The following is a 72,089-nucleotide window of genomic DNA, read 5'->3' on the forward strand; positions in this document are numbered from 1 at the left end:
TTATTAGCATTGAATTGTCTAGCCACTATCATTTCTGTTTTCCCATTATATTGTTGTAACAAACCTCAATTTCATGTTATCTACATCAATAATCCCAATCATCAACTATCCCCATTATTCCCTCTAATTTAGCTACCATTTCCATCTAACCTAACCTTAACAACATCATTTTTTTTTATCAAATCCTTCTCCCAAATTTAAATCCATTTTTGAAATCTGGGCATATTCTTCTTTAATTCCGACTCTTTACTATCTTGATCTCAATCGGCATCATCTCTTTGCTCTAATTTCAGCAATTAATTCCAGCAATCCTTGCAAATTTTGGCAATGCATCTTTCATTTTCAGGTTATCCCCTGCTACATTCAACAGTTCCTGCTACCTGGATATGATTCATTTTTTTTTTGAGTATTCATGTGGAAGTTAAAAGAAGAAGAGGAAAAGGAGATAGGCTATAAAGAGGAGAAGAAGGTTTAGGGGATTTCTCCTCATGTCGTAGGATTTTATTTTTTTTAGAACTTGTTAGAAGAAGATTAGTAGGAGAGGGAGGAGCTGCATTATCAGATTTCAGAAAGTAGAAGGGGAAGGGATTTGCAGCCATCATTCCTGCCATTGGATCCAGTCTTGCCGGCAACTTTCGAATCAGCCACCTTCATCTCTATTTCTTTCTCTCTGCAAATCCATTTAAACCATGAATCATGCCTCATTTTGTTATCTCCATCTTCTGTCCATCTCATTTATAGTTCCGTTTTTGTCCTTGTCAAATTTCCTCTTGTTCCTTCTCTTGTAATGCTATCCCTCGTTTGTATTTAAATTTGAGCATAAAGTCCAAGATATGAATGTTTGATCCCTGTTTTGATTATTCTTTTCTGTGATTACCATCATGAATTTCCATTCTCCCCGGTGCCCCTTCATAGTTACCCTAAGAGCATCTGTTAAAGTTTTCAACAAAAAAATTCATTCAATGAAGGCAGGATTTAATTGTAATTGACTCATACAGGTTCCTCATTTCAGAGTGGGCATTTTGAATTGTCATGTCAGCCCCACATGTATCATATGGTTATGCTTCCTATAAAGTTTTGTATAATCTGATATAATGCGTATTTTAATTATCATTCAGCACTATATGCACCATGTGAATATTCCTCTTGTACATGTAAAATCATACCTGCTTGTGCATATTAGAGTTGTCATTAGGGGTGGCCAACCGGTTCGGTTCTCGGTTCTCGGTTCCTTTTTTTTTCGGTTCTCGGTTCTCGGTTCCATGTAAAATCATACCTGCTTGTGCATATATAGGAGACTTGCCTAGTCTCATTCTCTTACTAACCCTCCTCTTTGTGCGTCGTTTGGTTTTGGGAGAACACCCTACTCGGCTTGGCTTCATACCCCTATCCTATATGGGTATCTGGTTGCACATTTGTTGCACCCTAGGGCTAGGTAGCAGTCCGGCCCGGCTGGGTGTTTTACCTTTGCCAAATATGCACAAGGTCTCTTTTTCCTTGTTAGTATTTTCTCTATCCTACCTCTGTGTCTAAGAGACTTACCCAATCTCATTTTTCTTTCTAAACCTCCTCTTTGTGTATCATTTGGTTTTGGGAGAACACCCTACTCGGCTTGGCTTCATACCCCTATCCTATATGGGTATCTGGTTGCACATTTGTTGCACCCTAGGGCTAGGTAGCTGTCCGGCCCGGCTGGGTGTTTTACCTTTGCCAAATATGCACAAGGTCTCTTTTTCCTTGTTAGTATTTTCTCTATCCTACCTCTGTGTCTAAGAGACTTACCCAATCTCATTTTTCTTTCTAAACCTCCTCTTTGTGTATCATTTGGTTTTGGGAGAACACCCTACTCGGCTTGGCTTCATACCCCTATCCTATATGGGTATCTGGTTGCACATTTGTTGCACCCTAGGGCTAGGTAGCTGTCCGGCCCGGCTGGGTGTTTTACCTTTGCCAAATATGCACAAGGTCTCTTTTTCCTTGTTAGTATTTTCTCTATCCTACCTCTGTGTCTAAGAGACTTACCCAGTCTCATTTTCTTGCTAAACCCTCCTCTTTGTGCGTCGTTTGGTTTTGGGAGAACACCCTACTCGGCTTGGCTTCATACCCCTATCCTATATGGGTATCTGGTTGCACATTTGTTGCACCCTAGGGCTAGGTAGCTGTCCGGCCCGGCTGGATGTTTTACCTTTGCTAAATATGCACAAGGTCTTCCCTTATTACTTGTGAGTTTTATCTCAGCTTGATAGTCTCACTAGCACCCTTCTTTATCTCTTTTTCTTTTAGGAGACAGGCTTTGTCTCATTAGCACCTCCTTCTTAAGAATCCTATTTTCAGAGTCAGTCCTTAGCCTAGGAGTCTGTCCTTAGCTAGAGAGTCTGTTTTTCTTTCAGGAGTCAGTCCTATCATCATTAGGGGTTAGGATTTTATCCAACCTCTCATCAAATCTTGTGTTTTTTCTATCCGCTCTTGTAAGGTATAGGATGCTGTCCAACCCTTGCAGAGTTGTTATTCTGTTCATTTTCCCTCCGCAAAGCATAGGATGCTGTCCAACCTTTGCGGGATATCAGGAGTCTGTCTTCCCCTTATGATGATAGGATTTGTCTCCCTTGAGACAAAAACACTTAAAAACAACAAAAACACCTAAAAAACCAAAAATCTTGAGTCATTAGGAGTAGTTAGGAAATCTGTTCCGAACTACGTTGGCTTGATCCCTTTCAACAGGGTACGTAGTGCAGCTTGGGATCTATATCTCAGGTCCAGCCAAACCTTCAAAAATAAGCATTTTTAATCTTTCAAAAATTACAAAAATCTTTCAAAATATTGTTTTTTCGAAAGGATCTTCCTCTAGAGTTAGGGGGTTGTCCTAGTTAGAGAGTTTTTGAGTCGGGAGTTGCTCCCTCGTTCATTTGTTTGTTTGTTGTGTGTTTTATTTGTTTGTGTTAGAGTTAGGAGTGAGTCCTAGCTAGGAGTTTTACGCCTCCGTCCGGTCAGTTGGCGATCCACATCGCCAATTGATGACTAGGTCTAAGATGCGATAGATCCTACTGTTTTCTTAGGATATACAGTCTAGCTACACTTAGATTATAGGAATCACCTGCATTTAGTTAGGGCATATAGGGTGTCCTAAAATCTACAATCCATTGGAATTTAAATAATCATACAAGAAGCTTTAAGAACTAGTCCGGTCTTTTAGATCGAGTCTAGGATAGAGGTCTAGATGTCTTAGGCATCATAGCTTAGAATAGGTGCGAAGAACTACGTTGCCTTGATTCTCGTGGAGGCGGGGATACGTAGGCTTCTTTGGATGAACATCAGATCATCTAAAGACTCGGGCCTAGGTATAGATTAGAGTTTTAGGGTTGTATGGTATCGAGTCATTTTCTTTGTTTTGCAGTGTTTTCTTACTTTATTGCGCAGACCTTATACTTTTTTGGTGTGTCATGCATGTGTTTGTTCATCAGAACTTAGACACCCATTAGGCATGTCACTTATAACCTAGCTATGCTTAGGTGATACATGTTTCTTTTATTTTATCTTGTGTGCCTTTGATTTCATCTCCGAGACATGCATGATTAGATAGACGTCTTCTCGGAGATATTCATTCCCATTTCATATGATTCCCCCCCAAAGCTCTTCAAAATTATTAAGTAAATGGCATAAGAGACCAGGTGTTTGCACTTGGGCGGATGAGGTGCTCTTTAGACCTTCCGAATTCGTAACCAGGCACGAACCTTATTTTATATCTCTGGTTATCCGTTGCAACAGAGCATAGTATGGGATCCAAGGCCCATTTGCCTTTTTCCTTGGATGGCGACTCTTCTTTGTTTAAGGTACGCCTCGAATCTGGGCTAGTCCCCGAATCGAGAGGTATCTCACCTTTTGTATCGCCACTCATGCTGTGAGGGGCACTTCTTTCGAGAGTTCCTTGGTAGAGCTCTCCATTCACGTGGATGATCCTGAGACTTAGTGTGGGGCCCGTTCCCCGCCTCTCTCTCGGATCGGGGTCCACACAATGATATGGTCAATTTAAACATATCCTATGAAGGAGAGTTCTAGAAAGTTTTCAAACTCTAGAACAAGATACTTATCATTGGAAATAATAAAATCACATGAGTTCATCCAAGATAAGTATAACGCCTATATGGATATGACACTAAGGCTCAAGCTAAGAGAACTTGTCATAAATGAGAAGCTATCTCAAAGTGAAAACACAAGACAAGCCCTAACTGCATCACAAATGAAGCAATGAGGCTCCAAATGGGTGCACTTATCATATGTGACGTTGTATACACATCAAATAACATATGATAAGATAGATGAACAGACATTTACATGTAAAACTCTCCCTTTGTTAAGGACTCATACATAGTATGAATCTAAAGGGCTGTCCAACACAAGCACCAAGGAATTTAGAGGTGAATGAATTACAATCAACCATTGGGCTACAAATGCATAATTGCTAGGAGTAATCAAGTAATACCAAAGGAAATGACAGCCTAGCAGACCATTCTCCCCTAATTATGTGCACACATACACACACACACACACACACACATATATAAGCAACACTTCAATGCACATATGGCTTTATCATGGTGAAGATGTTGGCTAGAAGCCAAAGGATGGTGAAGATGTTGGCTAGAAGCCAAAGGAATTACATGTTTTAATTAAAGAGATGAGTATGCACTCTCCAACTTACTAGGTAAGAGGACTAAGAGTACCAATTGAGTGATTTTTAACCTTAGGTTTACCATCTTTACCATGCAACCAATATCATACAAGGGGATAAAACTATAGATTATATAGATTATTAATTAAGCTCAAATCTATATAACTCAGACAAGAGAAAATTAGAATATGAAGGACTATGTCTGAGTGAGAGACATCCATGGCTCATGCAAGTGAGAGCATACCACTATGGGTAATCATGAGCAAGATATGACATTTTTAAAGCATTCATGGATGGTCTACCATGTTTGGACACAAGGAACATGACACATAAGATTCATGGTCCAAACATCTATGTTTTACATCCACAACCCACTTATACAAAGATAAGGCACTAAGCACAAAGTGCATAGGCCCATAGAAAACCAAAATGTGAGGGAAATAAGTGTTCCCATCACAATGTATTGAATGTCAACTACTATCATGGGTAAATGGCTAAATATGATATTAGATTCCTATGAGATTTTTAATTTTACTCAAATGAGTATCATATATTGAATCTAGACTCATTTTCACATTCCCTAAATAATATATTCTTATATGAACTTAAGGAATGATCCAAGGATTTTGAGAATAACAAATGATAATCACTTTGGACACATGCATTCTAAAATGAACTATCATGACTAGATAGTTTAATCTTAGTCATGAGAGGATATTCATTTTAGGCTTTTTGGAACACATCTACTTTAACCCATCAAGATTTCTTATGTATTTAATGATAATCATTAAGCACACAAGAATAGGTTTGAAGGACAACTAGGTGCAAAGAAATAAACATATTTATTCACCTAGGGCACAAGAGATGTCTAAGAATGGATTTGAGTGGATTTACTTAAACATAGCTATTAACTCATTAATTTTGCTAGAGATGACATCCCAACTAAGTTGAACGTTCTAACATCTAGCAGGTGCCAAAATTGTCCTAAAAAGAGTTTAAATATGGAAGAAATTGACTTAATAGATCAAATTGAACTCAAGGGCTAATTGGTGGTGGTTTCATGAGAGCACACATATGGTTTTCACAAAGAATTTTCTATTGTGAATTTTTGTTGTGGATGAATACTAAGTGCAAGAGGATTTATTATGCGATGTAAGCACTTAGACTGAACATACTAGAATAATATTCAATAAAGCACAAGAATATAGTCTGTAGAGATGTATTCTAGTTTTCTACATAGACTAAGAATGAGAATGATGTGATCATGAAGCTCTATGGGCAAAGATACATTATATTAACTCATGTATAAAGATATGTATCTAAGCTCAAAAATGAAATGATATGTCGTTTAAGCACAAGTAATCTAGATACAATGAATGCAACATGTAGTAAAGTATCTAGAGAAAAAAATACAAGATATAACAATTAAGCTCAACCCCTAAGAACAATATGTTCAATGAATGATTTGAATAGGGGACTTTGGAACCCAAATCACTTTGGTTCCATTCAAGTTTGTTTGTGAGAGTGTATCTTTTCTTATCCAAACAAACTTGTTAGATTTCACAAATTTAAGTTTTCACCTAGATTTGTGATGCCCAAATGTTGGTCAATATGAACAAGCATGATGATTGGTAGATGAGGAATCAATAGAGCTACAAGAATAAGTATGTGAACATGTATGTTTGTCTTTATCTTCGTGAGTCTTTGATTTTTCAGAGAGAGTTCTTTATTTACTAATTTTATCTCATTCAATTGATTTTCAAGGCAATCTATTTTATGAGATGAATTAGTTTTTAATTTTTCTTCATTTTCACAAACAAGTAAATATTTTTCATTTAAATCATTGTTTGTGTTTTCAAGGCTTTTATTTTCTATTTCAAAGGCATTGCATCTTTTAATTAAGTCATTATTTTTATTTATCAAAATTTTACTCAAATGACTTAATTTTTCATTTCTTTTCAAACTTTCATTTACTTCCGATTTTAAATTATCTATTTGTTTTTTCCAAATCGAAGATTGAATGTTTAAAAGAATTTTCACCTCTTTTTGTTCAAAATTTTTATCATTTGAAAAGAGACAAACATTATTCTCAAAAATATTTTCTAATGTGGTCCAAATATCTTTTGCATTGATGCATTTAGAGATTTTCTCAAAAATGTTTGGAGTTATACCACAACACAAAGTAATCATTACCTTTGAATTCAAGGAAAATAATTTTAAATCATTTTTAGTACTTTTCTTGAAATAGAAAATCCCCTTTCAATGACATCTAAGATGTCATAATCTATGAATTTGAGATAGGCAAGCATTTGCACTTTCCAAGCTTCATAATTCATTCCATCAAGAAATTGAGGAATTAGGGAGGATCGACCTCTCTCAAAATCCATTTGGATTGTTACGGATCTTTCTCTTGTAGATTTTAAATTTAAAAAATTCTTTAAGAGAATTAGCTCTGATACCAAATGAAATGTAGGTGTGACAATCCAAGAGGGGGGTGATTGGTCAATTAAAAATTTTAGGCTTAATTAGTTGGATTATTAGAAATTAATTTGTTAATTAAGCACTAGTTAATCTAACCCTTGTTAAAATAATCAATATAGTGAAATTTAGGCTTTAGATGTTACTTTAAGCCTATATATTCTAACCCTTATTTTAATAAAACATAAATACAAGAAAAGGGTAGAATTTACCAATCACCACAATGTGTAAAAGAAGGTAGAAAATATGCAAAGGAAAGGAGAAGAGCAAGCATCCACAAGGCACAAGATTTATAGTGGTTCGGTTTATCACAAGACCTATTCCACTCTTCGAAGTTTACCTCCTTGGGCACTTCACTAAAATAATGAGATTCTTCAATAGGGCGAATCTCCAAGCCGTACACCCAACTCCTCCAACTTCAAAGGGAACAAATCGTTTATGCACGAAGCCTTACCGAGGGATCACACCCTCTTACAATGATTCACCTTTGTTAACAAGCCGAATCGAAGACCATCGAATACAAATGAAGAAATAAAAAGAAAAGAACTCCCAATGTCTCTTGATAGGCGGATTACAACTTTGATAGCTCGCAAACTCTCCAAAGAAAAAAATATAGAAGCTTAATGGAGATCCTCTTGATAGAATGTAAAAATCAAGTTCAAAGAGGTTTAGCTTTTGATAGAAAAGTTTTAGGCTCAAGAAAAATGAGATCTGATCTTTCTAAAATGTTCAAAAGCTTGTTTAGATAGGTTTTAATGATGTATATATAGTATATTTGAAAATATGACCGTTTGGGGGTAAAACTGTAAAAAATAGGGTTGAAAAAGTCAACCTGGGAAAGCCCCAGCAGCTAGTTTGCCCGACCGTCGCGGTCGACCGAACCACCGTGGTCGCAAACCCTTATCGGGCGCACTTTTATATTTTCAAATTTCCTACCGTCGCAGTCGACTGGCCCCATGGCGGTTGCCCGGTGAGGGCTACTTGTTCGCTCAATATTTAGACTAAAAAACCTATCTTGGTCGATCGACCCACAACGGTCGCCTGCCCAAACCCATGACGGAATGGTTCTGATTCCACAGAACTATTTTCGCGGTCGACCGGCCCTCCTTTGTTCGGAGGATGCTGGAATTCCAGCCATCCTTCCACGGTCGATCGGGACACCCCGGTCGATCGGGACACCCCGGTCGACCGGCCCTATTGAAATTCCTTTTTAACATTTAAAATTCAGGGGCTTTGGGCCATGGTATTTGGGCTTTAGTCATAGGTTTTCAAACACATTTTTGAGTGTGTGTGTGTGTATGGTTTTCAAAGATATAAAAACTTAAGTTTGAAAACCTATTGAAAGTGTATTTTACAAAATATCAAGAGGACTCTAAATACATTCTAAAAATGATACCATTGAGTATTCTTGGAATGTATCGGCTCCCTTGCACTTTCTTGGACTTCTTCGGCTTGAGTGAGCATCTTCAACTTGATATGGCTCATGTGACTTCTCCTCCAATCTTCAATGCATGTTGAGTGGTACATGAGGTGTCACCATGGCATGTTCAACTCCAAGCTTCTTCTTGACATTGCTAGAAACTTGTGGAATCTTCTTCTTTGAGATTCTTGACTTGAACATCTTCAAATGATGATGTCTCCAATGTAGGTGCAAGCTCTTGGTCATCATGTATGCGGATCCACAAGCCATGTATTGAGATGAGTTGTGTAATGGCGATTATGACATAAAAATCCTGTATATAACACAACACCTCAAAGCAACACATTAGTTCATAAATGCTAATCAATTTAGTTTGCTAGCATCAAAACAATAAAGTAAGGTGAATGTTTGAACCCATGGAAACCCTTGGGCTTTCAGTACGTTTCAGTTTCGGTCCTTACCGAATTTTGGATTTCGGTAGAAATTTAAAATCATGTTTGCAAGTCTCTGGGATATTTTGGAGAGAATTGCCGGAATCCCCGATGATACCTCCTTTCAAAGGAAAGAGAGCCGTCCCTTGTGAGAGTGAAAGGGTTTTTTTTTATAGCAGCCGAAGGATCTCTTTTCCGGTTTTAGAATTTGGTAACTATGCTTCCTCAAATTGGATTCTCAATGCATGAGAGGAAAATTGCCGAAATTAAATAATCCAAAGGTGGGATGAAAATATTTAGGAAATCTTGGTCCTTTGGGGAGATTTCAATCTTGCCAAACTTTTGGGAGAAAGCCAATCTGTTTCATTTCCGAAAAAGTATTGGAATTTCAACTACGGAGAGAAGTTGCCGAAATTGATGATAGAGGCGGGGTAGATCACGATACCCTTCCCAAAGCAAACAAATGTCCAAAAATATGAGATTGCCGAATTTATTTTGCATGGAGAGCAAGGGACCATCCAAAATAGCCGGTGATGTTTTGACCAAACAAGCTTCAGCCCCTTTAATTTCAACTACCAATAGATTTAAGCTCCCTTAAGGTGAGTTGAGATGGAAGAAATCAACTCAAGAAATCTAAGAAAAAAGAGTCCCAAAACAACAACCCTCTAAAACTTAGAAAGAAAGTAAGGGAAAATTTTCCAAAATTTGTTGGAGCTACCCCAAAAAAATGGCCGTGACATGTGGGTTACCAAGTGCAGCTCACATTCTTCCCAAAAAAACATGGGGATGAGTGAAAGTCCTTTTCACGAACTCTGATTTCTTCTTTTGGACAGAATTGCCATTGTTGAGAGAGAGCAGCTTTCCCTTTTTTTATAAAAAAATTGACGACATATATCAATTTTCTAAAAATTGGGGGAGAGAGAGAGAGAATAGGCCAATAAGATTTGCAAAGTGGAAAAAGAGAAGGTTGCACAATTTCAAAGTCTTGAGATGAGGAAGGATGCTAATAATGAGAAGGTTGACGGGTTACACGTATAGCTTTCCCCGCAAAAAATATCTACACATATGGCTTTTCCTCAAAAAACCTACACGTATAGCTTTTCTGGGTATCTTGCAGATTTGCGCAGATCAACGGCTCATTGATCCCATGGAACATGGAATTTTATTAGAATTTCTTTTTATTATCAGGCACTGGTTAAGTTCGGACCAACATTGAATGAGATTTGCTAGGCAAACTCGCGAAACCACATTTTGTTAGGATTTTATGACTTTTATTGTGGCGTTTCAAGACAATTTAGTCATTAATCTAATTTATCTTCCGTTATACTCTTGTGTACATTGTGTGTATGATGGAATATGGAAAATCCCCTTAACCGGATAGGACCTATATTTCCACGGTGAGCGGGGTGTCAGGAATGTGTACTGACCCAGTTAGTGCCGGGGCAAGACCACAGAATACATCGTGCAGTGGTGATAGGACCATGGGATTTGCCGATGGAATATAGCCCTTGAGCGTGGTACTTGGAATGTTCCGCTAGGGTCTCTCTGAAGGGATCGGCTCCTAAAGACAGGTGGCCCTATGTGTTTGAGGAAACACATGGATCGTGTGTCAGTATGTCTCACACTGAAAAGTACTCATTCACAACATGTGTAAATACACGCATGTGCGAGGGATTGGAAAGTAATTCAACGAAATTGGGCTTATGTATGTTTTTCTAGAATACCTTGAATTACGTGCACTGATATGACATATTGTATGCATGGCACTTAACTAGAGAAGCCGTTGTGGTGAAATCTTTGGTATGGGACATAGGGCACTATATTGTATAGAGTGACGAAAGCCCATGCTGGGAGTCATTGCAACGTGCCAATTGAAGTTGAGGAATTAACTGTGGAATTTCCAGATTAAATTATATTTAATTTGAGTGTGTTTAGAGCGCTCAACAGATACACGAAAATTAAATATAATTACCCTTATGATACTTGATTCTTTGGTCAAGCCAAATTGAATTTTATTGGAATGTCCTTGATGAAAAATCAGCGACGTAATTTTTCCAAAATTATTTTGAAATAATTATGTTGTGAGAATTTATAAAACGATTAACAATTTGGCTTATCAAAATCGAGGAACGCTTTGAATTGAGGAAATCCAGAAATATACGGAATATTGGAAAAACGGAATTGTCCCTTTAATTTTACTCGATTCAAAGTAGGGGGTTTAATAAGTATAATTGATCAAGAAACTGTCTGAGGGTGTGCATACATGGCTTTGTGGTAATTACCGATGGATGATGGTTAAATCGGTAATTGTGGCACTTTTTAAGGGGAAGACCAATTTGCCCCTCACAAATTGGGAAATGCCAAACCTAACCTTAGACCAAGGGTTTTAGGGAACGTCTATAAAAGCCAGAAAGATCCCACTTCCTGGCACTTTTAATGAACACACAATTCTGGAATTTGGAATTGGAAAAGAGAGCACTATTGGACTCAAAAGTGAATAGGGAGTGGATCGATTTGGTCGACGATCCAAAACATCCAAATCCGCGATTGTAATATCCGCTGCACACGAACCGAGGTATTTTTTCTCGCCCGTTTTGTAATCTTTCTATGATTTAACACATTTCACCGCTCACTATTGCAGGAGAGAACAACCACTGAGGTTCACTTTTTGGCAGATTTTGTCTTATTCATTTAATTCATCTCGGGTGGCCGTTCTCTCCTCTAAAAGTATGCTGCAAAATATCTTTGCCTATCAATTCCTTAATAAATATATTATAAAAAGAGGAATGCTAAATTGAAGGATGTCCGCCCAAAAACCCAATTACAAGAGTGCCTCATTGGATCAAATGTGAGTGCTAGAATGGTAAATTTTAAGGATGTCCGCCCCTCATTGGATCAACTTTTATTGAAGGACTAGTGGGACACCCGTGTGATGCACGGGGGCGAGAAAAAAAGTATGATATAAGCAGAAGAATGAACTTAAGAAATTTCCCAAAAGACTTTAAAAATATATATACAACAATGTGAAATTTTTTTGGCGTGCCCGCTGATGATTCAATTATCTTACAAACCAAACATATTATCAATAGAATAATCATGACCATCCCACAAATAAGTTTCAATGCAAATTGCAGCTTTTACATTGTTTAGATGGTTTGGAAGTTGGAACATTCAATTTTGTACCTTTAGTCGTCGACTACATGGAAGAACACCTCTAACAACTTCTGTGTGTTTGCAAAGAGCTGATCGGAGAAGAAAAAGATTTCATGTCCTCCTCCGTGAAGTCTGAGATAGAATTAGGGAATAGTGCAAATTTGAGAAGTTGAATGGATGTAAGTTTTAGAGCTGGATTTAAAGTAGAGGTGCGTTTTTAGAAGCTACGTTATTTAGGTGATTGTGATGCATTCATAGATAGATATGAGAGAGATTTTTGCATCTATTTTCTTTGTAATAGAAATCGAGAAGGATTTTGTGTCTATTTTTTTTCCAAATCGTGAATCCTTTGAGGAAAGGAAACTAGGTATAGAAGGGATGCCACGTGGCACACCCACATCGTCCAGGATTCTGTTTTACATATATATTATATGATATGATGTCCGCTAGGGCTGCAACTTGGGTCGGGTTTTCCCTGACCCGCATCAATCCAACCCGAAAATAACACGGGTCGGGTTTTAAATTGGAAAACCCGACTCAATCTTCGGTAGGGCCGGGTTTAAAGAAAAAAAAAAACCTGAAACCCGAGCCGACTCATATGGTTGCACTGTGACTTTCTTAAATATCTCTTGAATAACATAGAAAATTGTTTTACAATATATCGGTACAATTGTTTTCATTGAGGTGATCATGTCTGTTCTGTGAAAATACAGTGTCCTTCTTAAAGTTATACACTTGATGACATAAATTAAAAATATTTGGTGTGAAGATTTGTTTTTTCCCCCACAATCTTTAAAATTAGTCACTATCCTACGCTAAAAAATGAAAACCAGACCAGACCCGACCAAAGAAACTATCTTGGGTAGGGTTGGGTTTAGGAATCTTGAGTTTTCTTGTAAAAAATTAGACTCGATCCGACCCGAGATAATTCTCGGGTAGGGTAGGGTTGCACCTTGTCTGCCCCTTCTCAACCTGCACCTTATTGGTGCATCTGAGTGAGATCCATTCCAACTCTACTGCATCTGAGTGAGATCCATTCCAACTCTACTGCTAGAATTGAACTCGTGCCGCCCTTGATATTGGATCCAACGACAGCAGCTTATTAAGTAAAGCTGTTGTTGGATCAAATATCAAAGGCCGCACATTGATTAGGCACTCGTGAAACTCACACACCCTTTGCGAGTGAGTTGAATCGGGGGTTTTCACGCCACACTTCCTCATCCGCAAACCAAACAAACCCAACCGCAAGGCTAACCCTAAATAAGCAGTACTAGAGAGAAAGAGAGGCTTGGTTCCATCGCACGTGCCTTCATCACGTGGCGTAGGGCTTAAAGCAGGGTCTAATCCCCTTCTCAACCTGCGCTTCTGTTGCAAGAAATGCTCCATCCTACCTCCAATTATCCCACCAAAACCCTAACCTTCCTTATCTCACCATGAAAACCCTAAATTCAAGAACCCTCCTTCTCCATTTCTCTTCCTCTCGTTCTCCAACTCCCCGCTTTTTCCCCATTCTCTTATTCCATTCCAACACCACCGACGAAATCCAAAAGAAAAGAGCAGGATTCTCTTCCTCTCCCCATTCTCCTTCTTCTCCTTCATGGCGCCACCATGATGAAGATAGTCGGAATGTAAAAGTCTCTGTTTGGTGGGATATCGAGAACTGTTCAGTCCCCATTGGCGTCAATGTATACAGGGTCGCACACCACATTACTTCTGCACTCAGAGCTAATGGCATTAAGGGTCCTGTTACGATCACTGCTTTTGGAGACGTCTCGCAGATCTCGCGGTCGAATCAGGAGGCACTCTCTTCCACTGGAATCTGCCTTACTCACGTCCCTCATGGTTAATAATAATTCTTGCACTTCCATTACATTTCTGCATTTTTCTCTATTTTTCTTCAATGGGTGCTTTTTTCTATCCTTTATATTATCTGCTGATGATATAAAGCAACTAGCCTCTTTAACAATGATTTGTATTTTTTAGATTCAATGAGGCCCTATTTGGATTGCAGGAATTTTCTGGAAAAGTTTGAAAACGAAATTTTTTTCTGAAATTTCATGATTTTCCATTGCTTGATTGCATATGAAAAAATGTAACTTGAACTGCCGTTAGTACAACTTTTATTTACAGGGGATCTTAATTTATAATGATATCCCTAAAATTTGCCATTTGCCTTTAAATTGTGGAAACAAACAAAAAAATATCATAGGAATAATATTTTCCTCAAGAAATATTTTTCTTGCAATCCAAACGGGGCCTAAAAGGAGATGCAAAATATGATATTGGTCATGTGAAAGTTCCTCAAAACATGAGTAATGTTCAGGACTATGCAACTTTGACTCAACCTTCTGAACATCGTGTGAACCAAAGGGTATGAAAATATCCGCATAAAATACAGAGAACATAATACAAGTAGTAAACTGCAAGTCCACTGACCGTTATGTAGGAACCTAATAGTAATATGAATTGATATCCTCTGATGTATGCAATGTAAATTAATTGATGTTTTCATTAAAGAAGAGAAACTCATTTTGTAAGGCGGATTGAGGTACGTGTTTGAACCCGCTCTCCTTAAGAAAAAATCACCTCCCCACTGTAGTGCACGCTGTCCTTAAGAACGTTGCAAGATTGTTTTGAAGATCTTATGATTAATGATTGTAATCAGATATTTTGGATTTTGATCTGAACCTGTGATTGAATCTTAATTTGTATGAATCTTGTGATTTTTGATTGAATCTTTATCCTAATTAAGTTTTGTATTAAAGAAAAGGCTACTGATATTAGCACTACCGTGTTTTAATAATTGCACAAACTCAACTTCTGTATTATTTTTTAATTGGCTTTTGAGAGCTTTTTGGGAACTCTTATAACCTTTTGATGGTTGTTAAAATAATAAAAGACAAGATGAGTAAGTACAATTATCAAAACATGGTAGTGCCAATGTTAGTAGCCAAAAGAATATAGAACTTCTTTCAAAAGATCCCATTTGCCTTCTTCCTTAAAAGAAACCTTCGAAAACCCTCTTGAGAGAAGGAAGAAGACAGAGAAGGAGGAAGGGTTCAAATGAATCAAACCAATTTCAATTATTCAAGAACAGTGCATGTGCTTGAGGGCATTGCTTACATTGAGGAGGAGAGGACTATAACGAGGACAACATGGATGACTCACTAGTTTTTTTTTTTTTAATGATTGCCAATTTTATTGAAAAAAAAGCAAGAGCGAGATGGTCAAGATACAGAGACATAGAGAGCACAAAAAAGAAAAAGTACAAAGGATAAGACAGAAGGGTTACGGAGGAAGGAAATCAAAGAAAGCCAATGAATCTTTCAATACTCCTTCTCTAGCAAGCCTATCGACCACCTCATTTTCCGAACGACGGACATGCTTCAACTCAAACGAGAAGGGCCTTATCCAATCAAACATTTCATCAAAGAACCTATCAAATCTCCAAGGGTGAGTTAGGGACTCCTTTAGCCAACTAATAACATTCATAGAGTCCCCTTGCAAGATCACATTATCCATTCTATTCAAGGACAAAAGGTTTAGCCCCCTTATGAGCCGCATGAACCTTGGCCTCCGTAGCATTTGCCACCCCAATGGGGCCCGAAAAGGCCCAAACTACTTCCCCTTGGTCATTCCATAGACCCCTCCAATGCCCGTCGGACCCGGATTACCCTAGCTCGAACCATCAAAGTTTAACTTGAAGTTATTAGGAGGCGGCAGATCCCACTTTTGTGAAACTTTTTGCTTCTTTTCTACACTCCAATAAACTTCTTTCCATCCCTTCCATAAGTCATAAGCGGACACAAATGAAAAGGACGGGAGGGATCTCACCCAAGAAATAGTAAAAGCGGTCACTTTGATGAATAAGAATGAAGGACCTCTGGAGTGACCTTTAAATATTTTCGCATTTCTTTCCTTTCAAAGAACCCAATTTTTTTTTTTTTTTTTTGAAAATTAACGATTTTATTGCAGGAAGAGACAAATACAGGTAGGGACAAGTGGTCATATTTCAACAAGAGAACCCGTATACAAGACATCAAACGTTGGTGGAGAAAGGAAGCAAAGCCCCTTATGAATCAGGGCAATGAGTGATAGCAACCGGTCGTGAGACTCCCTCCTCTGCCAGACCCTCCGCTGTTGAATTAGTAGATCGTCGCCTATGAGTAATTCGAGGACGGATTATTCACACCAAATCCTAGGTTTCGTCAAGGATGTCGAACAGACGCCACAGTCCTCCGTTGTGATTTGATGCCCAAGCAATGACGTTGGACGAATCCCCTTCCACAACTAGTGGTCCCATATTATTCGCTACGTACCATTTGAGGCCAAAGAGTCCCCTTGCCTCAGCTTCATTCGCATCATAGAATCCGATTGGCCCCGAATATGACATAATCGTGCTTCCCGTAGACTCGCGAACGACTCCTTCGAACCCTGCACTTCCTTGATTTCCAATCGAGCTGTCGTCAAAATTGAGTTTCAACCACCCTTCCTCAGAGGGAGTACATATCGGTTCAATGCTAATTCTTTCCTTCTTTTCATTCGGTATCGATTTCTAATTGCTAAAAGCCGTGGTGGTGGGGTATGGTAGCTTGCTCTTAGCTTTCGCCCATACAATAATATCCAGTTTAGTATCCAACACCAAATGATTCCAGTGTCTGGACTTGTTGTCGAAGATCCCGCTGTTTCGCTCCCTCCAAATATTCCAAACGATGGCATAGAGTAGTGACGCCCACAGAGATTGACCCAAACAACCGTGATATGCACCTCCCCAATTCAGCAAGACTTCAAATATTCCCCCTTGAGCGACCACGCCATTCCGAAGAATCTGAACATAGCACTCCAAATGCTATGGGAAAAATGACAGTGTAGAAAGAGATGGTCTAGGGTCTCTTCCGCCTCACAGCATAGGACGCACCGGCTTGCTAGATTGAAGGATCGCTTCTTGAGGCGCTCGCATGTGTTAATGCAACGGTATCCTACCGTCCATACAAAGGCCATTATTCTTGGAGGGATCGGTTGTTGCCATATGCTAACTCACCTTGATGTTGCTCCTTCAGTTCTGCTTAGCTTAAGAAAAAAGGACCTGACTAAGAAACCCTTTGTGTTTCTGGCATCGACACACATCGGTCTTCTACATGTTCCGATAGATAACATTTTGCCAAAAGGTCTAATAGCATGGTGAACTGTGTGATCTCATCATCCTTCAGGTGCCGCCTCATTTTGATATCCCAAATAAAATTCTCAGCTCCCGTTCCCCTAACAAAATTATCAGTGACCACAGTGACCACAGCATATGAGGTCGATCCCCAAGCCACAGATCTTTCCAGAATATGACATTATCTCCCCTACTCACCCGGAAACGGATTAGCTGCAGGAACCATGCATGAACCGAGTTAATTGATTTCCATACCCCAGAACCCTTCCCACGAGGCAGATCCCTAGACATCCAATCTCCCCATCCTCTGCCGTACTTTCCGCCAATGATGCATCTCCATAATGCATCCCTTTCAGTTCCAAATCACTATAACCATTTTCCCAAAAGAGAGATATTGCCCTTTTTGATCTTTCCTATGCCGAGGCCCCCTTTCTTTCTTGACTTGCATACTTTACCCCATCTTAGCAGGTTTCTATCTTTTTTCCCCTCATTCGAACCTTCCCATAAGAAATCCCTTTGTAAGAGTTCGATACGCTTACCAACCTCAGAGGGAATTTTGAAGAGTGACATGTAGTATACAGGCATAATTGATAGTGCCGCTTCGATTAAAGTTATCCTCCTCCCAAAAGATAAGTATTCCTTTTTCCATGAGGCTAATTTCTTTTGTATACGTTCTATATCTTTATCAGAAAACAATGATGGTAAAAAATGATTTTTCTTTTTCCGCGTTAACCGCATTCTGGGCCGTGTCTGCATCGAGTCGACAAGAATTTTTCTTAGCCGCGTTCCGCATCACGTCCTCATTTTTAAACACTTGTTAGAGGAATGGGCTCCTTAGGAACAAAGCCGGCTGAGGTTCCTATGGATTCCAACGTGAAACTTTATCTAGATCACGGGGAGTTGTTGGAGGACCCTGGAAGGTATATGAGACTGGTTGGTAAGCTAATTTACTTGATTGTGACTCGTCCCAACATATCTTATGCAATCGGAGTGGTTAGTCAGTTAATGAGTTCACCTCGTACTTCAAACTGGGGAGAAGTCCTACAAATAATTAAATACTTGAAAAATGCTCCTAGAAAGGGCTTTATTTTCAGGAAGCATAATCATATGATATTAGAAGGGTTCATGGATGCCTATTGGGCAGGATCTCTAGTACATAGGAGATCGACTACTGGTTATGGCACTTTAGTCAGAGGAAATATGTTGTCTTGGCGGAGTAAAAAGCAAGAGGTGGTAGCCAGGTCGAGTGTAGAGACAGAGCATAGAGCCATGGCCCATACATGTGGGGAGTTGACCTGGTTGAGGTCTCTACTGTCGCAAATCGGTTTTCCTTCTTCATCCCCAGCATCACTCTATTGTGACAACAGGGCAACACTTCATATCGCTTCCATTCCAGTATTCCATGAGAGGATGAAGCATATCAAAGTAGATTGTGACTTTGTTCTTGACAAAGAGGAGAGATTAGCACCGTCTTAACTAGGATTGTAGATCAGTTGGCAGAGGTATTTACCAAATCATTGGGAAAGTCTAGATTAAGAGATATTTTAAACAAGCTGGGGTTGTATGACATGTACACTCCAGCTTGAAGGGGAGTGTTAGAGTGTTATTTCGGTCTTTACATGTAACCATGGTACACACATATATATATATATGGGGAAATGTTTTCTGCACGATACCTCAGATAAGTTATCTGAGCAAGAGCTCAAAAAAACATATGGGCCCACATTGTTTGGATGATCCAAAGCATCCATTTGGATAGTCCAAAGATAGATAGAGTGTGCACAAAAAATTTGGTCCATAGGATTTTCCTAACCCTTCGATTTGTGGAGGTTAAAGTGGATGGGTATAAACCTCCACAAATCTGTCCATTTTTAACCTCCAAAAATTGAAGGGTTAGGATGATCCTATGGAGTTGATTTTTTTGGGCACACCCTATCTATGCAAGGGCCTATCAAATGAATGCTTTGGATCATCCAAACAATGTGGGCCCACATGATTTTTTGAGCTCTTGCTCAGATAACTTATCTGAGGTATCGCTCAGAAAACGTTTCCCCATATATATATATATATATATGTGAGAGGTAGGTCTCATTGCAGACTCCCACTTTCTCCCTCACTTCTCTTCTCTTCTCTTCTTCTTCCTCCTTAGAGGTTAGATTCTATTGAACTATATATATATATATCTAGGGAGATGATAAATTTGCATCCCCTGTGGATGATTCGCACCCCTTATAACATGATTTGTGGCACACTTTTAACCCTTTTTGATGTCAAATCACATTATACGCGGTGTGAATCATCCTACAAGGGGTGCGAATTTATCATCACCCTATATGTGTGTGTGTGTATATATATGGACTTAAATCATATAAAATGCATCAAAGACGAGAATCAAAGATTGTTAGTAAAAGAAAACGAGGTTAAAGAGAGGTTGAGAAGTTACTTCGATAAGTTGTTTAATGGAGAACCTGTAGCGAATTTGGGAGAACTTGATAACGCTTTTGGTGATACAAATCGGAGGTTTGTTCTTAGAATCCGAACATCAGAGGTAAGAGTAGTTATGAAAGAGATGAAATTAGGTTAGGCTAGGGGGCCAGACGATATTCCTATTGAGACTTGGAGATGCTTGGGTGATGTGGGTTTGGGTTGGTTAACTAGATTATTTAACAATATTTTGAAGACTAAGAAGATGCCTGATGAGTTGAGGAAGAGTACATTAGTACCTATTTATAAGAATAAAGGGGATATTCAAAGTTGCACTAATTACTGGGGAATTAATTTAATGAGTCTCACCATGAAGCTTTGTGAGAAGGTAATTGAGCATAGACTAAGAAAAGAGACTAAGGTGTCAGATAATCAGTTTGGCTTCATGCTCGGACAATGGACTATGGAAGCTAACTTCTTGATTAGGCGGTTAATGGAGAGATTTAGAGAAAATAAAAAGGACCTTCATATGGTTTTCATTGATTTAGAGAAAGCGCATGATCGGGTTCCCAGGAGTGTTATGTGGTGGGTCCTTGAAAGGAAAAAAGTGCGTACTAAATATGTTGACATGATTAAAGATATGTACGATAGAACAATAACTAGTGTCAGAACCACGGATGGCACGTTTAGTGAGTTTCCAATTATAATAGGACTGCACCATGGATCAGCTCTCTAAGCCCTTATCTTTTTATGCTAGTTATGGATGAGCTTACATATGGTATCCAGGATGAGATGCCATGGTGTAAGTTATTTGCAGATGACATAGTATCAATCGACGAAACCAAAGAAGGAGTAAATGCTAGGTTAGAGCTATGGAGGACTACTTTGGAATCCAAAGGTTTTAGACTAAGTAGGACTAAGACAGAGTATATGGAGTGAAACTTTAGTAATGTAAGGAGGCAGGACGAGGATGTAGAAAATATGACTGGACAGGAGGTACCTAAGAGGGATATCTTTTGCTATCTTGGTTCAATTCTACATAAGGAGAGATTGAAGAGGATGTTAACCATAGAATAAGAGCAGGTTGGTTGAAGTGAAAGCTTGCCTCAGGAGTTCTGTGCGACCGTAACATCCCTACCAAGTTGAAGAAAAGTTTTACAAGACAACTGTGTGGCCAGCCATGCTGTACGGCTCAGAATGTTGGGCCACCAAGAAGCAGCATGTGCATAAGATGAGTGTAGTGGAGATGCGAATGCTTAGATGGATGTGCGGCTACACACGGTTAGATAGAATTAAAAATGAAGACATTCGTAAAAAGGTGGGGGTGGCACCAATTGGGGAGAATATGAGAGAGCACCACTTAAGATGGTTTGGACATATCCAACGTTGGCCTTTGGATGCTCCAGTGAGAAGAGGCGACTCGTGCCAAGTTGATGGAGTAAAAAGTGGTAGGGGCAGACCGAAAACAACTTGGGTAGAAACAGTGAGGAAAGACTTGATAGCTAGGAACATAACAACAGAGAATATGACCTTGGATAGGATAGAATGGAAGAAAATGATCCACGTAGACGAACCCAACTAGAGCTAGGATTAGAGCCGGGTAGATTCCTTTCACCTTCTTCATGAAAACTTTCTAAAGGATTCATTTAGCCGACCCCAACTAGTTTGGGACAAAGGCTTTGTTGAGTTGAGTTGATATATATATATATATATATATATATATATATATATATATATATATATATATATATAGTAAAAAACCCCGTGCGATGCACGGGCCGACAAAGAATTGTACGGACCACATCATAGGTTGATCCAAACTGTCCATGTGATGGAACACAATATAAATAGGTTGTGCCCCAAAAATCATTTCCATAGGCTGATCCTAGCCCTCCAATCTATAGAGGTTTCCATAATTCCTCTTAAATCAGATGGTTAAGATCACCCTATAGATTTTTTATTAAAAATTCATAAAGGAGAGGGGTAAGATTGAAATTATGTGGCTTTAATGGGTGCCTTTGTTAAAAAGCATAAAGGAGGGGATAGGATTGAAAATGTGGGTTGAATGGGTGCCTTTATTAAAAAAAAGTCAAAAAAAGTGATGTGTAATTCTCATAGAATTTTCAAAAAATTCTCTTCTTTTCTCTTTTGCTATATATATATATATATATATATATATATATATATCGGAAAAGTGATTTTTTGGGCACACCCTATCTATGTCAGGGCCCATCAAATGAATGCTTTGGATCACCTAAACAATGTGGGCCCCCACTGATTTTTGCCCGACTGTGTAGATAAGCATGGGCACACCCTATCTATGTCAGGGCCCATCAAATGAATGCTTTGGATCACCCAAACAGTGTGGGCCCCCACTGTTTTTTTCCCGACCGAGTAGATAAGCTTATCTACTCACAATCACCTTTCTCTCTCTCTCTCTATATATATATATATATATATATATATATTCTCTTTCATATAAAGCTCGAGATTCAAGGGTTCTAGTAAGTTTTGGGACTGACGAACTGGTCGTTCGCATATGTCACTGATAGCTAAGCTATTGGGCTTGCTCTCTGATGACGCCCAAAATCTGACTGCACGAACTAACTTCGCAGAACCTATAATCCTGTGCTCACAGAAAAAGCGTCAGCGGGCCCGGAGTTGTGGCTCCGGACGGCCACTTCGACACTCAAGTTAGAGACGGGCAATCACAGACAATTGACGGGGAATGGGAGAGAGCTAAGTCAAGTTACCAGACCCGAGAAGAAGAGAGGGTGAGTTGGATCCTCTTGCTTGAGTGCATAGTCCCCTTTTTATAGGGGTGGAGATCCACGATCTTGGAGATATCAATCGTACCTTTGATTTCGCCCACGTGGGACGTGATGGTGGGAGAATAAGATCGTGGAGACATCAATCATATCCTTGATTCAATCCACGTGGAGCTTGATAGCTGGCGAATAAACACGTGGAGATACGATTTCCGATGATTATGGGCGAAGATCGGGGATGGTGATTTAGGCGGGATGTTTTGAATTCGAAAGTTTCGAAAGTTGCGCCTTACGCGTACCGGCCGTCTGGATTTCCCGTTTGGGTGCGAGATCTCCGCGATTGTGTTTGGTTTCCTTGGTAGCTCGGTACCGTTCAAGGGAGAAGTATCAAGGAGGTCCAATCAAGGTTCATTACCGAGTGTTGCTGCGGGGATTGTGTCGATCCAGTTGAGTAATGGATAAGGGGTTTCAGGTTCGGTGCCGGATATACCGATTTTACCCTTAACATACTGCCCCCCTACTTTCTTGTCCCTTGGTAAGGGTCAAGGAAGTAGTTAAATTTTCAAGTGGTGGGCCGGTGCCGACCTTCTGGAGGTGATGGAGTCGAAGCGTCGTTCTAGGGAATCGGCGGGCGGATTCAATGTCACGTTATTTAATAGGCGCGTTATCTATTTTTTGGGAAACGGCGAAAACATTTAATTCTCGCCTATTTTCCACATTTTTTTTCAGAAAACGGGTCGGGCTATTATTTCTCGCTTTATGGGAGATTTCGAAGTTCGGCCGGGGCATTAAATCCCGCTCGATTTTTTCGCCGGGTGACCCTTATAAAATGGGGGGTGAGGGGGAGAGGTATCCGTCATCTCTTACTTTTTCTTTTCTCCCTCTCTTCCGCTTTTCTGTTTGAAAATGTCTCAAGAGGCTGCCGGTGATGATCAACTAGGGGCGATGGCCCCGGCGGTGGAAGTGGAGTTGCTTTCGGATGGAGATGGAGAAAATCCTCCCGTCGCTAGGGAACCGGTGGCCCGCAGAACAAGAAGGTCACAAAGGTTGAAAGGATCGCCGGCGGTGGAGCCTAGTCCGCCGAAAATGGTAACTCCGGTGGCGGTGGCTTCCTCATCGGCTGGAGTTGAGGGGGTGAGTCACGGCCCCCAAAATAAGAAGAAGCGGAAGGCGGAGACCCCAGAACGTTCGGGTTCCCCTGCTCCCAAGGATTTCCTTGCTCCTGGCGACGTTCTCCACTTCGTCGCCAATTATAAGTGGTCCCTGAAGCATACCATGGAGAGAGGACACGGGGTGGCGGATCAACTTCTCCAGCAAGGCTTGGAGGTTCTCCGGCTGAGGGCCAAAGTCGAAAAGTTGGAGATGGAGAACGAGGCCCTGAGGGTGATGCTGCAAGGAGTGACCGAAGGTGGCACGAGGGCCGGCTCCGCGTCGCCCGATCTCGAGCCTCATCCGGATGCGAAGTCGCCTGAGGAGGACTTTGAAGAAGATCCGGAGGAAGATCCGGGCGAATGATGGGACCTTCGGCCACGACCTTGGCACAGTCGGTTTTGAAGCCTCCTTCCGGGGCAAAGAAGATCGTGCCAAGTGGGTGCCGTGGCGATGCTGAGGTCCAACGTCCGGTAGCGCCTGGCGGTTCACCAGACTTATGATACTGAAGCTCCGGGCGTCGACTCTTCTCAATTCCCTCCTGTCTTTTTAGCTAGCCGTAGTTTAGCACGGTCCCGAATATATTTTCTTTTTCTTGTATCTGGCCTAGAATCCCACCTTTTGTAAAGGTTCCGTCACTTGTGAATAAAAGGATTTTTGTCATATTCTGTCTTCTTGCATTGTTTGCATTCAATGCCGCAACTTGTAGATAAACTGTGAATTTAGTATTAATGACGGTCAGAATCGAACATCGCGACCTACGCATCATCATGCGAAGGAATGTCGTTTTAGTTGGAGTTACGCTCATGACACAAAGGAGAACGTTCGGACCCGGGCGTATTCTAACCTCGTCGTAGACGTAACGTAGTTTGAGTGTATTGTATGACTTTATCAAGAGATACTCGGTACCGGAGGAGTGTTTGTCGATTCCTTCTGAGGGGTATTTCGAGGAGACACGCGTAACGGTCTTGGCTTTTTGGGAAACAGTGGTTTGGCGCTTCGAACAATGATAACGAAACAGCGCATTAATGACTTTGGTAACTGTGCGAGTGTTATGGGGTGCCACGTGTCGCATAACGTCAGAGTGACGTGACTTTTGAGTTTTCCCGCGCGTGGACCTATGAAAGCCCGCCCATTTTTCTTTTTTCTACCATTTTCTCCTTTTCTCTCTTTTCATCCATTGCTCCGGCGAGATCCTTTCTCCGGTGGTTCGCTTCCCTTTTTCCGTTAGAATCTTTCATTTAGCTTCGTTCTTTTGCGTTAACCGGAGATTTGGAGGGCGCTAACTTCCTTCTCGGCTTGATTTCCCCTTTCTTTCAAGGTTCTGGCTCGTCTTCTCCGGCGAGTTTCACGGTTTCCTTCCTCCAATCTCATCGGTGCGTTTCTCACCCCAAACTTTTCATTTCGTTTCTTTAGAGTAATAATGTCGGAGAACACAGACTCCCAAAATCAGTCGATTGAGCCCGTGGGGATGGAGGGAACATCCCCTTCTCCCCAGGTCTCGTCGGAGACGGAAGTGGAGCGGAGACGGAAGTGGAGAGCATATTGGGGCAACCGTCGGAGATAGAGGCGAGGAGCGCTTTGGGGCGGCTGTCGGAGGTGAGGCCTACAACTAAAGGTTGGTGGTGGCACGACGGTCGCACGGAGCGGAGGATCATTGAAGAGGATAGTGCCACGGCCAAGAAAGGAGGTGGGTCCGATTCTTCCAGTCGAACCTCCAGGTGCGGCGGAGCCGATACCGAGTGACGCACCAGTAATTGCCGCTTTAAGAGAGGATAGGAGCAATTCACGGTCGGCACCGATGGACGTCCAGGCTAGAGTTGTGGCTTAGGAATCTGTGAAATTTCATAAGCCTCGGTTGCCCCATGGCGTAGCATATCATCCTGAAGTAGCCATGGGTTCGATAGGTATCCTTCAACCTTCGGACCTGATCATCTGCGGGAGAAGTATCACATTCCGGACGGTTATGAGGTCCGGCTTCCCAGCCTTGATGAACGGGCGTGTAGTAGTAGTAGTGTGAAGGGAGAGACGACCTTCTATAAGGAGGTTATTGAAGCGGGAGTCCGCTTCCCTCTCCACCCAATTTTGATAGACTTTTTTGATTTTTTCGGTTTGGCACCGTCCCAGATTTTTCCAAATGGGTGGAGGAGGGGTCTTCTGACGTACATAGTGAAAAGTTAAAGGGTGAGGGCCCCACTATCATTGGATGTTATCAGGAAGTGTTTCCTTATAAAGATGAAAGGGGACTGGGTAGACGTGTCCCAGCGGCGGACGCTGAGGATCATGGGCGGAGCTCCCTCTTCCATTAAACGGTGGAAGAATGAGTTCTTTTTTATAAAACCGCCTCAAATAGCAGATGGCGATTCCCCTTTGATTGGAGAAAGCCCAATGGGGAGAAAATGGGGTTGCAGTTTTCTCTAGGGACTTTGAGTTAGTTAATTTTCAACGATGTTGTGGGTAGGGGTGTGGACGTAGGGAAGGAGAGGTTCAACGTTCGGGATTTCAAATCCGAACATGTATTGGTGAAGTTTAGTTTGAGCAATGTCGTGTTAGACTCGGAGGACGAGGCTCGGAGCGAGGGGGAGGAATACGGAACAAGTGCTGACGAGAGTCAGTTAGGTGATTATCTTTTCCGATCTTCCTTTTCGTATTTCTGCTTGCTTCCCTTCTATTGTGTTGTGACTGGTTTCCTAGTTTTATCGCAGAAATGGCGGCACAAGGTTCATGCGCTTATATTTCTGCCTCGGCAATGGAGGAGGCGAGGAGATTGAAGGCTGAGGAAGTGGCTTGGCAAAAACAAGACAAAGCCATGAAGCGCCATGCAGCTAAGGCCGGCAAAGGGTCGGCTCTGGCCGTGGGGACTACGGGTGCCACATCTCCGGAGAAATCCGTGCACAGCAAGCGGCAGGCGGAAATGCCGGAGAAGAGTCCCAGTAAGAAGGGTAAGTCGACTGAAGAGGGGGGTAAGGGTAAAGGCCAAGTTGAGAGCCAGGAATATTTGCCCGTCGAGGGTTGCGAGGGAACCCATGCTTATTTCAAGCCGGGGGCTCTCCCGAGGGATCAGGCGACCCAACATGGGTCTTATTTTGATCCCAACTGGAAGGTAGGTATTGAAGATTCCGCCTTTCGCAACCCGAGGGTGGCTGTAGAAATTGCGATGACGAGTGTTCTATCGAGAGACTTGGCGGATTTGGAGAGAAGTCGCACTCCGCCTTAGGCCGGGACATGGTTGCTGTAGCAAAGAAGGTGCATATTTTATTTTTACTTTTCCGGATATCCTTCGGTTCCTGCAACCATTTACCTTTTCTCTTTTTGCCTGTAGTTGTCGGATATTTTGCTCCCATGCCTTGTGGCGCATGGAAAAGTACCACTCTCTTTATGCTCATGCCTCCAAGGAGATGAAGAATCAAGTGGAGGCTCGTGCGAATGACCAGAAGGTGTTCGAGGATTCCCTGGTGAACGTTCGGGCGAATGCCGAGGCTGAGCTCCAAAAGGTAAAAAACGAACTTGTCCGTGAAAGGAGATTCGTGCTGAACTGGAGAAGGCACGGGACAAGGCCACTGAGCGAGAGGAGGAGGTTCGATCCCGGGCGATCTCCGAATTCCGCCAATCTCAGGAGTATCAAACGGATATGGTGCTCCACGTTTTGGAGTTTGAGGCGAAAGGTTTCGTTGAATGTCGAAGCCAGATTAAGGCCATAGATTCTACTTTTCCCATCGAAAGACTGGAGGGACCGCCAGGGACTGAGCTTTCCGAGGGAGAGGATTTCGAGGCGACCGAAGTCAATGAGGCAAATCTGGCGGTTGCGTCTCCTGGAATAGAATCATCGGTCCCTGGCATTGTGGCACCTTCTACCGAGGAAGTTTTGGAGAAGGAAACTCAGGGACAGGTCCCTTGAAATTTTATCTTTGCCTTTTATAATCTGGTTCTGTAAAAACTTAACTTTATTTTGTTGTGGATGGAAGGGGTTTGTCCTTCGAAGCGACTTTAGTGATGTACTTTAAGATACTCTTACTTTTCTTGGAGATGCACTTAAAACACTTTTAATTTTCATTGGCGGTGATGACTTTTTTGTCGATCCTCGTAGAATGCTTAATTTTCCCTTGAAGTAGATAGACTCTTTACCGAGCCTCTTGGGGCATCGGTTTATGGGTCATATCTTTTAAGTAGATGGACGCTCTACCGAGCCTCTTGGGGCGTCGGTTTATAGGTCACATCTTATAAGTAGATGGACGCTCTACCGAGCCTCTTGGGGCGTCAGTTTATGGGTCACACCTTTTAGGTAGATGGACGCTCTACCGAGCCTCTTGGGGCGTCGGTTTATGGGTCACATATTTTAAGTAGATGGATGCTGTACCGAGCCTCTTGGGGCGTCGGTTTATGGGTCACATCTTTTAAGTAGATGGACGCTCTACCGAGCCTCTTGGGGCGTCTGTTTATGGGTCACGTCTTTTAAGTAGATGAACGCTCTACCGAGCCTCTTGGGGCGTCTGTTTATAGGTCACATATTTTAAGTAGATGGACGCTTTACCGAGCCTCTTGGGGCGTCGGTTTATGGGTCACATCTTTTAAGTAGATGGACGCTCTACCGAGCCTCTTGGGGCGTCGGTTTATGGGTCACACCTTTTAGGTAGATGGGCGCTCTAGCGAGCCTTTTGGTGCGTCGGTTTATGGGTCACATCTTTTAAGTAGATGGACGCTGTACCGAGCCTCTTAGGGCATCGGTTTATGGGTCACATCTTTTAAGTAGATGGACGCTCTACTGAGCCTCTTGGGACTTCGATTTATGGGTCACGTCTTTTAAGTAGATGGATGCTCTACCGAGCCTCTTGGGGCGTCGGTTTATGGGTCACTTCTTTTATCCTTCGTTCGTAGCTCGCTCGTCGTGGAGATTCGTTAAATGCTTAGGGAGTAATCATTTTTGGAGATAGATAACCGCAAAGGAGACTTCATTACTTGTGGGAGATGTTTACATGGACTTCTCTCATGGCGAGCTCCGCGACGGAGGGTTGGAGGCATTTTAGCAAGGGCCATGAAAATGAACGTTTATATAGTTTCTGTCCATCGAGAATATAATGGGCGGCCCTTGCTACTAGGCGTCGAGCTTCTTTTCTATCCGGGGGCATGATACCGTCTTTCAAGTATTGTATTATGGGGTCCATCCAGCTAGGTTCCTCGTTGAGCTGTAGGACTTCTTCTCTTTCAACGCTAGGCTGAGAGAGGATCTCAGTGTAGACGTTTCCCTGTTTGAATATTCCGGAAGAGGCCATCTTGGAGAGAGCATCGGTGCAGGCATTCAAGGTTCAGGGGACTTGTACTATTTGGAATTCTTCAAAGACGGAGATCTCTCTTCTCACATTTTCTAGGTATTTGATCATCCGTTCTTCTTTAGCCTCGCTAAAGCCGTTTACTTGGTTGACTACCAACTATGAGTCACTGTGGACTCTGATTTGGCTGACTTGTAATTCAGCAGCGAGGGCTATTCCAGCGATCAAGGCTTCATATTCCGCCTCGTTATTGGATGCTTTGAAATCTAGGCGTAGGGCGTATTCAACAATAAAATTATCTGGCCCTGCTATAACTAGTCCGGCACCGTTGCGTCCAGCATTAGAGGATCCATCTACATATAACATCCACAGTGGATCTTGGCGTTGCTTGTTCAGGGTCGGTTCTTCGATCTGGAGGTTTGGCTCTTCTGGCTCCTCCATCGACACCGTGAATTCCATGATAAAATCTGCTAGCGACTGAGACTTGATCGCTGAACGAGGCTTTATTTGGATGTCGAATTCAACTAATTCGACTGCCCAATTAACCAAACGCCCAGAGGTGTCAGGCTTCTGTAATATTTTTCGGAGGGGTTGATCGGTGAGTACGATGATAGGATGAGCTTGGAAATATAGGCGGAGCTTCCTTGCTGATATGAAGACAGCGAAGGCAAACTTTTCAATTTCTTGGTATCGAATTTCGGCATCATGGAGTACTCTACTGACGTAGTAGATAGGTTGTTCCGCTTTTCCTTCCTGCCGAACGAGTACCGAACTTACCGCCGTAGACCCAACTGCTAGGTACAAGTACAAGCTTTCCCCCGGTACTGGCTTGGAGAGCAGGGGAAGCTCTTGGAGATACGCTTTTAGCTGATCGAAGGCTGCTTGACACTCTTCCGTCCATTGGAAATCTTTCATACTTCGGAGGGTCTTAAAGAAGGGCAGACATCTCTCAGCGGATTTGGACATAAATCTGCTGAGGGCTGCGACTCTCTGCCAGTGAGCCTCTGCACATCTCTGGCTTCTTTGGGTGCCGTCATTTCTAAAAACGCCTTTATTTTTTCGAGATTGGCTTTGAATCCTTGCTGACTAACCATGAAGCCTAGGAACTTTCCGGAAGTAACCCCGAAAGCGCACTTGGCGGGGTTCAGCTTCATTTGGTTTCGTCGGAGTATGGCGAAGGCTTCTTCAAGATCGGCGATGTGGTCCGGCGCTTTGAGGCTTTTGACGAGCATGTCATCAACATATACTTCCATGTTCCTCCAGATTTGCTTGGCAAATATTTTGTTGGCAAGGCGCTGGTACGTGGCGCCCGCATTCTTGAGGCCGAATGGCATGACTTCGTAGCAAAACAATCCTTGGTCGGTGACGAAGGAGGTTTTTGGAATATCAGGACTCTACATCTGAATCTGGTTGTATCCGGAAAAGGCATCCATGAAGCTCAGCATCTCATGTCCAGCGGTGGAGTCGATGAGGTGATCGATCCTCGGTAGCGGGGAGCAATCTTTGGGGCATGCCTTGTTGAGGTCTGTAAAATCAATGCAGATTCGCCACTTGCCATTGGATTTTTTAACAATTACTATGTTGGCGAGCCACTCTGGGTAGCGAATTTTCCTGACGAACTTGGTGTCTAGAAGCTTATCTATTTCTTCTCTGATGTGCTTTTGTCTTTTGGCGGCGAAGCTTCGTTTTTTCTGTTTGACTGGCTTGGAGTTCGGGTCCACATTTAGTTTATGGACCGCAACGTCCGAGGGGATCCCCTGCATGTCGGAGGCGGACCAGGCGAAGACATCCGAGTTAGCTTTTAAGAAATTGACAAGTTCGGTTCTAAGCTTACCTGACAGGAGATAACCTATTTGGACGGTTTGATCCTCGGTACTGGGGAACATAGGAATCTTCGTGAGTTCTTCGACCGGTTCTCCTTGCTTTACTTCAACTCGAGGGTGTACCGCCTATGGAGAAGGTCTCTTTGGCGGCCTTTTTCTTTTTTAATAGGGCGACGTAGCACTCGCGGGCTTTCTCTTGGTCGCCGATAACCTCTCCGACACCGAGCTTGGTAGGAAACTTTATTTTCAAGTGGGCAGTGGTCTCCCGATGATCCCATTGTAGGTGGAAGGGACATGAACTACCACAAAGGTCTGCATGATGGTACGCTGGTTCGGATGGGTGCCGAATGTTACAGGGAGTTTGATTTTGCCTCGTACCTTGACTTCCCCTCCGGAGAATCCGAAGATGGACCAATTAACAAGCTCCAGTCTATCATTGTTGATGCCCATTTCGGCGAAGGCGTTCTGATGGAGGACATTGACTGAGCTCCCCGTGTCTACCAAGATTCGCCCCATGCTACAATGGGCGATGGTAAGCCGAACTACCACGGCGTCATCATGATGTCGATCTATGGTCCCGTAATTCGCTTCGGTGAAAGTGATAGGTGCATTGGTACTTGGTCCATTCTTTGGCTTCTTTGCGGGGTTTTCTATGGAGTTGACTTGTCTTGCATAAAGGGCGCGCCCTTTGTCAGTTGGTCCACAGGACGTCGGGCCTCCATAAATGGTGTCGATATTTCTGATGACCTTTGGTGCCTCCTGATCCGGGGCTCTATGTTGACTGCTTTCTGCTTGGTGGTTCGGCGAGCGATGACGTTCGTCAGGCCGATTCGGATCGGGGCCGCTGATGGCTCCTTGGGGAATTCTGGAGATGACGGTCGATCTTTCCTAGTCCGGCGAGTCTTTCAATTTCATTCTTCAGATGGTAACAATTGTCGGTGGTGTGTCCATGGTCTTGGTGAAAACAACAGTACTTGTTGGAAGTCTTACCTTTTCCCGAGTTTCTCATTTTCTCGGGCCAGTTTATGAGTTCTTTGTCACGGATTTCGTACAGGATATTCGAGATAGTGTTGTTCAGGGGGGTGTAGTCGACCCTATTAAACTGGGGATTTGGTGCGCGACGGTTTTGACGGTCGTTGTGTCTTGCTTGCTTATGACTTGATGGTGTCCTAGAGTCATCCTTTCGCTTTTCGACACCACGAGTGGTTTCCAATTCCCTTTCCATGGCAAATGATTCCTCATTATTGATGTACCTGTCCGCTGTAGCCATGAGGTCTTGGATATCACGGGGAGGATTCACATTTAACGCGACTTTCATGTCTCTATCTCGGATGGCATGGCGGAGTGCTGCGCGAACCATATCGAAGTTTGGTTCGCTAATTTGGTGGAGTTCCATTCGGAACCGACTAATAAATCTCCTCAGAGTTTCGTCATTTTCTTGTCGCAGAGCTAGGAGAGCGTCGACTGGTTTCTTTCGGGGCCGACTGTTGATGAAATAAGCGACGAACTCCTTTCCCAGTTCGTGGAACGATTCGATGGAGTTGGGCTGCAATTGACTGAACCAATTGCTAGCGTCTTTCTTCAGGTAGGCGGAAAAGACTTTGCACATCGTCGCATCAGAAGCATTTCTGATTACCATCGCGCGACGATAGGTGCGGAGAAACTCAAGAGGGTCTGATGACCCATCATAGAGATCCAACCGAGGCATGTCCGAGTTTGTGGTGACGACGGCGTTGGCGACTCTCAGAGTGAACGGAGAAGCAATCTCGCTATCCCATTCTGCCAGGAGGTCCGGGTCACACGGTGTCTTCATTTGCTGTTGAAGTTCTCTTATCTGACGCTGGAGTTCAGCCATAATGGCGGGGCTTCCTTCTGCTTGGATATTTCTCGTTGGGCTTCTTATTTGCGGAGGTATCTGATTCTCATTTCGATGAGCAAGGTTCGTCGGTTCCATCCTTGAGTTGTCACCCCTTCGATGCCGAACATCACGGCGATGGTCGGGTGGTGGGCCGGTGATAGAAGCATACCCTTGTTGACGATGAGGGGGTCTCTGACTCCGAGGGTCCTTGCTCTTCTGAGGATCCTTGCTCTTCTAGAATCTCGACGTGGAAAAAGTCTTTCGTCCGGTGCATTCACGGGCGGAGGTGGTGCCGCCGGTTGGAGAGGGATCCTTTGGAGCACTTGCTGTAGGGCGACCGCAACACTTCCAATTTGCTGTGTGAGTTGATTGAAGGCGGTCATTGTCACTGGAGTGTCGCCGGAGGTGACCATCTCCATCTCCTCTAGCGGTTCGTGGTCTCGTTGGCTGGCTTGGCTTCTCGTAACCATTCCATCGTTGAGTTGGGAGGTAGCTTTCGACTTTGGCATGTCGGGTCCCACGGATGGCGCCAATCTGATGATGCCCAAAATCTAACTGCACGAACTAACTTCGCAGAACCTATAATTCTGCTCTCACAGAAAAAGCGTCAGCGGGCCCGGAGTTGTGGCTCCGGACGGCCACTTCGACACTCAAGTCAGAGACGGACAATCACAGACAATTGACGGGGAATGGGAGAGAGCTAAGTCAAGTTACCAGACCCGAGAAGAAGAGAGGGTGAGTTGGATCCTTTTGCTTGAATGCGTAGTCCCCGTTTTATAGGGGTGGAGATCCACGATCTTGGAGATATCAATCGTGCCTTTGATTTTGCCCACGTGGGGCGTGATGGTGGGAGAATAAGATCGTGGAGACATCAATCATATCCTTGATTCAATCCACGTGGAGCTTGATAGCTGGCGAATAAACACGTGGAGATACGATTTCCGATGATTATGGGTGAAGATCGGGGATGGTGATTTAGGCGGGATGTTTTGAATTCGAAAGTTTCGAAAGTTGCGCCTTACGCGTACCGGCCGTCCGAATTTCCCGTTTGGGGGCGAGATCTCCGCGATTGTGTTTGGTTCCCTTGGTAGCTCGGTACCGTTCAAGGGAGAAGTATCAAGGAGGTCCAATCAAGGTTCATTACCGAGTGTTGCTGCGGGGATTGTGTCGATCCAGTTGAGTAATGGAGAAGGGGTTTTAGGTTCGGTGCCAGATATACCGATTTTACCCCTAACACTCTCGAATCGAATGGAACCTCTTGTCGACCCGACTCCTTTGGCTTCCGTCTTCTGGCTTCCGAACGCGCCAAACTTGTGCTGACAAACCCATATCCAGAAGTGAGAACTCCTTGAAGCCGTTTATCCATCTTTATCAGTTCACTCCTCTTCTTCCAGAGGGGCTCATCACATGCAAAAGCCGGGCGTGAAATGGCTTTCCGCGAAAGTGGCTAGCAAATCCCTATATATATATATTTATAAAATATTGGTGTCGGTTCCAGTGGCCGTAAACTGCGATGCTGCCTTGGAAGGTTGGAACTGCTGAAACCCAGCATAACTGGCATCAGCCAACATCACTGATGCAAGACAATAGCTAATTTTGGGAGACTCCTACACTCTTAATGGGATAAAAGCTTTAGGAAAGATTTGGGGTTAACACGGAAGGCTCAAACACCTAAAGAACTAAATTAGGGCTGATTTGGCTCTAATTTTATTATGGCGTAGCAGCAAAACCGAAACGTTAAATGTTTTCAATAATTAGAAAAACACAATTAACAAGAAATAAACCTTATGCAAATTAATCAATGGGTAAAAAATCCTCTAGGTGGATTGTTAATGGCAAAAAATTCCTAATTTTGGGAGACTCCTACGCTCTTAATGGGATAAAAGCTTTAGGAAAGATTTGGGGTTAACACGGAAGGCTCAAACACCTAAAGAACTAAATTAGGGCTGATTTGGCTCTAATTTTATTATGGCGTAGCAGCAAAAATAAAACGTTAAATGCTTTCAATAATTAGAAAAATCACAATTAACAAGAAATAAACCTTATGCAAATTAATCAATGGGTAAAAAATCCTCTAGGTGGATTGTTAATGGCAAAATTAGTCTGAAACTAGGTTTTACGCATGCAACCAATTAAAAGAACTAAAAGCTGATGCAAATGCCGATGTGTTCGCAACAAATTTCACATGCATGAAAAAGAGAATCACACACATAAAATAAATTGGGATCAAATTACCCTCTTGTGAAAAGATGTTTTATTAATTTTGGTTGGGATCGTACACTTCCGACTCTATTGGCCGTTAGTTACATTTCTTGAAGAAGAAAACACCTCTGATTATCCATCAAGAGGTTCCCTATCTAAATACAACTTTTGTTAATTATCCGATAGAAAGATCTGATTTTTTTTGTTAACAGATCCTTTCTGGTGGAATTTCTTTGTCCTGGTAACTTTCTTCAATTCTCCAAACTTTCTTCATCTTTCTTTTGGGAGCCGTCATCTTTATCATCCTTCTTCTGGAGGAGAAATGTCTTGGAGTCTCTGGGAAGAGATCCTAAAGGGACCTTTAGAGAGTCTCTGGAAAGAGATTCTAAAGGGGTTTTCTTCTTTCTCCCGAAGGAGAAATGTCTTCTTTCTTCTGGGGGAACAACCATCTTCATCTTTTGGGGGAAACCGCCGTCTTTATCATCTTTCTCCCGAAAGAGAAAGGTCTTCTCCCTTTAGTGAGTCTCTGGAAAGAGATCCTAAAGAGACCTTTAGAGAGAGATTCTCTAAATGTATTTTCTTCTTTCTTCTGAAGGAGAAAGGTCTTCTTCAAGGGGAACCGCCGTCTTTATCTCTTGGGGGAAACCACCATCTTTATCATCTTTCTCCTGGAAGAGAAAGGTCTTCTCCTTTTAGAAATTCTCTAAGAAGAGATCGTAAAGTGACCTTTAGAGAGTCTCTGGAAAGAGATTCTAAAGGGATTTTCTTTTTTCTCCCGAAGGAGAAAGGTCTTCTTTCTTCTGGGGGAACCGCCATCTTCATCTTTTGGGGGAAGCCACCATCTTTATCATCTTTCTAGCGAAAGAGAAATGTCTTCTCCCTTTAGGGGGTCTCTGGAAAGAGATCGTAAAGAGACCTTTAGAGAGAGGTTCTCTAAAGGGATTTGCTTCTTTCTCCCGAAGGGGAAAGGACTTCTTCTTGGTCTCCTTTCTGGAACTTTTTGGGAGAAGCCTGCAAAGAGAACAAAAAGGAAAATCTGTTAGCCAGTAACCTTTTCTCACGTTTCTTTCTTCTCTTTCTTTTCTTCACGTAGCTTTTCTTTCGCAAAGATCCGATCCCCTTTTCTAAAGGATCTTGAGTCTATTTATAGAACTCTGTTGAAGTGGTTAGCAACTGCCACCTCACTCCCTTTTTTTTTCAATTTCATGATCTCCACTTTCTCTTTTTGGAGCCGTTGTGGGTGCCACCTCATCCCTTATCTTGGATTCCACGATCACCTCTCTTTTTTGAAAAGTGGGCGACTCACTTCTTCTTTTGCGAGAGTCATTTTTATTTCCTACAATTTAGGGATTTAACTTTTTATATTTATCTCTTTTTACTTTAGGGATAAGGTGATACGTAACCAACTCTTTTTCTCTCTCTTCTTATTTTAATAAGGGATTTAATATTTTGCCCTTGTTTTAAAATTTTGAGTTCAACCCGATGAAATAGATATAAACAAGCATGAAAATAGTAATAATCAATGAAGAACATTAGAAAAATTATCAACAGCAGTGAGGGGTTCAAAGCAGTCCAGATTTAGACTAAAATGGTATTTTGGTAATTTTACAGATCTAGAATTTTGGGGTTATACCGTTGTCCAGATTATAGTTATGATCTAGAAAGGTAAAAGGAAGTAAATCTAGGGTTTATGGAGGGCTTTTGATGGAGGTTTAGGCTAGGGATCTCAAAAACTAGTTTTAGGGCTTGAAAATGGTGAAAATCTCAACTAGGCTCATAAGTGGTTTAGGTTAAGAGATCTTGAGTGTTTTTGCTGAGGTTTAATCACAAAATCAATCCCTCAAAATCTTAGATTGAGATCTTGAAGAACAAACATGATATATGGATTGTGGTTTTTTTCAACTTTAGGGTCCAAAACACAAAGAAACTGAAAAGATTGATGTACTAACCTTGTTGTGCAGATTTGATAGAGAAAGTGAGTAGAGAAGAAGAGAGAAGATGAGAAGCATGGTTCCAAACCATCATGAAGGAGAAGAAGAAAACCCAAATTTCTGGCTTCAAGCAAAACGTCAATTCTATTTGATATTCAAAAGTCCCTTACATTGCTTTCATAAGATGTATTTATAAGAAAAGAAACCCTAGAAGATAAGTTAAGACCTAAGCAACTAATCTCAACCATTCATCTAATCCAAAGTAAACTAAATAAAGTTAAAAACTTACCTAATAGTAATCCCGTAATAGACCTATACAACTTCCTAAAAACGCCCATAACTTGCTCAAATCACATCCAAATCATGTAATCTTGGGCTCATTAGATAGCTAATTGAAAAACCTTTCTAATAATACCAAAAACACGCCAAACGGATGAGATTTGATGCCTAAAAGTAGGCTACAAATAAAATGACAAAAAATAGAAGATAAATAATAAAAAAAGGACGCCCATGTCTATGGCCCATGCTAGAGTCTCCACCATCAGTCTCATCCACGTCTGCATTTGTAAACCTTGAATTCTTTCGCATTGTTGATGTCCCCATCAATCACAATCGTTACAAAATGAACAAGTAATTCTGTTAATCCCATTATGCCCCGTTTCTAGAATTAACTGCGCTTAAAATATCACTGTGTTGCATGAGTCAATTTGATTGACCCTAGTTAGTTAATCAAAACTCATGTGCGTGTACAAGCAAAACTCATGTGCGTGTACAAGCAAAATATAAAAAAAAGTCAGGTCAATCATTGATTTGCTTGAGTCAACTCAGTTTTTGACTTGGGTGAGTTCTTGACTGGGTATGAATTTTTAACATTGAGAATTGCATAATTTAAATTGATTCTAATTTGTTGGGGGTTTGACGAGATCATGCTTTTAGGCATCTATTGTATGAAACCCAAATTTCAGGCCCGTTCTTATCACAAACTTGGATGTGTATTTAACTAATATTGAAAAACAACTAATATTGAAAAATGTGTTCCTATTACTTGGCATTCAACCTTGGCTCTTATATTTCTTACCGAATAAATCTTCTAAAAACTAAAGGATCAACAATTCCTAGTTCTGTGGTTTTGTTATTGCTAATGAACTCTTGAAAGGGAACATGATTTTCCATAACAGAAACAGTAGGCATCTGTTGGACATGCTAGTGTACATTTATTACCTCAATATATTGCTCTTATTATTTTTGCAGTATTTTTTTGAGGTGCAGTTTGATTCACTTTTATTTTATTTTATTTTTATAAATTTAGAATAGCTATGAAGTATCATAGTGCCATTTGCATCTTTTTAAAATTAATCATCACTTTTAAAAGAAACTGATTATTATTATTATTACCTGCTTTTATGTGCTTTTGTGCATTGTACGGGCATCACACTTAATATGCGTATGCTTCTAATGCAGGTGGAAAGAACTGTGCTGATAGATCCCTTCTAGTTGATCTTGTTTACTGGGTGTCTCAAAATCCTCCACCAGCACATCTTTTCTTAATATCAGGGGATCGGGATTTCGCAAACATTTTACATCGTTTAAGAATGAATAACTACAATATATTACTTGCTAGTTCGGAATGTGCTCCGGGTGTTCTCTGCAGTGCTGCCAGTATAATGTGGCCTTGGAATGGAATGGTTCGAGGGGATAGTCTTATTGGCAAGCATTTTAACCACCCTCCTGATGGTGTATATGGTTCTTGGTATGGCCATTACAAGGGGCCTCTCGATGACCCTTTCCTCGATATGGAGCGTTCCACTTGTTCACAACCTGAGGATTCTTCAGAACTTGGAACGGACCTCAAGACTCGCCCAATTCCTAAGGCAATAGTAAACCGGATTCAGCAAATATTGAAGTCATACCCTGAAGGGGTGAGCCTTTCGGATCTTCGCGCGGAGCTGGTAAAAAATAATGTACATATGGATAAGGATTTTTTTGGATATAGGAAGTTTTCACGTTTTCTTTTATCAATGCCAACCATTCTTAGGCTTCAACGCCGTCCTCTAGGTGAAGGCCAACACTTAGTACATGGCATCCACCCAAAATCCACTGAACTAGTTGATTCCAGCCAACAGTTATCACCAGAGGTGGAAACTACCGATGACCATCACCAATCAGGGGAACACCAACCACTAGCATGTGATATCCACCTACAATCCGTTCTACCAGTCGAGTCTAATTTGAAGTCATCTGACAGGTTAGAAGTTCCTGATGGACACAAGGACCACCGTATAACTGTGGATGTGAATGAGAAATCCTCAATATCACCTTCTCAACTAAAAGGAGAAGAGCCTTCCATTGGCCGCGAAGAGATTGATATATCCAGTGGTATTGTTGATTCCACTCCTAAGTTGGAACACAATTTAAAATCAGAAGAGGGATTTCTCCAGAGAATTCGGAGAACTTGGTTTGGTCATAGAAGTGGTTATTCTAATGAAAATAGTAATGCTATTCCTGCAATCTTTTCTGCTAGTATTGATTCTTCTAGTTCTAGCAAGGATGCCAATGCAAATGTCAAAAGCCACAGTGGTTCTGAGAAAATAGAATGTAATAACAAAACTAGCAAACCAAGGCTCGAAGAGAAAGATGATAATCATTCTGTAAATAATGATGTCAAATCTCCCCCAAAATCAGGTACTATTAACCAAATTGTGTTGCGGTGCCAGTTTTGGAAAACTAGAGAAGAAAGTCCTGATCGTGAATCTGAATTTTCTAATCAGGCCAAGGAGAGCCGACATATTGATGAATGCGAAGTAGGCCGTGAATATGTGAATTCAATCGCCCCTCAGTTGGAAAATCATGATTTATTTTCAAAGGCTTACTTTTGGGATGACCTGGAATCATTTTTAAACACTCCCAAAGGTTTAGCCCTTATATCCCGAGCATGGACCAGGTATTTTTTTTTTTTTTTTGGCATGATTCCTGTGGAGTATTCTATTCCATTAATCTTCATACTTCCTCTCTTATCTAGTTTCATCTGCCACCACTTCAATACCCTGGCTGTTGTTTGTAACTTTCTGGTGATGAATATTTCAGTTGCTTACCATTATTTTCCTTTTGATTTATGATTTTTGCTACATGACTCAAGTGAACAAAAACAATTACATGTATTTTGTCTAGGGTCTTTTCATACATACATGCCCCCTTAGAAGGAACATACAAATGTATATATTGAGGTGTCTTCAACAATTGCTATGCACAATATTGCTTTCAATTTTTATTTCTTAGGGCGTAGTGTTTTTTTTTTTTTTTTTTTGAATGGCATCTCTTAGGGCATAGTTAATTTATATGTGTTCTTCTCTTTGTTGAGAGGTTTTCCCTTCAGGGCAGATTACTGGAGAAAATGTAAAGAAGATTCTGTTTTGCCTCGATATTGTTATATTACTACAATTTCATGGATCCTTTGTGGAGCTTCTTGGTTGTTCATTTTTTTGGGCATTGTGTGATGGTACAATATCGTTCTGAGAAAAAAATGATGGAAGAAACAATACACGAATGCAGTATAGGCTATTTAGTTGTTGTTGTTGCTGTTTTTCTCTCTCTTTTTTTTGCATGTGCGATTGTTCAATATCTTTATGAAAAAAAAAATGATGGTAAAAAAAATAAAAAAAATGAATGTGTAATACATGGTTCATTGGTTGGGCATAGTTGTGAGAGAATGGATACATTGTACAAAGTTTTTTTTTTTTTAAAATAATGGTACATTGTACAAGTTCATTGTGTAGAAAAAATCATAAAGGCTAATGATTTCCACATGCTAATGATGATCTAAGCTTGTAAGTTGATATTATGAGAAACAAAATGTCATTTATTCTACGGACATAGTGTTGCACACTCCTGACGTAGCTTGTTACGTTATAGTTCACTTAAGCGGCTTGTAGATTGGAGTTCAATGTGGCAGATGATGTCCCTTTTACTTGGCTTGGACTAAGAAGATGGAAGTTGCAGTAAAGGGTGATGCACAATTTACAAAAGGTAAAAAGGGAAGGAGAATATTGTGAATACTTATGGGTAGGAGCACATCAATTATCTACAGATTATGGATTTGTTACTTTCATAACGAAAACACGATATGGTAACCTATGGGAAATTCTAACAACTGCTTCAAATACAGTATCAGGAAGCACATCTTGTGGAACCTCAATATCCACGGGTTTATTAGCTAAATAGCAATTGGCACATACAATACGCCCAGTCAGGAGTCCATTGATGAAAAGGGGCTGGGGAAAGCTTGAACCCAATTCCTACAGTGATGAATATAAGCGCAATTGAAATTCCTGGGGAGTTATACATTTGTGTAACCCAAACCGTGCGTTTACGTCCATTCATTAAAAAATGTTTCAAAAAAACTTTGATTCATTACTTCTAAAAAAAAAAGAAATAAAAAAACTGTCATTCATTAAACTTATCAAATTGCACTACACAGGAAAGAAACTAAGCATACCTCTTGAAAAAAGTTTTTTGTAGCAGTACTTTGATCGTCAAACCAGCACTTCAATCCAAGGGTTTTGGGTTTTGGTCCTGAAGAAGTGCAGAAAATGATGAAATCTTTTGGTTTCATGTCCCAAACAAAGAAATTGGCTGTGAGAGTACTTTAACCCCCTTGTTTTGGTGTTAGGAGCCTTTTTTTGTTGCGTCTATTGATTTTGGTGAGATCTAAACCTTAGAAGCAGGAACCTTCTCTCGGTGTGCCGCTCCCACCTCGGAACCTCGATTCGGCGCTCCTTAGGAAGGAGCTTCCAGGGAGCGCGACCCCAGAGAGACGGGAACCGCTCTAATGACGCTCCCAGCCTGCTTCTATTACTCTTTAAGTCCCACCATCACCAACCTCCTTACATCAAACTCCTCCAACTCTTCAAAGTACTTCATTGGAACTACTACAAAGGCTTGTGCATCTTCATAAGGCAAGAGGAACGAGTGCACACAAGTGAAGATGGTTATAAATTAGCTTTTAGATGTACTTAAATTTTGAAAGATACATATGAAAATGGTTAGAAACTATTATTTTTTGATGTACTTGAATTTTGAAAGATATATAAAGAAAATATTACATACACGCTCCCTTGGCACTCCCAAACTTACTCTTCTAGACCCCACGCTTCCCCGCCCCCGCCTCCGCACCCGTTTCATGCTTCTAAGATCTAAACATTGCTATACCTGTAATGCAACTATTATTGTCCCACAGAGCCTTGGCCTGAAACTACATATTGGTGGAATGTTCTCGGTTGTGTAGGAACTTAGTGGTCGTTTGTTTGCAGGAAAACCATGAAATCTTCTTTTTCTGGGATATTGGGTCATGCCTTGTGGGGTCTTGGGCATATCGATTGGATTTCTAAGCCAATTTTTCAGTACTTTGAGGGGAATGATTACTATATGGGGTGCTAAGCTTCTAATCAGAGGGGATAGAAGAATTGATCAAATCTTGCTTACCATACTCAACTCAACTCAACTCAACTAAGCCTTTGTCCCAAACTAGTTGGGGTCGGCTAATGAATCCCTTAGAAATTTTTTAAGAAGAAGGTGAAAGGATCTACCCGGCTCAAAATGACTAAGTCTACTCCTGACACTAGTTGGGTTCGTCTACATGGTTCACATTTTCTTCCATTCTATCCTATCCAAGGTCATGTTCTCTGTTATGTTCCTCGCCCTCAAGTCTTTCTTCACTGTTTCTACCCAAGTTGTTTTCGGTCTGCCCCTACCTCTTTTTACTCCAACTTGGCACAAGTCACTTTTTTTTTTTTTCAAATGACAAATATATTCATACCAGCAAGATATACAATGGGAACCAGTAGTCCCACTGGAAATACATAATATGAATTGCCCAAGAGCATTCTCCTAGGCCCAACAGAAAACCCATTCCCCCTAGTGTTATTTCCTTTACATTTTTCCAAAACACTGAACAAATTCTTCAAGCACAAAACCCCCCAAGGAGACAGATGTAATCTTTCTTGGGGGATGATCATGGTATTTGCTTTTCATGCCACCTCAGACTGGCTTCGTCAAAGATCTTCTAGAAACCTTCAAACAGGAAGGCCAACTTGCTTTACTAATATCTAACATCAGAACCCCAAATCGTGTGAAATCCCAGCTCGAGACGGTTAAATGACCTAGAAGCTTTTCATCCAGAGGAACCAATAAAAAAAGGTGAGGATCCCTAACTTCTAAGAGCATTTAATTCCCTTCTACCTCTTCCCTGAGTTTTTCCTTTTTTCAACCCGGAATCTCTTTTTTCTATGTCCAAGAACATTTTCTTTGTTTCTTTAATATTTTCCCGGTATCCTAGTCCCAGGTGATCCCCCAATTTTGACATTTTTGCAAAATCATCAAAGATTACCCTTTCATCAACGTTTGATGAAGCTTCCGTTTCTTCTTCTGAAGACTCCTCTCTAGGATTCAACATCTCCCTTTCTTCCTCAGAGGTCTCCATCCCTCCTTCTACTGATAGCTGCTCTCCCCTCTCAATTCAAGATTTAATTTTCCCACTAATTTTCACTTCCATTGAGCCTCTTGTCATCTTGGATCCTTAATCCGGGGGGGTTATTATTTTCTTCTTTGCCATTTCTCCTGCCCTATTAGCCTCCAGTTGATTAGCTAGAGAGACGCACCTTCCTTCCCAGGAGCTGGTGGTTCTGGAGGACTGTCTTCGAGAGCCGCGGCATTCTGCCTAAGTTTTGAGATTTGGAGTTTTTTGAATTTTTTTGCAATCTCGCTTCTCGATGGGGATACATCGTAGGAGATTCCCTATTTCCCCCCCAACCTCTTTTTTGATGCACCCTTACTTTAAATTTACCCCTTCCAGTCTCCTCATTAGAGAGCCGCGAGACTCCTGATCTCTCGTAATTTTCTAGCATTTTTATTATATTTGAAACAAATTGTTTCCTTTTTTGGTCCTTTCTATTTGAGACATTTCACCCCCATGGTTTCTTGGGAAACGCGGACCCAGCATTCCTACCTCCTCTGACAAGGAAAGGGACTTTGGTCTTATTGAGGCGGCTTGAAGAGGAGACTTCATTTCTACGGAAGCTTTGCATTTTCCGTTTTCGCCTTTCCAGATGAGGTGACTCTTAGCAGGAATTCTGGAGTCACGACTGCGAGAAGTCTTTTTGAAGCCAAACTTCAAATTTTTCGAGGCTATTACTAGCCTGAGATCCTTACTCCCCTAATGATTGGAGGCAGCTCCTTTTAGAGCCTCCGGGCCATGATTTAGCCCACCTCACCCTGACAAGGGTCTTCGTAGGAGAAGGCATTAAATGTTGCCTGCTTAGCAGACTCTGTCCTTAGCCTAAGGGATCCAGCTAGTGAATTTTTAGCTACTGCATGGTTGGGTGGAAATTTGAATTTTGAATTCAACGGTTCCTTCTAGCCCTCCAGTTCTTGCCTCAAAATGTCAGACATTCCCCTCCCCCTCCCCAAAATGTGCCTTCCTCTGGTGCTGGAGGGAAAAGGCCGGTGATATTATTTCCCAGCTGGCTAGTCGATAGAGAGGAGGCTTCCTCATTTTCCGCCTCTGGCATGCATTTCACTTGAACTAAGTACACATTGTTATCCACTTTTAACTTAATAAAAGGTGGTATCGATTTCCAGTACTCTGTTAGAACTTTCATTGAGGCGAAGTACGGCTGCTTATTCGGTCATAACCGAACCGAATTGCACTTATTTTACTAACCTAAATAATTTCGGTTAGTCAAAATCACTAACCGAAACCGAAACCGAAACCTAATTTTCTCCGAACCAAAACTAACCGAACCGAAATAAACTTTGCTTCTTAATTATTGCCTGAATGGGAGGAATATTTCCCTAACCTTTTCTAGTTGGTGGTCCCTACACCTATTTTAGATCACTTTCCTAGCCTATATTTCTATGTCAGTTTTTAGTTGGCGGCCCTCTTCCTCCTCTCCTATTAGTGCTCGTTTTAGAAATCTCAGAAGGTCTGGTGGCAAGAATGTGACGTCTAGGGTTGGGAAGCTTTAGATTGGCCAAAAACATCCGTCAAGATTAAATAGTAGAAACTGCCCTCCTTTGGTTCTATACTTCTATTAAGAAGAAAGAGGAAATTGAAGCTTTACTCAAGATTATGGCTGATGCGGTGGCAAGGGGACACATGGATGAGGATAATATTGTCAAAATAGTTGAAGTGTGTGCGAATTAGGACAAAATCTTGCTTTCGGAGGAAATTAGCTAGAGACAACGATCAAATGTTCTGTGGGTCAAGGATATTGATGCCAAGATTCTCACAGACCTCCTTAAGTTTGTGATTTGTGTTGCATGGATTCTTTGCCCCCTATGCCGAATCCGAGTCGACACGTCTCCACACGCGAATCGGACATGGATTCACGTGGGATACGCCCAGATTCTTGTTGTAGCCATGTCCCGCACGAATCCGACTCATCATTGTCTCTTTTAAAATGTGAATCTTGTATATTTTCCTTTTAAACCTATGATTTTTGGACACAGACACGAGTGTTGCATGTCGACACGGACACAGAGTGATGGACACAGTACTCAACTCAACTCAACTCAACTAAGCCTTTGTCCCAAACTAGTTGGGGTCGGATAATGAATCCTTTAGAAAATTTTCATGAAGAAGGTGAAAGGAGCTATCTACCTGCCTCAAGATTGTTGGACACGGTAACCCCCTAAAATTTAGAAACAGGGACACGGCTAAAATTGAAATTATATATGATATAACATCAAATATTAGTTAAAGAAGAGCTAAAAAGAGGTTATAATAAAAGAAGTAAACGCAATATGTAATAATAAAATAGGATGTCACACTCGACATGGCACAAAAACGTGTCCACACACCCACATTAAGTCTACACTCATAGCAGTACATTTAAAAGTGTCCAAAGGAGTGTCGACATGGGTGGAGACGCATGTCGTGTCGGACATTGCAGGACACGTGTGTCAGCAATAACTTCAATGCGACGGCTAAATCATAGCTCTAGACGTGTTTCCTTTACAATTTTTTTTACAAGGAAGCACAACCCGTACTCTTTTAATAAAAACCCTAGCGCCTTGACCCTAGAAAATCGACCCTCCTTTCAGCCCCCTAGCGCCTCGACCCTCTTAATAAAAAACTGTAAGGCCTCAAACCTTCATCCTCAAATTATATATATATATATATATATATATATATATATATATATATATATATATATATATATATATATATATATATATAGAGAGAGAGAGAGAGAGAGAGAGAGAGAGAGAGAGAGAGAGAGAGAGAGGGGAAAATGTTTGTGCGCTCGAGCACACATAGCTTATATGCGCTCGAGTGTGCAATACTCATGTGGGCCAAAATTTTTAGGATGATCCAAAGCATTCATTTGAAAGGCCCTTAGATAGGGTGTGTACCAAAAATCAGCTCCATAGGATCATCCTAACCCATCCATTTGTGGAGGTTAGAATGAATTGATATTGTTTCTCCACAAATCTGTCCATTTTGACCTCCACAAATGGATGGGTTAGGATGATCCTATGGAGCTGATTTTTTGTGGACACCCTATCTATGTAAGGCCCTTTCAAATGAATGCTTTGGATCATCGGAAAAATGTGGGCCCACACTGTTTGTGTACTCGAGCACACAAACATTTTCCTCATATGTGTAGTATGCTAACAATATATATACATATATTTGAAATTTAAAAATTTAATTTTTAAATTAAAAATTATCAAATCCACGAATCCTACTTTTTGGGGTTTGCTGAATCCGACACCTTGAATCCGTGTCGGATCCCGACAATCCCGACATGCGAATTCGAATCCATGCAACATAGTTTGTCATGGTTCGATCATTTCCGCTTTTCAGGGAGCCTTTGTGGAAGAAGACAGATTCTTGATGGAATTCTTATTGCTAATGAATATTTGAACTCTTGGAACAAAAATGGGACCTCAATTGTGGTTTGTAAGATTGACATGGAAAAGGCCTATGATAACATCGAATGCGAGTTTATAGATTACGTTCTTGGTAAAATGGTTTCAGATCGTGTTGGAGGAAATTGATTAAGGAATGCATTTATGTTCCACTTCTAACCTTTTCCGTGATTATCAACGAGGACACTGGGGTTTCTTCCCTTGTTAAAGGGGCTTAGACAGGGAGATCCTCTCTCTCCTTTCATCTTTACACTTTTGGGGGAAGCCCTCAACTCAACTCAACTCAACTAAGCCTTTGTCCCAAACCAGTTGGGGTCGGCTAATGAATCCTTTAGAAAATTTTCATGATGAAGGTGAAAGAATCTACCCGGCCCAAAATGACTAAGTCTAACCCTAACACTGGTTGGGTTCATCTACATAGATCATTTTCTTCCATTCTCTCCTATCCAAGGTCATATTCTCTGTTATGTAGAAAAAATTAGCTGGATGGAAGATATCATTCTCTCATTGGGTGGACGTATCACTCTCATAGAGGTTGCTAACTTCATGTCGCTTTTTAAAATTCCAATGGGAGTGGCAAGAAAGAAAAACTTCAAAGGGACTTCCTCTGGGTAAGGCAAAGGCAAAGTGAAGAAATCTAAGCATTTGGTTAGAACTTTGATGAGAGCATGTTCGCCTTAAAAAAGAGAAGGTGGTCTGGGGATCGACAATTTGCCGAGGAAAAATAAGGAGCTGTTGGGGAAATGGATGTGGTGTTTTTGAAACACCCTAACCAAGATAGATGGGGGCGATTTCAGGTTTTCACCCCAAAAAGGATATTTGGGAACTATGAAAAACTTAAAAGGATAGGATTATCAACTCACTTTGACCTAGGGTTAGTATAAATAACCATCTTTCTTACAATTAGCCATATTTGACTTTCGGAGCCAAGAAATCAGTCTTGAGGTAAGAACCAAACCCGATTTTGTGTTTTCTGCAAGGTAGTATTGATTTTACATAAGGTAAACTATTGAGTCTTGATTGGGGGAGAAATCGTTGCCTTCCCTTTGTGTTCGACCACGGTTTGGAGAGATTTTGGCCCCGTTCGAACTCGTGGGAATCGTTTATCCCAAAGATTCCAACGAGCTTCGCTTTGGGAAACTTAATCAAAGTAAGGATGTGAATAGAATTAAAAATAAGTGTTTTAGGGTAGTTTTCAGGAAGGAAAAGAGAGAGAGAGAGGGGGGGGGGCATTTTGGTAAAATCGCAATAGAGAGTGCTCTAAAACCCTAGAAATTGATGTTCGGTCAACCGAAGGGGTCAGTTGGTCGACCGAGGAGGTGGTTGGTCAACTGAGCTTGTCACTTGGCGATTCACAAGTTTTGTTTCCGAGGGAGTTTTAGAGGGCGTAGTTTCGCCAAAACGACTTTTTGTTTTTGCTCAAAAACATTAACCTAGAGCTAATGTTGATTGTAGGGTGATATTGTGCAATAATTTTTTCTTCTTTGATGACATAGGGTATCCCCACCCCAATTTTTAGGGCGAGACTATTCCCTACCGAGGCACACAATCACCCGTAAACCATGCGCATTGGAACTTGCGTCAATTGGGAGCATAGCATATCCATGACTTTAAGCCAAAGAGTCACACCCGTACGGGTTTATTTTCCGATAAATTGAAGATCTTGTCCACGAAGGAGACCTTGGTCAACATCTAGGTAACTAGTCTTGTTACTCATATCAGTTATTTTCCATCTAGTAGATGAGCTTGTGCAAGGTTATGCATTCATTAATGTAAAATTTTGTTTGGACAATTATATGTTGGATACACATGGGTTTGCGACACACTCAAACATTTGTTCATGACATGTAGTTATTCTGATTACTTATTGGCATGTGCTAAATCGGGAAATTGTGAAATAAGCATGTGTATGGTAGTATTGGTTTGAAATGTCAGTGTTATACAAATGGACATGGAGCATATCTAGGTTTCTCATATGACAGTTAAGATCCCTGTGGGGGACACTTGGATCCAGATGGACTGTCAAAATATGAATGTTATATGCCCTAGTCTACATGTTGTCTTAGTACGAGGAGGTGATCTCTTGCGGGTTTAGCGAGGATGAAATCTCTCACTGGTTTAGTGAGGATGTGGTCACTCACAGGAAGTGAGGACAGAATCTCCACGAGTTTAGAGTGGATGTAGTCTCCCACAGGTTTGGTGGGGATGTGGCTTTCCGCAGGTTTAGCGGGGGATGAGGATCGGTCCTTGACCATGTTGACTAGTGGCCCAGTTTTATTGTACTATTTATGTAGCAATTCATAGAATACCAGTAAGGATTTTGATTCGTTGTGATGCATGTGATAAATCCTCAAAAGTTTATAATGGTGATTATGCATGTTTGATTTACCTGTTATAAGAAACTTGTCTATTTGCTGAGCATTAGGTCACTCCATTATTATTATTATTATTATTATTATTATTTTTTGAATGGTAGCTCACTACATTATTATCTCACATTTTCACTTTTCAGATGCCTATGTGTAGGTGATTACTAGCTCACGGGATCAGGGAATGAGGATCAGACCGTAGGAATTGTGTTTCTCTGAGTTATTGATTATAAGACATTTTTATGACTCCCGCTTTTATTTATGCATTCTCATTGTATTTCAGAGGATATGACCTTGGATAGGATAGAATGGAAGAAAATGATCCCAACTAAAGCCTGGATTAGAGCCGTGTAGATTCCTTTCGCCTTCTTCATGAAATTTTTCTAAAGGATTCATTTAGCCAACCCCAACTAGTTTGGGACAAAGGCTTTGTTGAGTTGAGTTGAGTATTCTCATTGTAGTTCAGGTTGGATAACTGATATAGTATTCAAAGTAGACATTTATTTATGATGGTTTCTAGATGTGATTAAGAAATTATGCTAGTTAGTTTGCTCTGTATATTGCACGGATAGTTGGATTGCCTTGCATGTCTATGGACTTAGGTTCGTGGAAATGCGGTGCTGTCGCATGCCCGGGATCGGGTTCTTGGTTCGGGATGTGATAGTTTTGGTTAGACAAGGAAGCGTTGTGGAGGAAAATAATTAAAAGTAAATATGGGGAGAAAATAAATGGATGGGAGGTGAGTAGATTAGGTAGAGGTCTTAGAGGTCCTTTTCTCCTTTAGCTGAATGTTTCAACCTAGGTATTACGTTTTGGGTGGGAAATGGGAAGAGGGTGGGGTTTTGGAGTGGTATTTGGCTAGGGCTGGTTTCTTTTTTCCACTAATTCCTGAGCCTTTGTAGAATTGCTGGAAACAAAAATGCCAGGGTCTTCTACGGTTAATGTGCCATGATGCATAGTTTTTTTTTTTATAAGAGCCCTAGACTCTGAAATTGGTTGTTCTGATAATGTCTATGATTTGGCCGACACTTTGAATTTATTGCCGACACATGTGTCGTGTCGTGTCCTACACGACACCTGTGTCCATGCGTGTCGACACTCCTTTAGTCACTTTTAGGTGTACTGCTAGAAGTGTCAGTAACTTTATATGTTTGTGCATGAGTGTGACACTATTTCTAGATTTTTAGAGGTTGCCATATTAGATACCTCATATTCGTGTCAAAACTCAGCACACGAATCTGTGTCCACAAATTATGATTTTGCGTACTTTCTATTATAGGCGTGTCCCCGTTTCTAAATTTGGGAGTTCGCCGTGTCCGTGTCGACACGCGACACTCGTGTCCATGTCCACAAATCATAGGATAATGTCTTGTATGTTAGAAGACTGTTTCATTTCTCTGGCTCACGCAGATTGTTGAGATGAGGCACCCGATTTTATGGGATCCTTTTTAGCCAAATCGTTATTTGGCTTTCTTAATTTCCCTTCGGCCACTTCCTCCCGCTGGCATAGTCTGGGAATCTTTGGTCCTTCCAAAATCTATGCATTTGACTGGAAAATTATGCTAAATAAATTCAACATGCTGAAAAAACTAAAAAAATGCAACTTTCAACTGGCGAATAGTGGCACTCTTTGTTCTATGGTGGAGGAATTGATCGATCATCTCTTCACTGCGGAGTATCTTTCATTTGGAACCAGGTTTTCTTAGTGGTTTGGGATCAATTGAGTGGCGTCGAAGTCCTTTAGGGTCTTGATCTTAGAAGCAGGAATCTTCCCTCGGGGTGCCGCTCCCACCTCGAAACCTCGATTCAGCTCTCCTTAGGAAGGAGCTTCCAGGGACCGCGACCCCAAAGAGACAGGAACCACTCCAATGACGATGCTAGCTTTCTTCTGTTACTCCATAAGTCCCATCATCACCAACTTCCTTGCATCAAACTCCTCCAACTTTCCAAAGCGCTTCATTGTAGCAAGTACAAAGGCTTTGCATCTTCAGAAGGCACGCAGATGTGCACGTAAATGAAGATGGTTAGAAATTACTGTTTTTTTATTTACTTAAATTTTGAAAGATACATATGAAAATGGTTAGAAACTATTATTTTTTAATATACTTGAATTTTGAAAGATATATAAAGAAAATATTACATACACGGTCCCATGGCGATCCCAAACTTACTCTTCTAGACCCCACGCTTCCCCGCGCTCGCTCCCGCCTCCGCCCCCGCTCCCGCACCCGCTTCGTGCTTCTAAGGTCTTGATGATGAGTTGGCCCCTTTGGCGGCGGTCTTGGAGATTTGGGATCGATCCAATGGAACCTCATTCCATTCGTGGTTATGTGGGAGATTTGGATGGAAAGGAAATGCATGGATCTTCGAGGAACTTTGTTCTTCCCCTCAGTGGATGGTGTCGATAATCAGGTTCATGATGTCATGTTGGGAAATGCAATACAGTTTTTTGGGGTTTTATGTGTATCATTCTTAGAATTTGAAGATGATCATGAAGGGAAGAATTCCTAGATGGACACCTCCAACTTCCATTGCCTTGAATCTCATTGTAGACAGTTGCTCTATTGAAAATACCGACAAAGTTGGCATCGGATGAGTTTTAAGGAGTGGGGATAGTGGTGTTTTTTTTTTTTTTTTTTGGAGGAAGATGGGGATGGTGTTTATTATTATTATTATTATTGATTTGCTATGGACCATCGCAAAAGGCTTTTCATGCTTTGGCTGTTGCATGTGAAAGCAGCCACCTCTGATGAGTTAAATGAATAAGACAAAATCTGAGCGTGTGTTGCTGCTCTCACATACAACAGCCCAAGCGCGAAATGCCTTCTGCGATGGTCCCTAGCAAATCCCTTATTATTATTATTATTATTATTATTATTATGGGCGTGGGTGTTTATAATTAATTCCTCCTTTGGGTCTATTGGTTTGATGGATTCGACTCAGTCTGAGGTCTGTGCTCTTCATTTTGGTATATCAGCATTTTCTCAGCCAGGTGGAAGGTCATCTCGAAGTGGAAGGTGACTCATGGAAATGGCATTAGAGATATGAACAATAGGAACTTATCTTTTGCTGATGTTCCTAGTAGTGACAATGATTTGGCCAATCGTCTGGCCAAATCAGGCACTTCAAGTTGATTTTATGTTTTAAGTGCATCTTCTGCACCCTGTTGTGCGTTTGTAATCTTTTGTTCTTTCAAAAATATCCGTGATCTTCCTAAAAATAATAACAGTAGTCATGTAGTATTGTCCCACTGCCGTGTGGCTGAATACTTAAGTTTGAAGACAATAGGTATAGTTTCCAAAGATGGCCATTCTCGATTCAGTCGGAACAGCTTTCATGATATCTCATGCATAATGCAACTTGTGATGGGTCCCATTGGTTCCCTATTGATGTATAAGTGAACCATTCAAACAAAAAAGGAAGATATGTAAAGTCGAATCCTGTGATGGTCGAAATCAGTAGCTGAGGGTTGTATGTTCCGAGGACCTATGTCACAGATATCTCCGATATTTTCAAAATATTGTGTTTTTATCGCAATATTTTGATAAAACGACAAAATCCCGAAATAATCCCGAGATTTTAAAATATTGCGATATTTTCATTCTTATCATAAAATATCACAATAATATCACGATATTATCCCGATATTTTTAATATATTTTAAATAATACATATATTCGTAAACAGATGGGGGTGGCACCAATTGAGGAGAAGATGAGAGAGCACCGCTTAAGATGGTTTGGACATATCCAACGTAGGCCTTTGGATGGTCCAGTGAGAAGAGGCGATTCGTGCCAAGTTGATGGAGTAAAAAGAGGTAGGGGCAAACTGAAAACAACTTGGGCAGAAAATGTATAGGGCTATACAGACTCGAACCGTAGACTTTCTCTGTAAAACAGATCAAACTGATTATTATCGAAATGTTTCGAACTTCGAATTAATCAAACAAAATGAAATAAACAAAAAGGGGGGGGGGGGTGCCCAGTATCTTATCGAGCTTTGTTTAATTCTTTCTCCACCAGTCTAATTTTTCTTACTCTATTCATACCTATTCACTATTGCTCCTCTATAATCCCATATCAGATAACGATAATGAAAAAAAATCTTTTCTTATTGATATGAGATAGATAGAAAAAAAAATCTCGAGTGAATAGATGAAATATAGAGGAAATACTTCCAATATATTGCTGAAATACACTACCGATTACTGTTGTAATACAGATCTACTCACAGTGAGGAAAGACTTGATAGCTAGGAACATAACAGAGAACATGACCGTGGATAGGATAGAATGGAAGAAAATGATCCACGTAGACGAAGCCAACTAGAGCTAGGATTAGAGCCGAGTAGATTCCTTTCACCTTCATGAAATTTTCCTGAGGCTCTGTTTGGTTGCTGGAATTTTAGTGGAAGAAGTAGTCAAAAGGGGAGGTGACAAAGCATGGAAGTTGTTTAGGCTTGTCTAGGGGAGAAGAGTGGTAGTCAAAAGGAAAAAAAGCGGTAAGGCGTTTGGTTGCTAGAAGAGGTGTGGAAATATTTGAGTGTCATTATCAAAATGGGTGGTTGAAGAGAGAGAAAGAGAAGAGTGAAAGAAAGGAAAAAGAAGAGGTGTGGAAATATTTGAGTGTCATTATCAAAATGGGTGGTTGAAGAGAGAGAAAGAGAAGAGAGAAAGAAAGGAAAAAAGGCAATGATTTTATGAGAAACAAATTCCACTCTTCTACCAAAAAAACTCCAAAAAGGAGGCTTTGCATTTGAATTTTAGTAGAGGGGACAACTCCGCCACATTAGCGCCACCAAGGAAAAAAGCTAATGATGATGTGTCCTCAATGTCTTGAAGTCAGATGGAATTTGAGCTCAAATTTTGCAACCAAACAACATTTGGCATTCCATATCCCCTAAAATGGCCACCCTTCTTCCACCTTTTTTGCAACCAAACAGGGCCTAAAGGATTCATTTAGCCGACCCCAACTAGTTTGGGACAAAGGCTTTGTTGAGTTGAGTTGGGTTTCTCCTAAATTTTATATTATACACATATATATATATTAAATAATTTTAATTTTATTCTTTTTTCCTGATATAACCGGAAAAAAATATAAAAAAAATAATATTCCCAAGATTTTCCATTGCCAAGAAATCCCCGAGAACGATATTTGTGACATAGCCGAGGACTATGGCATCATGTCTTAAGAAAACATGATTGGCGTATTAGATAGTAAACATTCACCATTGCACCCACCCTTCTTTTAAATATTTCAGCATGCCTTATCCCTTGTCTCTATTCTTTCTCTTTGCTTCCTAATTACCGACGAGCTTCATATGCAATGCCGGTTATGGTAATTATGCGTTCAGGAAGAATTTTTAATGAAAGATCAATCACGTAGAAGTTTCTTATGTACAGTCTGTGTTCTGTTGTTTACATTCTGTATTTTTTTATTTTTTAATGACACATTCTGTATTTTTCTATTGTAGGCCGACTACTATGAAATAATACTGAATCTAAGAAAGAAATTTGTTCAATAGATTGTCATCTAATCATGCAAAAGTACTGTTTGCCATTGCTCTGTGTTTCTAGTTCTTTCTGATTGGTAATTTAGTTTTCTCATGTTTGCGCAATCTGAAACATAGGGAGATGCATTATATTCTTGATGTTGTGCATAACTTGGATTATTTTGGCTCTTGGAACTGTCTTTTAACTGGATTATTCTGTATATCGTTAAAAAAATAAAGGATTACCCTGTTTGTAAATTTTAGCCATAATCACGTTGGCTTCTGTAGTTCTGACTGCAGAATTCTTTTCAAGATCATGTCAACTTGTTTCTGTTCTATCTGTCATACACGTCAAAGTTTTGATTATCACATTTGGGTTTGATGATCTTTATAATGCTTGCTTTATTTCATTGTTTTTTAATCAGGGAACAGTTGGTACAAGAGCTACAAAAGGAAGGTCCTTTGATTCTTAATTCTCTTCCAGCAATCCATTTTCCTCGGTTGACAGATATGTTAATTTCCGAGAGGAAATGGGTGGAGGAATGTTCCTCACAGACATTTCCTTTTAAAGTCACACTTCCTGCTAAAAGGTGTTTCTCTCCATCCAATGTTCGCGGTTCAAATGGATTAAGTTCTATTTTTTTGGGGACAAGTTCTCAACCCCACTTATGGAGGCGGCCGGAGAACGGGTTGGAGAAAAGAGATCATAACCTTGGCCCACTTGGTAACGTAAATGTCAATACAAAGCGGCCGGAGAATGGGTTGGAGAAAAGAGATCATAACCTTGGCCCAGTTGGTAACGGAAATTTCAATACAAAGCAACCGGAGAATGGGTTGGAGAAAAGAGATCACAACCTTGGGCCAGTTGGTAATGGAAATGTCCATACAAAGCAACCGGAGAATGGGTTGGAGAAAAGAGATCATAACCTTAGGTCAGTTGGTAATGGAAATGTCAATACAAAGCAACCTCAAAGTCTTGCTGACTTGAAAGTATGGCTCCGAAAATTCCGTAATGGCACTGGAAAAATTGAAGTTGAAGATTTTAGGAGGCATTTTGAGAGGGAATTCAATACAAATATTGATTGTGGTTTTTATGGTTCTTCTTCCATGGAAAATCTACTTGCATTATGTTTATCTAATGATGATAATTCAGGCAAACGCAGAAAAAAATCTTCTAACATGTCCAGAGTTGAGATAATAGCTGATTGCCAGAAGCTTCTGTCAGAGATGTTAGAGAAAAACCCTGAGGGATTTAATATGGGCCCTTTCAAACCAATGTTCCTCCAGAGGTATGGGTATAGTCTGGATCATGAAATGCTCGGTTACCCAAAGTTGGCATCTCTGTTACAGACAATGCCAGGGGTGAAATTAGAGTCTTCATTTATTCTGCCTGCAGAAAAAGTCCCCATAGAGGACGGCCCGGAAAAATCAGTGATGAGAGAAATGCTTGCTTTTGTCACTGAAAATCGAATGGGAAAGGTTAGTAACTCGGATTTAGCTGAGTCAGCCAAGAGGAACATTGGGTCTGACCCGCCTGCTGACCAGGACTCTGTATGGGAGGAACTTGGGCCTGTTTCAAAGGGAGTTGTCCCGAGGAATTCTACGGAATTAGGGCTCGACGGAACTGGGTTGGTTTCAGAGATGGGTATTCCCGGAGATGGAATAGAGTCTGAGATTCTTGGAAAAAGCAATGGAGAATTGGACGAGCAAATTGACTTCAACGAGTTGCCTCTTTCAGATGAAGAATTTTCAGATTCAGAGGGTGAAAATCGAGATGTGGATGGATCAAAAGGACAAGAGAAGCAAAAGAAGAGCAATGAAGACAGTACATTGCTACAGATTTTGGACTCGTGGTATGATAGTAAGGACAAGAGTAAGGATCAGTTCGAGATCGTTGATGGGCTTGTTGATTGTTCTAGAAGCATTGGTTCAAAACTTTCAGGCTCCTCCGGTATCAGTGGTGAGAATTCCCTTGGCACGGAAAATCATGGGCTGAAGTTGAAGCCTCGTAAGATTCATTCTTTCGTTTTGGATCCAGTAAATGATGATAAGAATAAGCTTATCGATAGCATGCTTGTTAGTCTGAAAAAGTCGTCTGATTCACGGATGCAAAGTTGAAGGGCTCAGAGATACTGAACTTTTGACTTGGGGATTGGGTTATAAAATGGTCAGAGGAAGCCGTGAACTGATCCTGTGTTGTTGATGCAATTTGCCATTCTTTTGTTCTTCAGCTCTAATTCTCATCAGAGGCAGATGAAAGGAAGAAACAAATGGGAACAGAGATTTTTTTTTCCATGTTAGGACACTGTTTTAAAACTCCTTGATTCAATTGGTGATTTGCTCCAGTTGACTCCCTTTGGCCGATTTCTAGTCTGAGTCTGAGTTTTGACTCACTTTTAGCCTGCCTGAGTTCTTGTCTTGTCCTAGATTATGCTATTTAAACATTGCTATAGAGCCATTATTGTAACAGGAATGAAATGTTCTTGTAGTAACAGTAGGGATCTTAAACAGATGGGAGGATTGAAAAATGTGGAGATAAAGTACAAGGTTTGTAATGGAATTTAGATCTTTTTGAGGATAAATGGAGAAAAAAACTCCCATCAGGCATTGCAAATGACTGGATGCTTTAAAAAGTTTATTCTTTCTCTTCAATTGAGGTGTCTGTTGTTCTGTCTTTTAACAAAATTGAATGTTCCGTCTATTGTTTTTCTACTTAAACTGGGTGTAAAACAAAATTTACGCCCTTATTGTTTTAAAAAATTGGATTTACGCCCATTTTACGTCGAAAGAAATTAGACCCTAATAGAAATACTCTGTTTGCAAAGCACGCTGCTAAAAAAATTGAACAGAAAAAGAAAAGGAAGGAAATAAATACAAATATTTTTATAGCATTATTATTGCTTTTTTTTCCTGAGGAGGTGAATGACTAGAACTATAAGAGAGATGATGAAGGCCGATCCGGTGAATAAACAAGGGGGACACAATGGAAGCCCACGCCTTCTCTTTCCCTCTTTCTTCTTTTCTTCATCCATTGCTGTTTCTCGAGCCCGTAGATCTGCTTCCTCTGGTAATTCTCTTTGATCACTCTCTTTTTCGCCTTGAATTTCTGCTTCTACTTCTGGAATTTCTTGTTCTTGATCACGATTTTGTTCGGATGATTGCAGATTCATTGCTTCTGATTGGTGGAGTTGCTGATCCGGTTCGAGTTCCATCGGTTCTTCTACTATTTCTCCAGCAGGTTCTTGTATCTTTGTAGCAGGTTCCTCTTCATCTTCTTGTGGATCTTGTATTGGTGTTTTGGTTTCTACTTTGGGAGCTTCATGTATTTCTGTTGTAAGAGGTTTCTCATCTGGCACCGATGGTTCTTGAAGATCCTCTGCGATTCTCATATCAGGAAGCATTTGATCTGGTGTTTTTTCTGCTCCATGGATTTCTCGATCTCGTTCAAGTTGTACAGGTTCGACTTCCATTGGATCTACGATTTCAGGATTTCCAGGAGATTCTACGGCCTCAAGAGGGGGAATTTCTGAATCTGGCATCCGATCTGTTGGAGTAATTTCTTCGGGCGTCATTTCACTGATTATCGTTTCAGGAAGAGTTTGATCCGGTGTTTCCGATCCATGGATTTCTCTATCTGGTTTGAGTTGTATTGGATTTAATATTTCAGGTTTTCCAGGGGATTCTACGGCCTCAAGAGGAGGACTTTCTGAAGCTGGCGTCCGATCTGTTGGAGTAATTTCTTCCAGAATTATATTATTGATTCTTGTTTCGGGAAGGTTTTGATCCGGTGTTTCCGATCCACGGATTTCTCGATCTGGTTCATGTTCCATCGGATCTACAATTTCAGGATTTCCAGGTGATTCTACGGCCTCAATAGGTGGAATTTCTGAATCTGGCATCCAATCTGTTGTAATTTCTTCCGGTATTATTTCATTGATTCTTATTCCAGGAAGCTTTGGCTCTGGTGTTTCCAATCCATGGATTTCTCGATCCGGTTCGAGGATTTTAGGATTTCCTGGATTTTCTACGGGCTCAAGAGGAGGAATTTCTGAATCTGGCATCTGATACGTTGGAGTAATTTCTTCCGGCATTATTTCATTTTCAGTTTCAATTGTCTCTAATGTTACTCCTACTTGATCATCTTCGCCTTTCTCGTTTATCCTTTTCTGTTCTGATATTGGCGGAAGCTCCGCACCAGCTGGAATTTCGTGTATTTCTCTCTCATAGGTCGTTATTGGCATAGTTTCAGGGCTCTCATAATCAATCTCTTCGTCTTCTTCTTCTTCTTCTACTACTTCCTCTATGTTGATCCTGAGAAATCCTTTCATTAATTTTGGCATGAAAATGGTTAAAACTGAGTTTTCTTCATCGAACTTAGCGTCAATTCGGTCCAAAACCACGCCATCGGGGATTCGGAAAACCTTTTTGAAACGCCTAATCTCTGTCTCTTTCGTGCACATACGCCATCTCACCATCACCATCTCCTGAATGTACTTCTCGCCACTTATCGCAATTTCAGTTCCTTCTTGGTTGATCTCGATCTTGATATTATCTTTCTTGAAACCTGCATTTGATTCCATATTAAGAGTAACTACAGAATAGAACAAGATGACAGAGAGATGGGTTAGGTTTTTGACATATACCTGAGAGATTAGCAATTAGGAGGAACATGGTTTCTGTTTCTGTGGATGTGAAGATAATTTTGCTGCTGTCTTTGCTTATTTGGAGATGAGAGGTGATATTTTCTCTTGTTTTGGTGATTTTCAGTCCCAATTCTAACTCCATTTCCTCTCCTTTTTTTTTTATCTTATTGAAATTGGGCAGAATCCACGGCTTTAGAAAAGGAGGGACTTGGAACAAATGAATGACGCACGTAAATATTTGTTCTTCCTTTTTTTTCTTTGGAGGAGGGAGATGGGTTTAAAAAAAGTCGGTGCTTTTGGATTTGTGTGGGCGGTAAGATAGTTTAAAAGGCCCTCAGGTGCGGGTAGGGAATACCATTTTGGGCATGTTGAAGGTAAGCAATTCAAGCAACATAAGCATGGTAGAAAGGTAACGTTACAATGCAAGGAATCGAATCAATTATCAATCAATCTATACTCCATCGAGAACGACCAGGTAGATAGTAGTACCATGGGATTTGATAGGCAATTTCTAGGAAAGCCCCTTTCACGGCTCACCTTTGTAGGAGAGATTTTGTCTTATTTATTTAATGCATCTGAGGTGGCTGTTCTCCCTTGCAAAAGTGAGTTGCTAAATGGCTTTCCACAAAATTGCCTAGCAAATCCCTAGTACCATTGGGACGTTTCAATACTAGGGTTACGTAAGCTTATATGTGATGACGTCGGAATCCGGGTCTGCGATCGCGCGGTAGGTAGAGAGCTTCCGCGGGGTCTGCAATCACAAACAAAGGGGTCAGTTGGGTCTGGGGTGGGTCCCGGACGACCACTTCGACACCCAAGTCAGATTCTTGACCAATCAATATAAAGAACAGCGAGAAGAGGCGAGGGTTTGGTCAGGTTTACCAAGGCCGAGGCTCGGGTTCTTTTCTTAGGGGTATGGGTGGATGGGTCGGAGGGGACTAACAGGGAGAGTGGGATTAAGCTCCCAACCTCCTCTGTTGTTGCCTTGCCTCTTTCTTTCTTTTCCCGTTCTCTTGTGGGAGATGCTAAAATCTGTCTTCTTCTTCCCTTCTTCCCCTTTTAAGGGGTGGCGTGCGGGCCTTTTCATCATTGCGGAGAGAAAACCTTCCTTTGCAGGATTGGGCCGTTCTCCTGTTTTGACGGCGCGCGTAGCTTCGCTGGATAATCCCTTCTATAATTTGTGATGATGAGGCTTGGACGGTAAGAAGGTGACACGTGTCGTAATCGTATGGTCTTGCCGTTTATCAGCACCTTTCTTCATGAAGATTAGGTTCCATTGGTGCATGGACGACACGTGGCGAGATTTGGGAGTAGCGCCGTATTTATGGCCCATCATAATACCCTCTTACTCCTTGAATAGACCAAGGGAGTAATGTCTGGTGAAACGATGCCATGGTGAGGGCATTTATGGGGGCTCCGGAGTACGAGGGGACGTGCCATTTTATCCTGCGGTTATCTCCCGGGAAATGGTAGCGTCATTATGTGACTTCCGGTCGGTCACCCGATAGGGAGGAGACACGTGTCGGGTGGGTCGCCTTGTTTTGAGACACAAGGGTTTCTCCCTCGAGCTTATAAAAGGAAGACCATCCCGGCATTTCGTCATTGCTTTCCTTTTGAAATAGGTGTTTCTCCGCACCTTTTCCCTTTTTCTAGTAACATGTCTGGTTCCCCTTCGCGGGTTAGGGGCAAAGCCCCTCTTTCCCAGGAATCCTCAAGTGACCTTAACCTGTCCTCCGACTCGGAGGAGGTCCTTACGGCCTGCCGGAAAAGGGCTAGGTGGGACTCGGGCCCTTCCTAGGGATTTCCCCCCCTTCGCCTTTCCTCCTTGCCTAGGAAGGACAAGTTGTCTCGCTCCTGTGTCGCCAAGGAGTGGTCTTTTTTCTCCAGGGCCTATCAGCAGGGGATGGAATTGCGTGGCCGGGTCTCGAAGATGGGTAAGGAGATTGAGGATTTGAAGCGGGAGAACGAGGCGTTGCAGAGAAAGGTTCACGCCCTCAACGAGCAGCTACTTGAATACGAGGTGGACCCCTTCCTGGAGAGCTCCTGGGAAGAGGAGGGGGACCCTTCGGGAGAGAAGTCTTCTTCTGTTCGTTCGAGCGATTAGTTTCTGGCTTCCTTTGTTTTTCTGTTTCTTTTTCCTTTCTCCCCCCTTCTTGTCGGGGGTTTTGGGGCTTGCGTGCCCTATGTTTGGTTTCTTATCCCCCCCCTTTTTTTTTGTAGGCCTGTGGGCCAAAGGATGTGAATGGATGGTTTCTTTATGAGTTTGTGCCGTGTTTTTTATGCTGCTTTTCCCATCTGTGTGGTGGTTGGTTTTATTTGAGGGGGAGTGGTGGTGACGAGGCCGGGCTCTTTCCACTGTGTTTGGTATATATTTTCCTTGTTCCGAGGAATTGTGATGGCTTTGCCCGAACCTACGCGGGGTTCCGAGCCTTTACCGAGCGCGTTTAGTTTCCTCTGCCTGTAGGGTTCGTATGTCGAGCTGTCGTGCCGTGACTCTGGGTCCAGGCGTGCATTTTTCCTCCAGTGGGTTTGAGGTCGGATTTCTTTGCTTGGTTTTCCCCCTCCGGACCCTTCCTCTTCATTAGGTGGGGAGGAGTTGAAACTGGGCCAGCGCGGGCGATTTGAAGTCCGAACCCTTCCTTTGATTAGGTGGCGAGGATATGAAACTGGGCACGCGCGGGTGGTTCGGAATCCGAGCCCTTCCTTTCATTAGGTGGGGAGGATATAGGGATGGCTTGTTGGGGGAAGTTTTTTTAGTGGTAGGGGTAGCAACATCTTTTCAGTCGGGGGGGGGGGGGGGGGGGGGTTTGGCGGTTTCCTAGAATTTCCCAATCGGCGCAACGTGTGCGCGTTCCATCCGATTAGACAGGGAGGGAGATTAATCGACGCGTAACCCTAACTTTTTTTAAGGCCTTTTTAGGGATTTCATTCTTGCCTTATTTCTTCGTCTTTCTCGGGTGAAGTGGGCTTCCTTCTGCGGCGATTTCTTTGGGTGCTGCTCCTCACCAACTCCTCTCTGGTTTTTGCCCTTCTTCGTTTATCTGCCTCGGTGAGTTTTGTGCTTTTTTTTCGTCTGACATTTGATTATTTTACGATGCCTGTCGCAACCGGTTCTCAGAGTCCGTCTTCCGAGTCAGTAGAAGTAGTGGAGAGGGCTCTGCCAAGGAAAAGGAGGCGGTTGGTAAAAGGCGGGGGCGGCGGCTCTTGAGATGAACAGCTGCCCAGGGAGTTGGAAGATAGCTCCGGGGCTTCTGGATCATCGTTGGGGGCCGCTCCCTTTGAATCTCCCCCTCGAGTTTCTTCTGCTCGCGAGGCGGAGATTAGGGACATTCGGTCCGGTGCCGTCATCCGCCCTGGTCGGGTGACGTCCTGGAAGAGTTCTTTGGAAGAAGGGGCGGCGGAGAGGATTAGGAGGGAGTTTCACATTCCCGAGGATTACGGGATTATGGTTCCTTCTTTTAGGGATGGGGTGTGTGAGGGCGTCACGGAGGAAGAGGTAGCTTTCTACGTGAAGGCTTTTCGGGCGGGGATTAGGTTTCCGCTCTTGGGTATCATAGTAGAGGCCCTCGAGTTTTACCGGGTGGCCCCCTCCCAACTGGCGCCCAATAGTTGGTGTACTCTCTTGGCTTTTGTGGCCAAGGCGGGTCTTCACTAGATTCAGCCTACCCTCCCTCTGCTCCGGAGTTGCGTTGCCCTTAGCCCATTGGTGAAGGGGGAGGACAGCTGGTTGTACCTGACTCAGCGTCCTCAGGTGAAGATCGCGGCGAACTTGCCTTCTTCCATTAAGAAGTGGTAAGAGGAGTACGTGTTTATTATTCCTCCGTCGGATGCTGGTTGGGGCTTCCCCTGTTCTTGGAGGCGCTCTGTTGAGTGGTGAAGAAAATCCCTCCCCGACGAGTCCGACGGTAGTAAGTTTAACTTGGAGAAGCTCGCCTCTGGGGAGGCTATTGATGTTTCTGAGTTTAGATGGGAGAGGGGTTTGAGGAGGTTCGGTTTGCTGGGTGCTATGGAGAGGAGCGCCCGCTGCACGGGCGAGGAGGTGGGGGGGAGTTCCGCCAGTCATCGTGGTGAGCCTTTTTCCTTAGGTTTGTCTCCCCCCCCCCCCTTTTTTTTTAGCTGTCGTTTTCTTTGCTCTGAGTTGTTGTTGCTCTTCTGTTTTTGGCAACAGGGTCCGGCTAGCCGTCAGAAGATTCCCTCCGGCTTTATGGTCGCGGCCAGGAAAGACCGATCGCAAACTAGGCTTCCCCTGTCCGCGCCGTCTAGCTCTTCCGGTCGATCGGTCAGAGTGAAGGATACGGCTAGGTCTCCTCCCCGGGAGTTGGAGTCTCCCGCTAAGAGGGTTGCCCCTTCTCGCGCTAAACAGGGGAAAGCCGGTCGTGGGGCCCGTTCTCCTCCGCCTTTGCGGAGGACATGTCGAGCCGGTTGGAAGGGTCGGTTATGACCAAGCTGCTTCTGGATCAAATGGAGTTTTCCCCACAGTGCTACCGGGCGCAAGGAGATATGTTTAAGCCTGACTTGAAGATCGGCGTTGAGGATGGCGTCCTTGGGAATCCCCGGGTCGGGGTGGAGCTTGGTTTGATGACCACCCTTCCTGGCGATGAGGCTGAGTTAGAAAACTTCCCCCGCAGGGCCCTGGGGGCCCGGTACCTTGAGTCTATGTCCTGCGTAAGTACCGAGTGGCTGGCTTTTCCGCTTGCGTTTTCCCTTTTTTGTTGCCTTTGAGACTTCACGTGGCAATTCTCTAATGGTTCGCTTGTGGCGGGGGCTTTTGTAGGTTCAAAGTTATGCCAGGAAGATGCTGCAGTACATGGTCGAGGACGAGTCCGAGATCGGTGCTTTCGAGGACCGAGTTCGTAAGCTGAGCGAGGACTTGGAGAAGGCCCAAGCCGAAAAGGCGGCGCTTGACGAGACCGTTTCTCAACTCCGGGGGGAACTCCAACTGTCTGAGGACGGGAGGAACCGTGCCGAAAATAATTTGGCGGTGACACGACAAACGTACGCTGAGGAGCTGGTGAAGGCACGGGAGGAATGGCGAGATTCTGAGGAGTTTCTCAAGGCCGCAACCTCGTTTAGCGTGGATATTGAGATAGATGCTTTCGTCGAACGCCGGCGGCGCGGTCGCGAGGTTGATCCTTCCTTCCCTTTTGAGAAGTTGGTGCACGAGGCAGAGGAAGCCGTTCCAGATGATCTTTTGCCGGAACCAGTGGACACCACGGGACCGGTCGAGGATCCGGCGGTTGCCCTGGATGCTTCTACTGTTATTGAGACCCCTGTGGGGGGTCGGTGAGGCTCGGACGCCTTGGGATTTTTTTGCTTCTTTTCATGGTTCTATTGATGTGCTGGATCTGTAATAACTATTTGAAATTTTTTTTTTGTTTGATATATACAATGCGTCGTGGGCCATTTGAGCCTTTTGGTATGTTTCTTCGTGGCGGGTTATTAAACTCTAATTTGGTCGGCGAGAATACTTTTAGTGCGCCTCTGTAGGGCGTCTTGTTCGTGGAAGGGCCATCTTCCCCTAGAGTGATCAGCTCTGAGTTAATGGGTCCCGCCTGCCATTTAAAAAGGGGAGGTCTTTTTTTTCATGGGGAGCGTTTTAGGGTATTTTCGGGGGGATCAGCCTAGATGCTACCTCTGTCCCACTCCCTGTCTTCTTCCGGCCCTTTATTCATCATAGGCCAGAAAGTGGAGATGCGCATGGCTCAGGTAGGAACGTTATTCCATTAATTTGTAAAGGGGAAAACATGGCTTTGCTCTGGAAATAACAAAAAGAAAACAAACTGTAGACACCCCCATTTTGCTACGCTTTAAAAAGCAAAAGATTCGGTAGTATCATCGAGTTTTGAATCCGTATTCAGCATTAGATTAGGCATCCATGCATTTTAGGGTAGATTTCATTTCATTATTGGAGTTTTGAAGTTGATTCGCGATCCTGAAGGTCTCTAGGGGGTTCTTTTGGCCTCTGGAAGATGAAAGTTTAAGTTTCCAAGCAAATGAAAAAACCTGCTATTTTTAGAATTTTCAGGGTTTCCCTCATTTTCGCCTATTTTGCACTGCAGGGGTATTTTGGTCATTCCCGATGTGTCTCGTTTGACCCCCGAGTTATATATGAGAAATCTTGAGTGATTTTACAAATTTTGAAAAAGCTGCTATTTTTAGAAACTCATGGGGCTTCCACATTTTCATCATCTTATGGATATTTCAATCATTTCTCATATGTCCAAAATCATCTCGAGGGTACGGCTGATGGATTAGGAGTAATTTCGTAAGATTTGGGAAACCTGCTAAATTTAGATCTCTCAAGATTTTCTCTTAGCCTTGCACTTCGGGGGTATTTTAGACATTTCCAAACATATCATATTTGGTCCCTAAGTGTGTCTAAGAAATCTTGAGTTCCTTCATAAATTTTTGAAAATCTGCTATTTTTAGAATTTCTCAAGGTTTTCCCTAGTCTCGCCAAATTCTAGCACCTCGGGGTAATTTGGTCTTTTCCTGTGTAATTCTTTTGATCCCCGAAATATGTCTGAGAGATTATGAATGATTTCCTGAATTTTGAAAAACCTGCTAAATTTAGAATTTCTCAGGAGTTTCGCTTAATTTGGAAATTCTAAGTGTTGAGGGCATTTTGGGTATTTTCAGGGGATACCTAATGATCCTGTTTAATATTGCTCACCGAAAGGACCCAATTTTAAAAGTTTCTATTTTTGAAGTTTGACCACAAATACTTTTCATTTTTTATTTTTCCCTTTAGGGGTGAATCAATCTGAGAGTATTTTGGTCGCATTTGGATGTCTAACAGTCAAATAGGGGCATTTTGGTCCGAAAAGTTATTTTCCAAAAAAGATGGTCCGATCATGTGTAAGGGATGAATAATAAATGTCAAATGGGTTGGGTCCATATATAGAATGTTGAATTTAGAAAGATTTTATTAATTTTTTACGGAAAAACCTGAAACCCGTGTGAAAGGCCCATTGGGCTAAAGCCCATAAAGATGGAGCTAATGTGGGTTCACCCATATGGGTCAACCACCATGGTGGGCGGCCCACATGGTTGACTCACATGAGTTGAGCACCCAACCTTGATGATGTTACAATGGTGACATCATATTTGTTAAAAGAAAAATAAAAAGAATAAAAAATGAAAAGAAAGAAAGAAGGAAAAGATGAATGATTGCTTAAAAAGGTTTCCTTCCAAAGAAGCAATGTGGAATTAGAATAGCATGTCTTGATTGATAAGAAATTAAGATTGGAATCAAATCCAATTTGGAAACAAGAAAGAAAGAAAGCAAGAGGGAAAAATTAGAAACAAGCCAAAAATGGAGCTCTCACATTGGAAATTACTATTTCTCTCTTAACCATAGCTTTTTTTGTATAATAATCAAAGCAAACAATCCTAGAAAAGATGGAAAAAAAATCCAAATTCGTTCTTTTTCTCTCTCCTCCCAAGAAAAAAAAAACCTCTTCTCTTTTGAAGTGTGTTCATATCTCTCAAGGGTTCTTCACAAAAGGGATTCTTAAAAGTCCTTTTCTTCTTCAACAAATCACACATCAAGGATCTTTTGGGTGTTCTTTGGGTCTTCTTCATCATATAAAAGGGTGCGATAAAGCGTATACCTCGGATCTACGCACCCTAGAGACAAGGAGCGCGATCAACGGTAGGATCTTTATCTTTGTAATATCAAAAGTAGAAAAGCATGCTAGGGTTTTACTTTTGATAGATCAAATCAATGAATTTTTCCTTGAAATTCCAGTATGTTATAATATAGATTATAAGTTTTCAAAATTCAAAATTTCACCAAAAAATTAAATTTCCTCCATTTAATAATGATTTTCTTTCATTTTTTATTCAATATGGATTTAAATCGGATTATCAAAGTAAGTGTTAGAAATGTGGGTTTCTTTAAAAACTGATATTTTTTGGGATTTCTATAAAATAAAATACTGCTGGAAACTTAATTTCCAATCGCGGTTTGGCCATTTTAATTTTCATTCTATTTTTCAAACAATAACCCCGAAAGGAGTTATTTCTTGATTAACGAATCCAAAAGTATATCAAAGCATGTCCAAAATTTGTGAAATCTTGTTTCTAAACCAATGTTTTGATTTTCAGAACACCTAAAAATTTTTGGATTTTTTTGAATTTGTTTAATCCGGTTTTAAATTATTTAAAATTTTGGCCATTTTTAATAAATATCACGATGTTTTACAAATTAATGAAACTTTCCAGAATTAATTTTCAATAATAAATTGAATTTCTCATGAAATTGTGTTTTCGAAAAAAAGTTTTTTTATTTCTTTTCTATTCGCTTCTTCGTTTTACGTGCCGTAATTCGTTTTCGTATTAAATTAGTAAATTTTTGAAATTTTTCTTTACAAACCAGTAACTTTGGTTACTGGAATGTTAGATAAAAATTTTCAATTGGTTTTGCAAAGTTTTAATAGGTTTTGTAATTTATTTTAATAAATGGGTTTCAATTCCTTGAAAACAAATTCCCCTTTTCTATTTAAATATCAATTTTATGGAGGATATTTAATTTTTAAGTTTTGAAATTTTGATAGAAAATTTTATAATCTATTATATATCTACTGGAATTTTTTATTTGATTTTAGGATACTATTAGGTTTGCTTTTTAAGTAATTCTTTGGTTTCATCCAATTTTTGTGTGAATTTCAATTGACATCAAATCGTAATAAAAGTTCATGAAAGTCATACCGTAGTCTAATCTCATGATTATCTTTATTCCGTGAAAGTTTAGATTAATTTGAAATTGATATGCTATAAGTTACGGTGTTAATATATGAACTGATTTGAATTTTGAGAAATTGGAAATTGATATCAAATCTTAATGAAAATTCATATCGGTTTTCCAATAAGCTATAATAATCTAGATCTCTATTCTGTGAAAGTTTGGATTAATTTTAAATTGATATGCTATAAGTTGCTGTGTTAATCTATAATATGATTTAAAGTTTGGAAAATTAGAAATTTATATAAAATCTTAATGATAATTCATGAAATTTTTTCAGTAAGCCACAATCATCCATATCTTGTTACTGGAAAAGTTTCTGCTGATTTGGGGTTTGATTGCTTAGGGTTTCTGTGTAATCTTAGCAATATGGTTTTAATGTTAATAAATCATAATTTAATAGTAAATCAACACAAAAGTCAGTAAAAACCTCCAACAAATCTTAACTTTACATCATGAATTTAATCCCTAACTTGTTTGAAACAGAAACCTTAGGGTTCATAGATCTTCATTGTAAATTCGCTATACCATGTTAGTCTAACTGCCGAGATCGCAACAGTAATCGTATACAAATTGCGATTAATCTTGCATAATTGGAGTACGTAAATTACATTATGATATTGGCTCTAGGGGGTTCCTTTGGCTTCTGGAAGATGAAAGTTCAAGTTTCCAAGCAAATGAAAAAACCTGCTATTTTTAGAATTTTCAGGGTTTCCCTCATTTTTGCCTATTTTGCACTGCAGGGGTATTTTGGTCATTCCCGATGTGTCTCGTTTGACCCCCGAGTTATATATGAGAAATCTTGAGTGATTTTACAAATTTTGAAAAAGCTGCTATTTTTAGAAACTCATGGGGCTTCCACATTTTCATCATCTTATGGATATTTCAATCATTTCTCATATGTCCAAAATCATCTCGAGGGTACGGCTGATGGATTAGGAGTAATTTCGTAAGATTTGGGAAACCTGCTAAATTTAGATCTCTCAAGATTTTCTCTTAGCCTTGCACTTCGGGGGTATTTTAGACATTTCCAAACATATCATATTTGGTCCCTAAGTGTGTCTAAGAAATCTTGAGTTCCTTCATAAATTTTTGAAAATCTGCTATTTTTAGAATTTCTCAAGGTTTTCCCTAGTCTCGCCAAATTCTAGCACCTCGGGGTAATTTGGTCTTTTCCTGTGTAATTCTTTTGATCCCCGAAATATGTCTGAGAGATTATGAATGATTTCCTGAATTTTGAAAAACCTGTTAAATTTAGAATTTCTGAGTTTCGCTTAATTTGGAAATTGTAAGTGTTGAGGGCATTTTGGGTATTTTCAGAGGATACCAAATGATCCTGTTTAATATTGCTCACCGAAAGGACCAAATTTTAAAAGTTTCTATTTTTGAAGTTTGACCACAAAGACTTTCCATTTTTTATTTTTTCCTTTAGGGGTGAATCACTCTGAGGGTATTTTGGTCGCATTTGGATGTCTAACAGTCAAATAGGTGCATTTTGGTCCGAAAAGTTATTTTCCAAAAAAGATGGTCCGATCATGTGTGATGGATGCACAATAAATGTCAAATGGGTTGGGTCCATATATAGAATGTTGAATTTAGAAAGATTTTATTGATTTTTTACAGAAAAACCCGAAACCCGTGTGAAATGGCCCATCGATTTTATGGAGGAGATTTAATTTTTAAGTTTTGAAAGTTTGATAGAAAATTTTATAATCTATTATATATCTACTGTAATTTTTTATTTTGATTTTAGAATACTATTAGGTTTGCTTTTTAATTAATTCTTTGGTTTCATCCGATTTTTGTGTGAATTTCAATTGACATCAAATCGTAGTAAAGTCAATGAAAGTCATACCGTAGTCTAATCTCATGATATCTTTATTCCGTGAAAGTTTGGATTAATTTGAAATTGATATGCTATAGTTACTGTGTTAATCTATGAACTGATTTGAATTTTGAGAAATTGGAAATTGGTATCAAATCTTAATGAAAATTCATATAGGTTTTCCAATAAACTATAATAATCTAGATCTCTATTCTATGAAAGTTTGGATTAATTTTAAATTGATATGCTATAAGTTGCTGTGTTAATCTATAATCTGATTTAAAGTTTGGAAAATCAGAAATTGATATCAAATCTTAATGATAATTCATGAAATTTTTCCAGTAATCCACAATCATCCATATCTTGTTACTGGAAAAGTTTCAGCTGATTTGAGGTTTGATTGCTTATGGTTTCTGTGTAATCCTAGCAATCTGGTCTTAATGTTAATAAATCATAATTTAATAGCAAATCAACACAAAAGTCAGTAAAAACCTCCAACAAATCTTAACTTTACATCATGAATTGAATCTCTAACTTGTTTGAAACAGAAACCTTAGGGTTCATAGATCTCCATTGTAAATTCGCTATACCGTGATAGTCTAACTGCCGAGATCGCAACCGTAATCGTATACTAATTGCGATTAATCCTGCATAATTGGAGTATGTAAATTATAGTATGATATTAGCCCACTGTCCACGGAATTCCTGAGAAATATGCTAGGCAATAAGATACTATAATTTACGTCCTAAATTATACAAGGGTTGAGAGCACGATTCCCTTCCATGGTTTCGATTCGAGGCCGAAACTTGCGACTCATAGAGCCTTTGGTAATCCTTAGATGTTTAGGAATCGAAAATCCTCAAAAATAAAAAATCATTAAGTTCAACAAATCGAATTAACTCGATCCGCGTCTTAGGAGCCGTTGGATTACGGTCTCCTATCGTAGGAACCTTTAGGGCCCCTTAGGAACACTTACGTCTTGTTGTGTCCTAGGTTTTAGGGAGTTCTAGAGTTAGGAGTCCAGCCTCATCACGGTCGTTTGCTATGGATAGCAACCGTGCCAATAGATCTAGTTACACTAGTCACCCATTTTTCCCATAGGACAAGCCTAGTTACCTAGGATGTAGGTTCACCTGCATTAGTCAAAAGGATGTCTTGTACTTAGATATGACCATATAGCATCTTAGATGGAGTCCTAGGATAGTAAAATCTACTCAACTTGAACTAAATAATTTCTCTTAAACTGTAAAGCAGTCAATCCAGTCTAGATCGGTGTCTTAGATGAGTTAGGCATAAGAAGCTTAGTTCAGGTGCACCAAACTACGATCGACTCTTATTCAAGTGAGGCTGGGATACGTAGGCAACTTGGATACTTGTGTGGCATACCAAGCCCAAGTCGGCTCGACACATAAGTAGTGGGGTTTTGTATATTAATCCTAAATTAAAAGTAATGAAATCACTTAGGACTTTCCATGAAATTATAATTTTAGGAGAACTTTCACTTAGATTGAATTCAAACAAATGAAGAAAATCAAGATACACATTTAGGAATTATATTGAAATTAGATCTTAGGATGTATGTCACGTAGTTCGCACATTACTATAGAGTTAAATGAGCCATTTAAAAGAAATTCAAAAGAGTTAACTTTTGAAATTGAAGACCGATTATCGGGCAGGAATGGTGCATGTGGTGGTAACTCCCCATACCTTCCATTCTCGTAACCAGGTAACGAGTCTAGATTTCTGGTCAATTGTGGGTCATAGATCCCTCATCTAGGTGGCGACTCTGTCACTCTCTTTTGCGTGGAATTTGGATTGCCTTAGTGATCCCAAGTTCATGGAAAAGTTGAATTAAATCACACATTACTAGGCTCGGCGGCTTACCCCTGCCCTTATGGGTACTAGGTTGCACGTTTGTTTGCACCCTATGGCTTGGTTGTTGCCTGCTTGGTTGGGTAATTAAAATCAATAATAAAAAGCACACGCCATTCGCGTGGGTACGAGAGACCAAGAGAGAGGGAGGCGGCTCGCGTCCCGCCCCTCTTGGCGGGATCGGGTCCCACACAAACAGAACATGCGTCATAACTAAAAAGAAAACACGGACCTTACCCTTCCTTTTTACTGGTAAAACTGTCGGAGGTTATCCATGCTCCAACTTCGAGGAACTAGGGCCCCGTCGAGGTGCTCAAGCTGGTAGGCCCCGGGGCGGAGCGCTCGAACGACCCTGTAGGATCCTTCCCATTTTGGTGCGAGATTCCCGGTGTTTCGGGGGTCGGATACCTCCGCCCACCGTAGTACTAGGTCTCCCGGCTTTACCGTGCGTTTTTTTACTCGGGCGTTGTAGTATCGTGCCACCC

At 41.3% G+C, this 72,089-nt stretch overlaps 2 protein-coding genes across 2 annotated transcripts; one reads left to right on the forward strand and one right to left on the reverse strand.

Moving 5' to 3' along the window:
- The first annotated feature begins 13,486 nt into the window (after positions 1 to 13,486).
- Positions 13,487 to 57,169, forward strand: LOC143878757 (uncharacterized). Its single transcript, XM_077381018.1, has 3 exons — positions 13,487 to 13,993; positions 38,193 to 39,672; positions 54,943 to 57,169. Exons 1-3 carry the CDS (start codon positions 13,585 to 13,587, stop codon positions 56,633 to 56,635), a joined length of 3,582 nt encoding a protein of 1,193 aa, XP_077237133.1. The 5' UTR covers positions 13,487 to 13,584; the 3' UTR covers positions 56,636 to 57,169.
- Positions 57,170 to 57,348: 179 nt separating this feature from the next.
- On the reverse strand, positions 57,349 to 59,288 carry LOC143882502 (uncharacterized). The gene is made up of 2 exons (XM_077385988.1): positions 59,161 to 59,288; positions 57,349 to 59,081 (listed from the first exon to the last, which is right to left on the reverse strand). Exons 1-2 carry the CDS (start codon positions 59,186 to 59,188, stop codon positions 57,412 to 57,414), a joined length of 1,698 nt encoding a protein of 565 aa, XP_077242103.1. The 5' UTR covers positions 59,189 to 59,288; the 3' UTR covers positions 57,349 to 57,411.
- Between the last annotated feature and the right edge of the window lie 12,801 nt (positions 59,289 to 72,089).

Source organism: Tasmannia lanceolata, unplaced genomic scaffold, assembly GCF_043159265.1.
Source record: "Tasmannia lanceolata isolate RefF3 unplaced genomic scaffold, GAP_Taslan_0.1 ptg000002l, whole genome shotgun sequence".
Classification (NCBI taxonomy): domain Eukaryota; kingdom Viridiplantae; phylum Streptophyta; class Magnoliopsida; order Canellales; family Winteraceae; genus Tasmannia; species Tasmannia lanceolata.

Coding starts and splice junctions, on each gene's coding strand:
- LOC143878757 (XM_077381018.1), top strand. CDS start 13,585: ATGAAAACCCTAAATTCAAGAACCCTCCTTCTCCATTTCTCTTCCTCT. Junction 13,994..38,192: donor CCTTACTCACGTCCCTCATG/GTTAATAATAAT, acceptor CTTCTAATGCAG/GTGGAAAGAACTGTGCTGAT. Junction 39,673..54,942: donor ATATCCCGAGCATGGACCAG/GTATTTTTTTTT, acceptor TTTTTTAATCAG/GGAACAGTTGGTACAAGAGC.
- LOC143882502 (XM_077385988.1), bottom strand. CDS start 59,188: ATGTTCCTCCTAATTGCTAATCTCTCAG. Junction 59,082..59,160: donor CCTAATTGCTAATCTCTCAG/GTATATGTCAAA, acceptor AATCAAATGCAG/GTTTCAAGAAAGATAATATC.